Genomic DNA, 72,089 nt, shown 5'->3' on the forward strand with positions numbered 1-72,089 from the left:
GCCATCATTGCCCCTAAATGCTTCTGTTTATAGTGTTCAGATATCATAAGTGTCACATGAGGGATGCTACCCTCAATCTTATGCTCCTGATCTAGATAAGTGTCACTGTTTATCTTCATAGCCACTCCCTGAGGGCCTAGGATTATACAACTTGTACTAAGCTGTACCTGTTTTGGCTGATGCTTCAGCCACTCATCTGGGGTTGCATCTGCAACTTCTCTGAAATACTGGAGTGTACAATGCAATGGATCAGTAGGCCTTCTGGCCTCTGCCATGTGTGCCAGGATATAATTGTCCCACATCCTTGCTGGTTCCATTAGGTCTGGGCTAAGCCCTCCCACCCAATATACCATAGATGCGTTGTTGTCCATCATGACAGACAGCTGTCTGTTCTCTTGTGGCACTGTCACCTGACAGCCGTCAGGTGTGCATTTCACGGTACAATTCAATTGGCATAGTGCATCTCTCCCTAGTAGCCCTATTGGCGTGTGTTCTGATACAAGTATTGACAGATCTGCTCTCTGTCCTTTGTACTCTAAGCTTACAAGCTCAGTGGTAGGGATCAGCTGTTTAATTCCCTCGAATCCGATTGTCTTCACATATTTCCCAGACATAGGAAGGTGCGTGGCGTCTTCAGGCTTCAGACAGGTGTAGGCTGCTCCACTGTCCACCATCAATTCTAATGGACGTTGGTTGACCGACACCCATATTGTAGGTTCATCTTCAGGCCTGTTTGTCACCACCAGCTGGCACCCCCCTCTCGGATCTTCTGGGCACCCCTATAGCCCAGCTGCTGGGCCTCCATAGGGGTTCACCACTCCTGGAGCCGGTGCAGCAGGGGGCCTATATCCTCCTTTTTGTTTCCCCCCTGCGCCCCCCTGGTTCTTCTTAAAGCAGGTACGTTTTAAGTGTCCATACTGGCCGCATAGGAAACATGGTCCTAGCATCTTCCTCCCTGCTGTGGTCCATCCCTCTTGTGGTGGTCCTTGGCCAGGCTGGTTGTATGGCTGGTATGGAACCACTTGCACCCCTGGTGGCCCCTGTGGGTATGGATACCCCCCTTGTGGCCCCTGTGGGTATGACTGGGGAGGGACAATTTGCAGTTGCTGTGGCTGAGATGGGACCTGTAGGGCTATAGTCTGCACTCTCTCTCTGGTTTTCTTGCCTTCAGTCAATTGCACTTGAGTTAGTTTTCTGAGTGAGTCCTCATCTTGTGCCTTCTGTGTCTGAATCTTCTTTCTAAATAATTCTACTTGGTGTGCTATGTTGTCTATATAAACAGCCTTGCTCATGTGTCGTAGCCCCACCACTTCTGCTAACTTGTTCTTAACTGGGGTAGGGAGACCTTGTTGAATCTTTTCCCTGATTATGGCTTTTTCTAACGGGTTATCTTCGGCATCCTTCCCTGTCACACTTCTCCATTGAGAGTGCACACGGGCAACAAACCCCCGGGGATTTTCATCTCCCCCCAGTGGCTTCACAATGACATTGTCTGGGTGAATGTGAGTAGGGTATGTTTCTCTGATTGCCTTCCACAGCTTGCCTCTGTTTGCTGCGAAGAGCTCTGGATCATAAACGGATGTATCGATATATCTATGAAGTCCTGCCTTCATCAATATTTCCTGCATGGTGTCCAATCCTGTAATGGTAGCTAAGAGTCTTTTCAGGTCTCCCATAGCAGCGTGCGTTCCTGTCAATCTCACGTCGACTTGCGTCGTCCAGGGGTGGCCACCATCTTCCAGGACTGGGAGTTTTTCTATCACTTCTGACAGATCTGTATGATTCCAAGGACGATATTCCATCTGGTTACCTCGAATCAGCACTGGGAAGTTCCCCTGAGTTGCCTCTTCTTCCGGTGCCCTCCCCCTGTTCCCCGCAGAGTGCCTTGGGTCATAATCGCTTACTTGTGGCTCCGTTTTTACGTCCCGCCTTGGTGTCGCTCCGGACCTTGGGGAGTTCAACCGGGGTGTATGTGATGATGCCGCTCGAGATTGACGATGCGTTTCTCTCTCTACTTCTAGGTCCTGCAGCTGTTGTCTGTAGTCTTCTTCGTCTCTTAGGATTCTCGCATGGAGTTTTCTTGCCCTCCTTTCTCCCTCCTCTTCCTCCCGCTCTTCCTGCAGCTTCTTCTTCTTTTGCTTTAAGCTCTCTCTTCTCTTCCCTACCTTTAGAGACTTCTGCTCATCTTCAGAACTATTTTCTTCTTTTCCCTTCTTATAGCGTATTTTCCCTCCCTGCTTTTCGGCCCTGGCTAGTAGTTTTCTCATCGGAGCACTGTAGCCTCCTTGTGCATTGCTGTCATCACTGGAATCTTCGCTATCACCTCCACTGCCATCTTCACTGTCATCCGTCTTGTCCCTCCTGTCGTCCCCTTTTCCCCTCGGCTCCTTCTTCTTCTTCTGTTTGGCACCTGACCTGTTCTCTGGTTCGAAGTCCACGGTCACTTTCGCTCTTCCCCTCTCTAGTACATTTTCATCCTCATCTTGGATAGTGAAGGTTCCGCTCGTACTTAGGACAGGGACCTGAGGGTAGATCCGCTGAGAATTGTCCTCCAGTCTCTTGGCATAGGGAGGAGGACTGGAGATTGGAGCTGTGTGTGAGAATGGAATGTTCACTTTCTCTTCCATTGCTTTGGCCAATTCATCTCTTTTTTCTGGATCCATGTGAGCTGTTTTCTCATTCCAAGCTAATGCTACTTTCTGCCCCTCTACCTTAAAGAGGTCTAAGATGTCTAATTCTAACTTGCGTTTCTCTGACCTATTTTTCCCTTTCTGATTTGCCTTGTGTACATTGATAAGTATCTCCAATGTTGCAATTAATTGTAAGTCAAAGGTGCCTTCCTCTGGCCATGGTTGTTCAATGTCTGCCCAACGAATATTCCATTTCGTTGACATTTTGCTAATTTCTTTAACAAGAGGATTCATTTTTTCCACTATAGCCACAGGGGATAAAGTTGCCAATATTCCACTAGCTGTGGTAACTGCCGTTACAATTTTAGTGGATGCGGCTCCCATGTTAAGCTGATTGATTTATACTGCTCAATATGCTGATAATATGCTATAAGGTGTACTTTTCTTACAACCCACCTTCTGTTGCCCTATCTGCTAAACAGATGCTAGTCCAACTTTTAACTGTGTCAACTGTCTACACAGAACACTACAACTTCAGAACAACGGATTGTTTCAGTGGTATTGTGTATTATTGACTTAAATGTAATCTATGTGTGTGTATTTTAATCTAAATGTTTTTTCCCTTATTATGTATGAATGTGTGTCACTTAATTGCTCAATCAATACTAATTATAGTTCAGGTCAACTTAATTATTAAACTACAAAGGCTGTTCAACACAATTATCAAATTACAAAGGCAGGTCACGCTCTAAGTCTTTCTGATCCACAACCCCTTGATTGATCAATCCTCAGATAGAAACTGTTCTGCTATTCTTTAATCAAAAACTGTGAAAAAAGAACTTAACTTGAAATAAAAAGATGTAAAACACGAATATTAATTACAACCTGTAAAGAAATCGACTTGTCATTTGGAAGGAATAAAATGATTAATTATTAATTACAATCTGTAAAGAAATCGACTTGTTATTTGAAAGGAATGCATAATTAATTAGACTTAGTCATTTACACTTCATTGATGTAAACCTGTGAAAGACAACGTTATCCTTAGACTATTATAAACCAATTGATCAAAGTTTTGTGAAAACTGAAAATGAAATGATCTGAATAATTAATTCAATCAATTTGTAATTAATCAAATTAATTGAAGTAACCATCCATTTATTATTGTAAAGGACTATTTCATCGACCTCAGATGGATGCACTGATGGAGGACCAGTGTTCCAAAGTGTCTTATCGTATTCCGTCCACTGGAGGGCAGCAAACAATTAAAAAATGTCTTATCGTGTTTCGTCCACTAGAGGGCAGCAAACAATTAAAAATGTCTTATCGTGTTCTGGCCAGCAGAGGGCAGCACACTGAAAATGTCTTATCGTTTTCTGGCCAGTAGAGGGCGCCGGCAGCCAACAGCAGAATGACTCTATCTTACCTAAACCTCACAATCTATCTTTTACTTTTACAATCTATAAAGGAATGAATGACTAGTTTGAATTATTCATTATATCATCATATACATTGATTTAAAACTTGTGGAATCAATCAATTGTTTTGGGAAACAGAAAATGAATGATCTGAATAATTAATTCAACTGATAAGTAATTAATTAAATTAATGTAATACTGAACAGTCATTCACAACATCAATCTATGCATTAACCTTTTAGATTCTTTCACCAATATTCTGTAAGCAGGCCTATTCGCTTCGCGTGCGCTGTGTGTATGAAATGTGGCTGCGCTGTCCACTCGCGAGTCCCCGTGTAAACTCCTGTTTTCCGAGTAACCGTACCTTTAAACTTGTTTGAAATACCCCGAGATCAATTCACTATATCTCTATCTTTATCAATACTAGTCTATGTGTATGGTTTTATCGTTATCTTTAAGAGATGAGTACTGAAATCTATCAAACTCGCGCGTGTGTATTTGAAAAAATGGAGGTCAAGGGGGGGGAGAAGGCCACCCAACAATCCTTTGTTCTACTTACCGCCTCTGAAGAAAACCGCTGTGGACTTCTCTGATTAATCTTTACAACACAACATTGCTTTTCCACAATAATTATTATTTTCCACGACACAGCAATTTCAAGATTATCTTTCAATGCAGTTAAACGTATTATTTGCCAAGATAATCTTATTCAAATACTCCTAAAATGGCGTATGCTTTCTACTAGAGGCTCTGTGTGTCCACGTGTCTACATGCGTTCACACAAAGGAAAAAATGGCGTCCTTTCAACTAGAGGCCCTGTGTCCACGTGTCTGACATGCGTTCACACAAAGGAAAAAATGGCGTCCTTTCAACTAAAGCCACGTTTTTTCTCCGTGTTCTCAAGTAAATTAACAATGTATATCTTAAAATAGCGCTATTTTCTGCTCACAAACACGGACTATGCTCTTTCAAACTAGGAATTCAGATTCCATACAATCGAATAGAGCTATCTCCTGACAAACACGGACTAAGCTCTTACTTACAAAACACATCAACCAAGAATTCTCATTCCTTTACACTCATCAGACTATTTTCTGATACAAAACACATTTATTAGCCCACTGGGAAAACGTCTTTCCCTCAGCTTTTATGCTAATACCTTGTTCCCAAAACAAGCCTACATGCAGCTCATTCTCTGCTGTACTACAAACACGATATTTTAAAGTATCGTACAATTAAAACGTTTTTACCAATACAGGTTTCACAACCCGGCTCTCTGCCTAACCTCTACCCAATTATATACTTCAAGATTCTTTTAAATATAGCCCATCTGATTTACACAGTCAATTTTGCCAACAAAGGGTTATTCAGCAGAAAACTCACCTTTGTTGAAGAGTTGCAAACCGGCTGGCTATTTTTTGATCTCCTGGCTGGCTCGCCACTTTGTAGTCTATTTTCTCTGTTTGGTGATCAAAAATGAGGGAAAAAGTCCTGACCAAAGTTAAGAATATTTATTCAAAAAAGACAAGATCGGGTCCTCAGATTACACAGGATCAGGTTTACACACAAACAGTCACGACGGGGTCAGAGGAAGACAAGAAGAAGACGGAGCTCTCTTTGTCCCCTGGTTTTATACCGGTCTCTCAGCCAATCACATCACAGTATGTTCTTGGCCAATCGTGATCCTTCCTTCTAGGCCTCTGCCCTCGAACCGATTGGCCTATACCCTTGGGGGTGTGCGTGTGCGTGTGTGTGTCTGCGCATGTGCGACAATCGATTCCCAAATCTCCCCGCGATCATCTGTCCCCAAATGCCCTTGTAGGCCTCAAATATGTGTAATGTAATATGTGTAAAAATATACGTTATATAAGAAGGCTATTAATATGTGTAAAAATATACGACACGTGAAAATGGTAGTGACAGCCCAGCACAGCAAACCATCGATAAGACCTGGTCTGGAACTTTGTCAATGATGTAATTTTATTAAATATGCGGGATAAAGCACTCTATTTGTGGGTAGAATATGCACAAGGTGTCCTGGATGAAGGGAGAAGTGTGTTTCAAAAGAGTACCTGAACATTTCATTACCATCTGGGTGGGCAAATTCTAGATGTGATTTTTTTATTCCTATACATCCCTAGAAAAGTCTGGGGAAATGCCTATTTTAAGTAGATAATGTATAATTTGTATATTTAAACTTAACAATTCTGAAAACAATTACTAAGTAGATAAGTAAGCAATCTAGCTGACTATGACTGGAAACGAAGTACTATCCAGTTAGAATTATAGAAGATCTAGTTGTGTTTTCCTGCTGGTCTCGCTGCCTGGGTTTGAACAGACTTGTGGTGACTAAAAATGGCTTTAAAAAATGCCTTTCCACCAAAGAATATATATATATATGCCATATATATGCGATATATCATACCTCCACTATGATTCATATGCCCTAACCCTTTTTTTTATTTTAAAAACATGCTATGTGGAATGGAGTGTCTGCTCTCGGCTGAGGGCTTCATCACGTCTCGCGCAGTATCAACCAATGAAAATACGCAGGGGCGTGGACAACATGCTGCATACATTACTGATATTGCATACATTACTGATAATGCATACATTACTGATAATGCATACATTACTGATAAAGCGAAAGACAATGTTGTTTTCACCTAGCTATTCACATAGAATAGTTTGTCTTTGTCATTGTCAGATGTGTATGCAAATATAGGGGCGTATCTTAGACGCACTCTACGCATTTTCATTGGTTGATACTGCGCGTGACGTGGTAAAGCACTCAGCCAAGATTACCTGAACATTTCATTACCATCTGGGTCGGCAAATTCTAGATGTGATTTTTTTATTCCTATACATCCCTAGAAAAGTCTGGGAAAATGCCTATTTTAAGTAGATAATGTATAATTTGTATATTTAAACTTAACAATTCTGAAAACAATAAATGTACCCATCCATGGGTTTAGGGTTAGGGTTAGGGTTATACATTATATATAATTTGTATTGTAATCTGTAAAATATACAGACTTTTCCAGAATAGAAATCTAATCAGTAAAAACTAATCTAAAACTAATCTAAGCAAGCTTTTAGAATATGGATAATAACACATACAATACATACACATCTTACTTACTCCTCTTACTGTAGGCTATTGTCTTTATATAATGTGTGCATATAATGCACTTTGAATTGCCCTTGTCGTATGAAATGTGCTATACAAATAAACTTGCCTTGCCTAAACCCTTTTGGAAGGTTTTGTTTATGTCCAGGTTTCACACATCTCTGTAGTTACATGTTCAGTGAGTCTAGTTGCTGGTGACCGCTAGGACCATAGGCAGATGCCTTGTTGGTAAGTAATTTGTTCAAAGCAAAAAAACAAATAAAGTGTGTGTTTACCCCCTCAAATAAATTAACTTAGCCCCAGTCAGATCCATATTTAGAGGTAAGTTACTTCAGGTAACTTTAGCTAGCAAGCTAGTTTAGAGTTAGTGGTAATGTTTATCTAGCTAGTTACTAAGTGTCCTTATTACATTTATTTTGAACTTATATTCTCAATTGACTTTCACATTGATCTAATTACAGTTTTTCCCAATTGCTAATACACAAAAGCCAATTCTCTAAACCAAATGACCAGTTCTCTAAACACATTTAATAAAACTAGCTCCCATTTGCCAAAACCATAAACACATTTCACATGAAGACACAATTCACAAAACACAATCCTCCTTTTCTCATAAGTCTAAACACATTTTGTCTTGCTAAAACACAAGTTGCAAAAAACTCTGCTCAAATTCTCAAATTAAAGCTCATGTGATGCAAAATGCTTGCCACAGTCAGCAAAATGTGAACACAATGAACACACCTGGCTTCATTCATTAAACATAACGACTCAAAATTTAAGACACTTGTTGCAAATGATTGTGGTGTGTGTGTGTGTGTGTGTGTGTGTGTGTGTGTGGTATAGTTCCATAAATACATTTTAAAAACATCACACCCTGAACATTGTTTTCAGTGAGTATCGTTGTGTGTAATGGATCCTCTGTAGTGTTTGCATTGAGTTGTGATACAGTACAGTAGTGTACATGTTACGGTACATGTGGGAATACAGTACATGTGGGAAAACTAGGGTTAGGGTTAGGTGCTAGGGTGCTAGGGTTAAGGTTAGGGTTAGGATTAGGGGTAGGGTTAGGGTTAAGGTTAGGGTTAGACATGCCAGCATGTACCAAGTCACCCTAGCATCTAACCCTAACCCTAGTTTTCCCACATGTACCATATTCCCACATGTACCGTAACATACATACTGTATTTTCTGTAGATTTACATATTGTTCATATGAAACACACACACATCTATGAATGCCCAATACTCTATAGTGATATATTCTGAGAACAGATACTGTAAGGTTTCTAAAAATGTGCTTTGGCAGTTGTGAAAAAAAAGAACATTCTCACACACTGAACATTGTGTTTTCAGTTGTTTTGTTGTAGTCTGTAATGATAGTGTTTACATTTTTGCAGGCTTTGAGCAGCTGTTTTGGTGTGAAAGTTTGAGTTTTGAAGAGAGAAGGTGTGGTTTTGCTTATGTAGCTTTAGAAAAGTGTGTTGTGTTTAGAGTTTTGGGAAAATGGAGGGAAGTTTTGTGAAATGTGTTTTAGCAATTGAGAAAAACTGTATAATCAAAGCTGTAAAGAAAATACAGGTGATGAACAAGAATAGAAATGAAAGAACCAAACTAAGATTGTTTTCGCCAATAGCTATGAAATACATCTCTTAAAAATGTCTGCAAATGCTGAATCACAAAACACGGACGGAATGTACACTGTTTTCACTGTCACTGTCGAAATACAGTATTATGTCTGAAAAATCTCAAATAATTCTGAAATAACACTGGCTACAATTGTATGTGCATGGGTATGCCTGTCTACACAACACATGAAGCACAGAATGTGACAGTGTGTGTACCTCAAATGTACTTTTTGAAGTTGCTGCATACTTTCTGTACAGAGCAAGAACATTAAGAAATGGTCACATATAATGTCTTCCCAGGCAATGCATCTAGTCTATTTCATTTCATTGTATATATTCTGCTAATATTTTCTAGACATGTCAATATGATTACTGCAAATAGTGAAAATACCACTGCTCATCCATTATCAGACTTTGCTGAGGTGCTGGAACTGAAGAGTATCAATAGAGTGCAAAATAACAGTCACTCAAACACTGTGCAAAAAAACAGTTTATTGTGAGCTTTCTGTCATATATGATAGGAATATGATTACTGCAAAAATGCACCAAATCATTTTGTTTTGAACGTGTTCTTCACCGTTTTGAACACAGTATGTTAACAATGACAACATGACAACTTTGTCGCTTTTACCACGTCACGCGCGGTATCAACCAATGAAAATGCGTGGGGCATCAACCAATGAAAATGCGTGGGGCGAGGACAACATGCAAGACACGCCCCTATATTTGCATACATTACTGATAATCGGGGAAAGAATGAAAGCTTGAATGTGGAAAAGAAAGAATGAATGTGGAAAACAATGTGGAAAAGAAAGAATGAATGTGGAAAACAATGTGGAAAAGAAAGAATGAATGTGGAAACCAATGTGGAAAAGAAAGAATGAATGTGGAAAAGAAAGAATACATGTGGAAAAGAATAAATACATATAGAAATGTATTGCGGTATACTGTGTGTATTTGTATGTGTATTTGTTCATACATTCATTTATGTGTCTATATATTTATTGTTAATTTTGTCAGACTTGGTCCTCCATATACGTTAGCCCAATATTGCTAGCTTATAGCAAGGAGTCTGGCTAATTAGATGGTAGACTCACCAGCCAATGAGGGGGCTCTTCACGAGTGCTTCGCCAACCAATCAGGTAGCGGTATTGCTCTACCATCCCCTACCATCCTAGGCCCGACCCGGGCCGATATAATATGTTTTGGGCCGCGGTCTGCTGAAATAAGTTATTTTCAATGAAAATCACCAGAGACAAAATTACAAATAATATATATATATATATATATACACAGTATATATATAAAAAAAAAGATAATACATTCTGAGCGGCCCAGAGTCTCGCGGCCCTCCTGGCATTTGCCAGGCATGCCCGGTGGCCAGTCCGCCACTGCTCACAGGCGGAAACTAAACCCCGAACGACAGTTCCTCATGTGTCTTTTAGGAAATATTAGTTCCCACTTCACACGAGATCGATAGATTAGATAGTTTGACTGTGTGATAGATAGATAATTTCATATTTTGAAAGTGTGATCGATCGATAGATAGTTTGATTGTGTGATAGATAACTTGATATTTTGAAAGTGTGAAAGATAGATCGATAGATCAATAAAGAAAAGAGTGTAAAAAAAAAGTAATTGTCTCAACTTGCATTCCTGTCATCACAGCGGTCTGGCTGGCGTAGTGGTTAAGGCAGCCGACTCGAGTTCCAAAGGTTGTGAGTTCGAGACTTGACTAAGTCATTCTTTTTTTTTTACATTTAACCGAAGATTTCATGCAAAGGTTTCAAACACCATTGTAATCGTGTCAGTTCTTGTAAATTAGCCTGCACCATAATTTTATAGCCTACATACTTTTTTAGATGAGATTTTAGATTAGATTCAGACAACGAAATGCAGTAAAAAGTGCGTCTGAAGAGGGATTCGAACCACCGATATAAAATGACGAATAAATCCTATGGCAGCGGTCGATACCACCAGGCCATTGTGGCGATATGACGTTTTGTAGCCTGCTGCGGATATCACCACAGTAGTAATATTCATTTATTAAAATATGAACATATAACAATAACTGGGGCTAGTATGACCTACGCATTTAATCGGTCAGCAATTTCTTGCCAAACCATTTCCCTCGCCTTGTTAATTGCGGCAGTATTGCACTATTTTACATCTTATTTTTCCGTCTTCATAAAGATCAATAATTCGGGAATGCTGCGCAAATGTAGTACCCCTGCAGAGTGGAGTATCTTCATTTCGACAGATCGACTCTTCTGGGCTCTTTATGTCTGCGTGCACGCGCCCATATCGAAGATTTGTAAGCCTGTCTTCTGTGAACACTCATCACACAAGGCTGATCCTCGTTCGAGGAATCACCTGAGGCTTGAATTCCAATCTCGAGTTGCCTGATCGCCGCATTTATTTATATCGCCGCTATACTGATCCACCTTTAGTGGAATGACCCCCTGGTCCCTGAAGCTCATCTCCTTCCTCATCAATTCTGCATCCAAAACATTTAGAAGTGATATGCCCCATCCAGTAGATGCTTTTAACTGGGTTAGTTTAAACCTGCTATTGACCAAACTAAAGCACAATTCCTTCAAATGTTGTACATTCAATAAGTGGATTGAAATCCCAATAATATTTGAATACTGGCTTGTGTTGTCAGTGTTCTTTTACTTAATCTGTGAAATTAAGACAGTGTGGTAATACTGTTCTCCATAACTTTAATGTAGTGTAGGCCTACTGTAGTTCATGATTGTCCTCATGTATGGCCATACATGACAATATATGAGGTATGATGACTGAGTCCTTCATAATGTATTTTTTTTTCTATAATTGCATGGGATACTAATTGCAAAAATCTGCATATTTTTCAAGAATAAGATAAGCTCTCATAATGTATAATCGAGAGAGAGAATACACCATGTTGGTGGCTTGATGGGAAGCTCAGAACCTCTGAGTTAAAGCTTCGTATTGTGATTCTGATACTCCCCAAGTAGGAAAACTCAGGTATCACCTTTTTACAAGGAGTTTCCAGGATGAAAATGTCTGAGTTTCCTCGATCTAAAATGTCACGAATGCAGCATTACTTCTTGTTCAAGCTGAAAACCCCCATTCATTTTTCCCACCCAGATTTTTTCAAAAACACACACACAGATATTCATATAGATGTATATGTATAAATTCATATGTTACCATTTTCTTGCCAGATTATGTAAAATGTATGTAGCATATGATATAACTATAGTACAATTGATTGTTAATGGTTTACAAAGGATTTATACATAAACATGCAATAATTGATAAACTAGTTATTAATTATTTGCAAACTCTTTATAATGGAAACATTCTATTGGAAAGTGTTACTGAATATGATAGCAGTTGGTGGCAGTGGTAGCAAAGTAAGCAACAATTGTGTGTATCTCCTGTCCACTTATATCACTCAACACAAACTGCTAAATACTTCTGCTTCTGGAATGCAGTACAGTGACATCTAGTGGAGATGCTGACATGATATCAAGGCATTTCTGTAACACGGTGTCCTCGGGAATTTGTTTTGCGTTTCTGTCTCAAAACATTGTGTTGAGTGTTCTGTGTTTCAGCTGATTTTTAATGCAACAAAAATAGGCTTTCAAGGATTTTAACCACAAGAGATCAACATGAAACTACCACTAGTTTCCAGATGCTGTATAACTGTGCACTCAGGGGTGGTGGAACTCTGCCGCTGTAACTCCCAGTGGTTCTACAGCAATGTCACCATCTGCCAAAGCTGTGCCAGGGAGTCATGGCAAGGGGTCAGGCTGAGTCCATTTTTTCCCCCGATGAATATGCCGTAAGGCTCAATGTGTTGTTGACAGAAATAAACAACCTACAGAAATAAACAAACTGACTCATCACACTGACTTTATATTTAGTTGTCATTATACCTGTAGGAACACTATTACTTCAGTTCAGTAACAACTTTGTATTACATTTTGTAGTACTGTAATTTGCTAATTGCATGGTATATGGAATTTAGAGCTTTGTGTTACTACACAAGTGGAAACATTAAAATGACTATGAAATTACAAAGCAATTACTAATGTCCTATGTAACAGCATGTTAACAATGTTGCAATTATAGTAATAATAGCATTCCGATACATATAAAAGGACAACTTAATGTGAAGTGACATAGTCTCAACATATATCCATCTGTAGAAAATCACTATTAATGAGAGTGGGACATTTAAATATATATCAGTTTAACAGAGCTGTTCTGAAAGTGTCTCAGCGGCCTGTTCTGAGAGTGGACTGTTTTTTGCATGTTCTCAAGTTATATCAAAGTGTTGTTTTCTGCCTTTCTGGAGCACATTGTGACTTGTTGTTGAATGCACCTATACTGTAACTCTAAATGACAATCAGAGCAACTTGAATTACGTGTGTGCAGCCTTTTGCTCAAAAGTTATCAACGTTTCATTTTCAGAGTCTTTTTTGACAATCTCTTAAGGAGCTGTTTTCAGTCATTAACAGAGCTGTTCTGAATGTGTCTCAGCGGCCTGTTTTGAGAGTGCACTGCTATATCAAAGTGTTGTTTTCTGCCTTTCTGGAGCACATTTTGACTTGTTGCTGAATGCTCCTATAATGTAACTCTAAATGACAATAAGAGCAACTTGAATTACGTGTGTGCAGCCTTTTGCTCAAAAGTTATCAACGTTTCATTTTCTTTTGACAATCTCTTAACCCTAGCTCCAGTCCTAACCCTAGCTCCAGCCGTAACCCTAGCTCCAGTCCTAACCCTAGCTCCAGACCTAACCCTAGCTCCAGTCCTAACCCTAGCTCCAGTCCTACCCCTAGCTCCAGACCTAACCCTAGCTCCAGTCCTAACCCTAGCTCCAGTCCTAACCCTAGCTCCAGACTTAACCCTAGCTCCAGATCTAACCCTAGCTCCAACCCTAACCAAAGCTCCAGTCCTAACCCTAGCTCCAGACCTAACCCTAGCTCCAGCCCTAACCCTAGCTCCAGCCCTAACCCTAGCTCCAGACCTAACCCTAGCTCTAGCCCTAACCCTAGCTCCAGTCCTAACCCTAGCTCCAGTCCTAACCCTAGCTCCAGACCTAACCCTAGCTCAAGTCCTAACCCTAGCTCCAACCCTAACCAAAGCTCCAGTCCTAACCCTAGCTCCAGTCCTAACCCTAGCTCCAGTCCTAACCCTAGCTCCAGTCCAAACCCTAGCTCCAGACCTAACCCTAGCTCCAGACCTAACCCTAGCTCCAACCCTAACCAAAGCTCCAGTCCTAACCCTAGCTCCAGACCTAACCCTAGCTCCAGTCCTAACCCTAGCTCCAGACCTAACCCTAGCTCAAGTCCTAACCCTAGCTCCAACCCTAACCAAAGCTCCAGTCCTAACCCTAGCTCCAGTCCTAACCCTAGCTCCAGTCCTAACCCTAGCTCCAGTCCAAACCCTAGCTCCAGACCTAAACCTAGCTCCAGACTTAATCCTAGCTCCAGACCTAACCCTAGCTCCAGACTTAATCCTAGCTCCAGACCTAACCCTAGCTCCAGTCCTAACCCTAGCTCCAGACCTAACCCTAGCTCCAGTCCTAACCCTAGCTCCAGACCTAACCCTAGCTCTAGCCCTAACCCTAGCTCCAGTCCTAACCCTAGCTCCAGACCTAAACCTAGCTACAGACTTAACCCTAGCTCCAGCCTTAACCCTAGCTCCAGCCTTAACCCTAGCTCCAGCCCTAACCCTAGCTCCAGTCCTAACCCTAGCTCCAGTCCAAACCCTAGCTCCAGACCTAAACCTAGCTACAGACTTAACCCTAGCTCCAGCCCTAACCCTAGCTCCAGCCCTAACCCTAGCTCCAGTCCTAACCCTAGCTCCAGCCCTAACCCTAGCTCCAGACCTAACCCTAGCTCCAGCCCTAACTCTAGCTCCAGACTTAACCCTAGCTCCAGACCTAACCCTAGCTCCAGCCCTAACCCTAGCTCCAGACTTAACCCTAGCTCCAGACCTAACCCTAGCTCCAGTCCTAACCCTAGCTCCAGCCCTAACCCTAGCTCCAGTCCTAACCCTAGCTCCAGCCCTAACCCTAGCTCCAGACCTAACCCTAGCTCCAGCCCTAACCCTAGCTCCAGTCCTAATCCTAGCTCCAGACCTAACCCTAGCTCCAGTCCTAACCCTAGCTCCAGTCCTAACCCTAGCTCCAGACCTAACCCTAGCTCCAGACCTAACCCTAGCTCCAGACCTAACCCTAGCTCCAGTCCTAACCCAGCTCCAGACCTAACCCTAGCTCCAGACCTAACCCTAGCTCCAGTCCTAACCCTAGCTCCAGACCTAGCCCTAGCTCCAGCCCTAACCCTAGCTCCAGACCTAACCCTAGCTCCAGTCCTAACCCTAGCTCCAGCCCTAACCCTAGCTCCAGACCTAACCCTAGCTCCAGCCTTAACCCTAGCTCCAGTCCTAACCCTAGCTCCAGCCCTAACCCTAGCTCCAGTCCTAACCCTAGCTCCAGACCTAACCCTAGCTGAAGCCTTAACCCTAGCTCCAGACCTAACCCTAGCTCCAGACTTAATCCTAGCTCCAGCCCTAACCCTAGCTCCAGTCCTAACCCTAGCTCCAGACCTAACCCTAGCTCAAGCCTTAACCCTAGCTCCAGTCCTAACCCTAGCTCCAGCCTTAACCCTAGCTCCAGACTTAACCCTAGCTCCAGATCTAACCCTAGCTCCAGACCTAACCCTTGCTCCAGACCTAACCCTAGCTCCAGACCTAACCCTAGCTCCAGCCCTAACCCTAGCTCCAGCCCTAACCCTAGCTCCAGCCCTAACCCTAGCTCCAGACTTAACCCTAGCTCCAGACCTAACCCTAGCTCCAGTCCTAACCCTAGCTCCAGCCCTAACCCTAGCTCCAGCCCTAACCCTAGCTCCAGTCCTAACCCTAGCTCCAGCCCTAACCCTAGCTCCAGACCTAACCCTAGCTCCAGACCTAACCCTAGCTCCAGCCCTAACCCTAGCTCCAGACCTAACCCTAGCTCCAGTCCTAACCCTAGCTCCAGACCTAACCCTAGCTCCAGACCTAACCCTAGCTCCAGACCTAACCCTAGCTCCAGTCCTAACCCTAGCTCCAGTCCTAACCCTAGCTCCAGACCTAACCCTACTTCCAGACCTACCCCTAGCTCCAGACCTAACCCTAGCTCCAGTCCTAACCCTACTTCCAGACCTACCCCTAGCTCCAGACCTAACCCTAGCTCCAGCCCTAACCCTAGCTCCAGCCCTAACCCTAGCTCCAGCCTTAACCCTAGCTCCAGACTTAACCCTAGCTCCAGTCCTAACCCTAGCTCCAGTCCTAACCCTAGCTCCAGACCTAACCCTAGCTCCAGCCCTAACTCTAGCTCCAGACCTAACCCTAGCTCCAGACCTAACCCTAGCTCCAGCCCTAACCCTAGCTCCAGACCTAACCCTAGCTCCAGCCCTAACTCTAGCTCCAGACCTAACCCTAGCTCCAGACCTAACCCTAGCTCCAGTCCTAACCAGGGCTGGACTGGGACAAAAATTAGGCCCTGGCATTTTTGGCCCAGACAGGCCCACCCCAATCGGTCGGACCACACCCACCAGCAGAAAAATACTTGCCTTATATACTCGTCTTATATACTGTGCTGTACAGTCATATGACAAACTGTAGTATTCCCCCAAACCACTACAAAGACGACTACATACAGTAAGCAATGGTACCAGTGCAAGTAGACCAGTGTACTCAGTGATCTGAGAATTTACGAACGCAGCCTTGTTGTTCTAGAATTTTTTTTCCATTATCAACCTATCATTGCGCTTTAGAGTAAAACAAAGCACGCAACTGTCGCGTCTATCTATTCATGGCAACTCTACATTGTGATTTACAAGGGATATTAACTAATATTAAGTAATATTATTACTTGGTTACATTTGGCAATTGATCCGCGGTACACATGCGTGCCGAACCGTGGGGGGCGATCCGTTACACCCCTACACAGCTACCTATATTTTCCTTACCGGGTCAACGGTTACAGGCTGACTCGGCCCGCTTCTTCTGTATCCTCTCTATCCTCTGTATCTGTACCCTGCTCCCGCTCCTCCCTGCTAGCCTCCTCTTCAACCCTAACCCTAACCCTAAACCTCTGTATCTGTACCCTGCTCCCGCTCCTCCCTGCCAGCCTCCTCTTCAACCTGTTGCTGTTGCTGCTGTGGTAAACTTGAGGGTGCAGCAAACATGTCCCTAATGTTTACACATTTGGCAAGATCTGCCTCGAGTTTCTTTTTGTTTTTCTCCCTAAGTTTTTCCCAGCCTCCCTTCCGTTTTAGTGTGCTTTTGCGCTCCATCTCTCTCAGTATCTATCTAGTAACTATCCAGGCTAACTAAATTTATTTTGCCGGCCGGCTCGGCCCAAAACTACCGCGAAACTGAGACGGAGGTCTGGTGCTGCGTGCGTGCGTGACCCCTGACCCCCCCCCCCACTTCTCTCTGTTGATTGGGCCAGCCCAGTGTCTGTATAGAAAATTGTCCAATGGGCCGCTGTCCCTGATTTATGGGCCGTTCAATGGTAGCTTTCGATTTATGGGCCGTTCGATGGTAGCTTTCGGCCGGGCCGGCTGGTAAAAAAAAAAAAAAAAAAAAAAAAAAAACTTTTATTTTTTGACCGGTATGCCAGATGGCCAGTCCAGCCCTGCTCTCAGTTGAATGTTCAAGTCTCTGTGGAGCTTCTCAGTGGTTTCGCTCATCAGCTGGCAGGCGACCTTGTGTTTGGCCCAATGCGTCACCTGGCATACCCTAGAAAAAAACTGAGCAGCTTAAAGACTTAAAATCTCTTCCGGTTGCTATGCACGACAGAACCCTCCTTGACGGCTTCCGGTTTGGCTATGTAGAAGGAAGACGGTTGAAAGAGGAGCTCCCGACAATTCACTTATATTCTAACTTGTACATGTAGCTAATCTCTTACGAAGCACTCCCAAATTGTGGGCATAAAGATATAGTTCAGTTTCAAACAAGAAATGCCGATTTATTGATTGATTGATTGATTGAAAACCTTTATTGTCCCCAGTGGGGAAATTTTGTTGTCAAACAGCTCAGTTAGGGCAGAAAACATTCAATACAGAAAACAGAAAACATTCAATAAAATACATAAAACAGTGCAGGCTCAATAAGTAAAAAGTTCCAAAAGTTCCAGCTCCAGGTCTCCCCCACCCTGCAGGGCCTGGTTGTAGAGTCGGAGTGCAGCTGGAACAAAGGACTGTCCAAATCTTTTTGTACTTTGACGGGGGAGAACAAATCTGTGGCTGAACTTGCTCCTCATCCCCAGCTCGCAGTACATCGGGTGGGAGGGATTGGCCAGCATGGCCGCCAGTTTTTTCCCCATCCTCTGTTCTGCCACCACCTCTAGGCTGTCCAGCCCGGTCCCCACCACAGAGCTGGCCTTCTTCACCAGTTTGTTTAGCTTCGCAGCATCCCTGGCACAGATGTTTCCACCCCAGCAGGCCACGGCGAAGAACAGAACGCTGGCAACCACCGACTGATAAAACATTTGCAGCAGCTTGTTGCAGACACCGAAAGACCTCAGCCTTCTCAGGAAAAACAGTCTGCTCTGCCCTTTCCTGAGAAGAGCCTCGGTGTTGTCAGTCCAGTCCAGTTTGTTGTTAATTTGTACTCCCAGGTACCTGTAGGAGTCCACCCTCTCGACTTCCACCCCCTTGATGGTGATGGGGGCTGGGGTCCTTCTCTTCCTCCTAAAATCCACCACCAACTCCTTTGTTTTGCTGGTGTTAAGCAAAAGGTAGTTGGTGTCGCACCACTGCACAAAGCTCTCCACCAGGGCCCTGTACTCCTCATCCCTGTCGTCTGTGATGTAACCGACGATAGAGGAGTCATCCGAAAACTTCTGCAGGTGGCACTGGTCGGAGCTAAACTGGAAGTCGGAGGTATAGAGGGTGAAGAGAAAGGGTGACAGAGACTCTGTGAAACCATTACAAGACTCTGTCGATTCCCTGCGAACCACTGTTAACTCATTCCAAAGCCGCTTGGTCTCGATGGAAACCATAACAGGTGAAAACTTCGAACGGGTCAATGCCACGGAGAAAACAGTGGAGACACTACAAACAGCCAACACATCCCTTATGGATAAAATTGAAGACCTTGAGAATAGATCTCGCCGGGTTAATCTACGCATTGTTAACATACCTGAGGGCAGCGAACACGGCCAGGACCCGATCCAATTCATATCTGAGATGTTGGTGGAAGTTATGGGAAGGGAAGTATTTGAGAAACCACCGGAGCTGGAGAGGGCGCACCGCTCCCTCCGTCCCAAGCCCAGGGAGGGCGCTCCGCCACGGCCGTTCGTGGTGTGTTTCCTTCGCTATCAGGAGAAGGAACGCGCGCTGCGTTGGGCCAGGCAGCACGAATTGCGCTACCACGACAGAACCATCAGATGTTACCCTGACTTGAGCGCGGCCCTTTCCAAGAAACGAGCAGCATTTAACGACATCAAATCAGCTCTTTATCACAAGAAGATTCAGTTCAGTCTGCTCCACCCGGCCAGACTCCGCGTCACCTTTCAGAACAAAACATTCGAATTCCAGACACCCGAAGAGGCTAAAGAGTTCTATGATCGTCGCATCAACACTGCAACAGCTGGAGAAGACTAGTTTAAAGTTTAATGTCAAGAACTGTTGTTACAAGCTGCTGCTCAACACCAGAGGGCAGCATAGCATACACGGAGGAGTCGAATTACAAACTTTGTACTGACGTTCAGCTGCTCAACACCAGAGGGCAGCATAGCAGACACGGAGGAGTCGAATTGCAGACTTTGTGCTGACGTTCGGCTGCTCAACACCAGAGGGCAGCATAGCAGACACGGAGTAGGCGAGTTGCAGACTGTGTACTGACGTTCAGCTGCTCAACACCAGAGGGCAGCGTAGCAGACACGGAGGAGGCGAACTACAGACTGTGTACTGACGATCAGCTGCTCAACACCAGAGGGCAGCAAAGCACACACGGAGGAGTACGGTGATGTGATTCGATTTGTTTCTTGTTTTATTGCCCACGGTCTTATGTTTACCATAGTTAACAATGCCCTTTGCCAAGTTGGTCATGTTAATAATACAAATATGTTTATGCTTTGTTTAGGTTAAACTGTGTGTTTAATTGCTGTGTATTGTTACACTTCATATAAGTTACTAGCCTACATGTTTCAATTGATATACTTATGTCGGGAACCTCTTAGAAGAGGGAGGTTTTTGTAGGTTTTTGTAGGTAGGATGTCCTACCGGGAGAGGCAAGAGAAGTTTAAGGTCCTGCCAGGGGAGGCTGGTTCATTAGGGGCAATTGTGCAATGCCCCACCAAAGGGAGAAGAGAGAGATTTTTTTTCTATGACTTCTAGACAGTGTTGCTTCTGAATATCATAGTCCAATCAGCTAGTGTTCTGTGGAGTATATCATAGTCCAATCAGCTAGTGTTCTGTGGAGTATGTTCCAATCAGCTTCAAGTCCCGCCCCTTTCAGGGCAACTTTCAGTCTACTCGAAGTTGCACTAGGCTGTTCTCGTAGACTTGCATGTAAAATCTATTTTGGTAACTTCAGGCCATTCGGTCGTTTGTCTATGGGGTTTTGGGACATGCACAAAGAATCGTACGTGCTTACGTCATGTCCGGCGTAGCTTCGTTCACCTACTTCACCATGGCGATGGCGGCTAGTAATGTTCTGAACAACTCGGTCCGTTCAGCCGTCGTAGCAACCAGGAGAAATTAACAGTAAAGGAATTAGGACCACCCAGACCAAATTTAATTATAAAGCAAGTTTATACAAAGGCAGGGAAAATTGGAAAATCGTATAACCGAGGATTTACGAGGGGTTGACATTGATGCAGTCTTCATAAAACATGCCGTCCACAAGCAGCATGCAGGCCATAAGGTAAGATCAAAAAATATAGTTTGTACCTTCTCCGTAATATAGAACTTTGTAATAATCAAATGTATGCATGCTATGATGAATGGGAAAGGCGCCGGTAAAACTAGTAGGCTTATATAACAATGAGTTGAATTAAAATTAGGGCTTGCCCGAGTAATTGGAGTAGGATATTCCACTATTCATTTGGTAGGTTGCTATGCGAAGCTTCTTTTTTGCAACAAAACTTTGCATTTAATGTATTATGTTACATTATATTCATATGTAGTTACTTAATGTAATGTAGTATATTACATGTATCAAACAATACATTTTGTCAGCGAATTACAACTAAGCATTTTTTTAAAATATATGTATTAGGCTAATATATAGAACATGTCTAAAAATGTCTGAGGTTTAATTTGTGAATAGATAGACCTACATATTTATATTCAAGAATAAGCATATCTACCTAAATAGCTCCAAGATATCTAAGTGGTCGGGAGTGACTCATGTGCACAGCCTGTTAAAGCTAAAGTCAACTGTTATACTTAAAACAGATCCCTCTCTCCTGGAGACCTTAAATCATCGTTAGACTACATTTCAGAAATTACTGTAGATACAATTACAACTACAAGACAGCAGATTGTTCAGCTACATTTTCTTATTTGAAATCTTAACACTGTTGGTCTGTCTGCCTTCAGGGACCAAAGCTCATCTCAAGAGCAGCAGCAAGAAGCCACAGGAACCAGAACATCAAGGAGGGTCTTGGGAGAAGAAGAGAAGCAGAGGCTGTCTAAAGAGGTAGGTCCAAGTTTTGAAACACAGTGTTGGAAAATCACCACCAATCAGAGTTACATTCAGGGATGGGATGGTAGCAGTCTTTATTCAGTGTTGTACTTCCAAAGTGCTTATTTCCACATTTTCTTTCACACCCCATACTTTTGACAGATCTGCGACACAATCCTGGCCCACTCCAAAGAAAGGTTTTCTTTCACCAACCACCTTGTGAGTGCCACGCTGCTCCAAGGAGAGATGTTCCAACAGCACTGCCATGCATTCCCTGTTGAGGCTCTGAACACCACTGTCAAGGCATACCCCATGCTGAACCAGGTGAAGCTCAAGACTGAGCTGTCCCTTGTCTATGAGAGTGCTGAGTTTTTGTATTTTGTAGTATGTAAATAGTTTTATCCATCCATTGCACATTATCAGCCCCTGTGCCACTGCCCTTTATCCTGGATTTGCTGCACCTAAAATAAAATATGTGATAACTGAATACCAATGGCTGTGAGAGTCAATTTATTTAAGCCCGCTGATTTAGGTGAATTTACCCTTGAACGTGTCACCTTAACCATCAACGCAACAATTGCCCCCCCTGAGAGATTTGGCAGGAGCCGCCACTGGGTCCTGCAGCTCGTCAGTGTTCAGAAGGCGAGCATAGGAACATGGGTGTTTTTCAGGATGGGAGGGGTGGGGGTGGGAGGGGGGTCATCGGGATTTAGTTCAATGGGTAGGGGGTGCAGGGTCCTATGGGGTTATCATTGGTTAACGTTTATTATTTCTCATAATTTTTTGCACTTTTACCTTCAATGCGGTATACAGCCTATATCCTTCCAAGTCCTGTATACGGTACCAAATATTCTAAATGGCTAATATACCAAATAGCACAGTGACAGATATTGGATCACCAGTGAGCTTTGCTTCCTGGAACGTAAAAGGCCTTAATGGACCAGTTAAAAGAACTAGAATTTTCAACCATCTTAAGCATCATAAAATTGATATAGCTTTTTTGCAAGAAACACACCTGGTAGTCAAGGATCACAATAGACTTAGGAAATCTTGGGTGGGGCAAGTATTCCATTCTAATTTTAGTGCTAAGGCGAGAGGAGTAGCAATCTTAATTAACAAAAAAATACAATTCACTCCAACAGATATAATTTCTGATCCACAAGGTCGATTTATTATGGTTTCTGGCTCCCTCTTTCACACACGAGTTTTGCTTGCGAATGTATATGCTCCAAATTGGGTTGATGAACATTTTATCAAAAGGCTTATTTCGTCCATGCCTAATGTGCAGTCACAAACATTAATCCTGGGAGGTGACTTTAACTGTGCCATCAACCCAAGCTTAGACAGGTCTCACCCTAAATCTAGGTCCCCTTCAAAAATGGTTGCAGCTTTGAACACTTTTATATCCCAGATAGGATGTGTGGACCCCTGGCGATATAGCTTTCCTCAAAGCAAAGAGTTTTCATTCTTCTCTCATGTACACCACACATACTCCAGGATCGATTATTTTTTTTATAGACAAATCACTTCTCCCCTCAATAAGGAAAATTAAATATTCAACCATAGTTGAATCCGATCACTCTCCTGTCTTGATGGATCTCTCCTTCTCTCTTAACCGAAGAGAACGCCCACCATGGAGATTAAATACAGCCTTACTTGCAGACAAATATTTCTGTTTGACAATGTCTGTGACAATTGACAATTTTCTTGAAACAAACAAAAATGATTCAACATCCCCATCTTTATTATGGGAAACACTAAAAGCTGTCATTAGAGGTGAGATCATAGCATACTCGGCCCAGTTAAAGAAGGCAAAACAAAATGAACAGATTAACCTCCTGAACTCCATATCTGAACTGTACAGACAATATTCTATATCCCCTTCACCAGAGATATACAAAGAAAGACTGGGTCTTCAAACACAGTATAATTTGTCTTCTACTGATCAGGCTGAGAGACTATTACTTCGTTCACGAGGTTTAGTATTCGAACATGGAGAAAAGGCAGGACGACTTCTGGCCCATCAACTCAAATGCAGGTCTGCCACTCAATATATATCAGAGATTATAAATACTTCAAACGAACACATAGTTAATCCAACTGCAATTAATGACACTTTCAAAACTTTTTACTCAAAGTTATATACCTCTGAAACACCTTCTGACAGTTCACCTATGCTAAAGTTTTTTGATAAATTAAATATTCCCCAAATGAATCGCTCTCAGAAAGAAATTTCAGATAGACCCGTGGAAATGCAGGAAATAATTGAATCAATTAGGGGAATGCAGAGTGGGAAAGCTCCAGGCCCGGATGGCTATCCAATCGAATTCTACAAAAAATTCACCACTAAATTGGCCCCTTTGCTTCTAGACATGTTTAAGGACTCCATGGACAGAGGAACCTTACCACAAACACTTACAGAGGCATCTATTACACTTCTGCTTAAACCAGGAAAGGTTGCATCTAACTGTGGTTCCTACAGGCCTATCTCACTTTTGAATGTGGATGCCAAGATACTAGCGAAGGCTCTGGCTACCCGATTAGACCCCATCCTACCTGATATAATATCGACAGACCAATCTGGTTTTATCAAAGGCCGCCACTCCTATTCGAATATTCGTCGTCTCTTAGGCGTGATACACTCCCCTGCGTCTGATACTATACCAGAAGTAGTTGTCTCACTGGATGCTGAGAAGGCATTCGACAGGGTCGAGTGGACATATCTGTTTGAAGTTTTACAAAGATTTGGTTTTGGGCCCAAATATATCTCCTGGATTAAGTTGCTTTACTCCTCCCCTAGGGCATCGGTGGTCACAAATGGGACCCGCTCTCAGTACTTTCCTTTGTCAAGGGGAACACGGCAAGGTTGTCCGTTGAGCCCTTTGTTGTTTGTCTTGGCACTTGAACCCCTCTCAATAGCACTCAAATCTGCAGCCTTTATGCATGGGATACAGAGATGGGGCTCGGAACACAAGCTATCTTTATATGCGGATGACCTGTTATTATATATGTCCGACCCTGTGTCATGTATGCCTGACATCACGAAGCTACTCTCCAGTTTTGGCCTCTTCTCTGGATATAAGCTGAACTTCTCTAAAAGCGAATGCTTCCTGTTAAACGCCTTGGCGCTTCAGATCCCCCAGAGCAGCTTGCCCTTTCAAACATCCAAAGTTGGTTTTAAATACTTAGGAGTTAATATTACCCGTGACTTCACAGGCCTCTACAAACATAATTTCGAACCTCTCGTAAACAAACTTAAATCTGACCTTCAGAGATGGGATGCTCTCCACTTGTCCTTGGCAGGCAGAGTAAATTCGGTCAAAATGAATGCCCTACCCAGATTCTTATATTTATTCCAATGTCTACCCGTGTTTCTTCCAAAATCCTTCTTTAATTCTATAGACAGGCTTATATCATCTTTTATTTGGGGTGGTAAATCTCCGAGGGTCCGCAAAGAAATACTTCAAAGGCATAGACAGGTGGGGGGCCTAGCCCTTCCAAACCTTCTTTTCTATTATTGGGCCGCTAACATACAGAAAGTCGTCCACTGGACTCACTCTTCAAATGCGGGCTGGTGCCCGATGGAGGCAAAGTCTTGTTCCTCGTCCTCTCTTCACGCCCTGGTCACATCTAAGATGCCATTATCTCCCTCTAAATACACCAACAGTGCAGTTGTTGTCTATACTCTCCGAATATGGTCCCAGTTTAGAGCACATTTCAAACTTCAAAGCTTTTCAATCCAGAGTCCAATATGTCACAACCACCTCTTTATTCCAGCAAAGCAAGATGTAACTTTTTCTCTTTGGCGACAGGTGGGCCTTGTAAAATTTGGAGACCTATACATAGATGGCATATTTGCAAACTTTCGTGACCTCTCAAATAAATTCCATCTACCTAACTCTCGAACCTCTTTCGCTATTTCCAGATCCGTCATTTCATCCAAAGTCAATGCCCGTCCTTCCCTAACATGCCTCCATTATCTGTACTTGACACAATCCTCGATACTCCCACCAGTCAAAAAGGTCATATATCGAGACTCTACGACATCATAATGTCCCTTAAAGGAGAGTCAATTCATAAGATTAGAACAAGCTGGGAGGAAGAACTTGGTCAACAAATAGCAGATGAAACATGGAACAATGCATTAGACAGAGTGAATAGGAGCACCTCTTGTGCCCGACTTGGACTTATACAATTTAAAGTTCTTCATCGTGTCCATTTCAGTAAACACAGACTATCCAAAATATTCCCTGAGCTTAACGACATTTGTGATCGGTGTCACAATGCCCCAGCAGACCTTACCCATATGTTTTGGACCTGTCCTCAACTGACTGGATATTGGTCAAATTTCTTTAAAATTATGTCAGAGGCACTGGGAATTGATGTACGACCAAATGCCCTGACTGCCATCTTCGGGGTTTCAGAGAGCGACCGACTGACTAACATCCAAAAGAATAGCGTGTTTTTTGCTTCCCTATTGGCTCGGAGGAGAATACTGCTTGATTGGAAATCACCGAAACCGCCCACAGTCTCAGCATGGCTGAGAGACCTAATGCTATATCTTAAATTAGAAAAAATTAAATACACAATTAGAGGTTCCACAAGCAAATTTTATTCTACATGGGGCTCTGTGTTGGCATATTTTGATGGTCTTAAAACTCTCCCTGAAGTTCCAACCTAAGGGATGCAGGCTTCTGACATGACACCTCTCTAGTGTTGGTCCATGTAATGTTGCGATGACCTGTCTTTAGCCGCTTTTCCATATGTCGGCCCGGGTCGGGTCAGGTCGGGTCGGGTCGGGTCAGGTCGGGTCACTTTTGATCTGTTCTGGTTTCCATTATACACAAACCGACCCGGACTAGTAGGAGGAGTAGAGGATAGTAGGCGGAGTTACACGTCACACGCAGCCTGGCAAAAAGCTTCCGGGTGTACACAGCAACAGCAGTGATTTTTTTGGAGAGAAAGAGAAAGAGAGAGAGGAAGCTATGTACACATAATAAAGTCATGTTTTTTGAACCCTTAAAACCACTGCCTTCACTTGTCTGCTTTATGAACTGTAGTATCATCATCGGGAAACAGCGACAAGACGCGAATCTACCGGAATTTGACACAGCCGGTGTTATTCACAGACAAACACGGTGCCGTTTGCGGGTTAATAACTTCGGTTTACCGGGGGTTAGGATAACAATTCAAACGTGTCCGGAAAGAGGAGAAGCCAGGGAATTCAAACGTTTTTGAATGGAGTCGATCCTCCACTCCTATCACCGTGGACACAGCGCGGAGCGAATTCCCTGTTAAAACCGGCATTTGACTCATGAGTGAACGGCGAACTCCCGGTTCATCGAGTTTACGGTTAAAGGCATAACTTCTCGGGGTGTCAGCGCGGTGGTTAAGGGCTCAAAATTACCGTAGACAGATGGTGAAGTTAGCAAAGGAGTATTGTGTTTTTTTACCACCTCCACAGCCGGTGTTATTCACGGACAAACACGGTGCATAATAGCGATTTTTGTGTTGTGCTTGTTGTAAATAAAAGTTATATGATTCATTGAAATGACATTAAACTAAGATAATACGATGGTCAGAATAATTTTCCGAATCTTTATTAATAAGCTATTACAGAAAATGTAGTGACATTTTCCTAGTGAATGTGGTATTTTCAAGATGGCGGTTGTGAAGAAATAATATGGGATGGGACATGGGATGACGATTGTCCATTGACCAATCAACGGTGTGCAGCGTCACACGTCACTGCGTGCGTCCCAGGTCCCAGGTCCCTGCTCGGATGTGGTACCTGGGACCTAGGACTGAAGCGACCCGGACCGACGAATGGAAAAGGGGACCGAAGCGGGATGACCTAGGTCAGCACCAGGTCAGCACCAGGTCTGCAACGTAGTGGAAAAGCACCATATGTCTCTTTAGATCCTATATGTACTGTCTTGGTAGTTACCTGGTTGCAGCTGTGATACAACAACATTATTATTGTCCAATGTGAACTTTTATTTTAATCTATTTTCTTTTTCCTTTTTTAATGTTATTACTATGCCAATGTAACTTTAGGGCCCTGCAGGAAATGTTTGGGGTTGGGTGGGGGGGTGGGCAGAAATGTATAAAAAAATAAAATAAAAATACCCTCCTTGACAACAGGGTAGGAATAAAACCAGAAGCTTTTTTTCCATACAGGGTCGGAAAATACAGTGACATGGTTTGAGGTTTTGGGACCGGTGGTAACAGTGTTCTCTTGACAAACTGTATGCATCAGGGGTGGCTGGTGGAGGTAGAAATCGGAGGACAGACTCGTCGTAATGCATGGAATGGAATAGGGAATGGTATCAAGCATGTATGCTCATTCCATTTCATGCATTTACAATGAGCCCGTCCTCTACCTCCACCAGCCTCTACTACCTCCACCAGCCTCTACTACCTCCACCAGCCTCCACTGTACTGATGATTTGAAGCAGAGATTTCCCCTGTACGGGGCTTTATGACGTGAACAGCCTTCCTACCTGTGGCAGTACCATTCTCCCTGGCAGCGGGAGCATCTCTTCACAGCCTCCTTCCCACAAGCTCCACACCTGGGCTTCTCAGGAAGCAGACTCTCCATCACATCCAGGTTATAGGTCGGGGCCAACTTAGCACAGGGGATTGGAATACAATGATTTACATGACATTTACATGTTTGTATCAAAAGCGACATTTGTCTATGTAAGTGAATCGTCCATCAGTCATCATAAGAAATGGTAATCTATGCCAAAAACCAGGGACCATTGGCAGTTACAATGCTAAAAGAAGGAAGAATGAAATTATTATTTATATTTTTATAGTAGAGACATGGGTTAGTGGAGATGAGGAGGTCTTTTAGGAGGGACAATTAAGATGATAAATTATAAATGTATAATTAATAATACATAATACATTAATTATACACCAGGTTGATCAGAACAGGCATTGTTGAGTGGCAGAGAGGCGTTTGAAGGCATGGTTATTAAAGTAAGAAGTAAAACTGTAGTGTTTGTCCTGTTTACCATACTAATATCACAGTAATATCCCTGGGCAAACACTCAAAATTGCGAAGATTTGTATATCTTGTTACCTTGGCAATAGTGGTCATTTTGAGAACTACATTTCTGACCACAGGGCAGAAACCACCGCAATCTATCACTAAATAAATACGTCCGTACTTCATCGTGCGTGAAGTCTGCGTCACGTCGGGCCTAACGCCGCCCCTCAGCTGTGACTTTATTCACGATAAAGCACAGCCATCTCCTTCCTTATTGTTTCAAGAGAGTATAAACAAAACAGTAACACATTACAGGTATTAAACTACACTCTCGTTCTTGCTTGTGTACTTTGGTCTCTTGCTGTAGTCAGTGCAGCGGTCTGACCAGTTTCTGTATGACCGTACCTGCAGGCTTGCTGTCTCAGGTCACTCTCAGAGGGGTTGAATGTCTCCTTCACCTGGTACTTGGCAATAGCCTTCCACTTCCCAGAATTCTCACCAACAATGTTGTTCCACATCTCTGGAATCTACAAGTAAAGACAACTTCCTTTGAATAATATACAGGGATGTGTGCCACTCGATTGGCCACTGCTAGTGAAAGACTTTCTATTAGTAATTGATTGGCTGTTGTAATTGTCCACCTGAATGACTACAGTCCACACATTTGTGTGTGTGTGTGTGTGTGTGTGTGTGTGTGTGTGTGTATAATCTTCACCTGTTCCAAGATTAGGTCCTTTTTCGGAGGGGCGAGGTCTGCGACGGAGAGGTGACTGAGGAAGCGCTGGAGCTCCACCAGGTTGGGAAGCTGGTCGATCAAAACCTCTGTCAGGAAACCCCATAGCTGCACACGCAAAAAAGAAAGTGTTATATTCTCTGTTTAGATTTCAATACGAGTAAGCATTTTATTATTGGGGTCTGTTTGACGATATAAAAGTAATCACTTGAACAAAGCTTTTAGATGTCATAATGATCTCCTCCTCAGTCGAGTGGTAAGCTATGGCCTTGCTCTTAGTGACGGGGAGGCTGGTGTGTATTACAATGAACCCGTCGACCTCCAGCAGCCTCCCCTGCACAGTCAGGAAGGAGGGAAAATCCTGGAAATAATCCTATGAAGAAACCCCTCAGTGGAAACAGAGCCTGAATTAACCTCATCTGTCCTGTAATCAGCCAAGAGATCAGATAAGACTGTCAGAGGACAATCATCTGGCACTGACCATCTTCCTGAGATACAGCTCTGAAAGCTGAGGGTCAGGGGTCGCTAGGATGTAGCCGTGCATTATTGGAAGTGAAGTGAGGCAGTGTAACGAGGGTGTGTCACACAGTTACACGACTACACACAACTACCACAGTTGAGCTGATAGCAGGGGAGGCTGGTGGAGGTAGAAATGGGAGGACAGGCTCATTGTAATGCAGGGAATGGAACAGGGAATAGTATCAAGCACACATGTTTGCGTTCCATTATAATTAGCCCATCCTCCTGTTTGTATCTCCACCAGTCTCCCCTGGTATATAGCAAACATTAAAAAAAAAATATCTCTTAGTAGTGGGAGATGAAGGTAACTAAGGGTTCTGATAGATAGATAGATAGATAGATAGATAGATCGATCGATCGATACTTTATTGATCCCTGAGAGAAATTCACGAGTTACAGAAGCTCTGACCACAAAAACAACAACAACAAAATAAAGTGACAATTGAATAATAATCCAAATAAAAAATATAAAAATACAAAATAAAGACCAATAGACACGTGGGACCTTATCTACAGTAGAGAACTTGTTTACCTTCATCAGTTGGTTCTTGTTGTAGTTGTGGAAGTCGTACTTCCTCTGGCAGTCTTCCTTCAGCAGCAGGTTGTACAGAGCGATCCACACCTGGCCGTCCAGCTTCGTCATCTTCACACGGTCCTCCGATGGAATCTTCTGCCATTTGCCACCTCGCCTGTAGGGGGAGACAGAGTACGGCTATAATGATATGTAGGGTAAGGGCCATGCAAGCTTAATTCATTGTTTAATGGAAATGAAAACGGCATCAAAGTGTATCAGTTGTTTCTGTAGTGGCTATAAAGATCATGTTTATGTTAACTTCATGTTATCAAACCAAAAATTGTCTTTTGATCTATTTTCCAGATTGATGTTCAGTGACGTGTGTGTGTGTGTGTGTGTGTGTGTGTGTGTGTGTGTGTGTGTGTGTGTGTGTGCGTGTGTCTGAGCGTGTGCATGCACTTAGACTATCCACAGATTTAAGTACGTTAACATGTGACCATGTGCATGCATTTGTGTGTGTGTGACAAACCTGCAGTGTAGCGACTCCAGGGGCAGTTCTCTACTAGCTGCACCAGGACACAGGGCAGGTTATGAGTGCACAGCATCCTACTGATCACACTTATACTGTAAAACAACAAGGGCAACCATTTTCATCAGCAACATTACTATTATCACAAGAATCTATATATCCAGGGCTTAAAGTGGGAAAAAATCCTGTGCCTGAAACTTTTTCTTGGGGAGGGGGGTCACAGTTTGAGATATTGGGAGAGCGGGTACAGAAGACAGCTTCTTGTCTCAATGTTTAAATGCATTAATACTATTTTATAGTCAATACAAGATATATGTCTCAATGTTAAAATGCATTAATACTTTAAATGAATGTGCAACAATACTATGTGCAATATGACAACCCTTGTGTACATAAGGTTCAGATATAGGAAAAGTTAGGATATTTATAGCATAGCATAGAGTACAGCACAGTGTTTTATTGTATAGTATAGTAGTATAGTAGATAGTGTACATAGCCTTTATTTATGTAAACCAGCTCTTTTCCCTTTTTTATTTTACCCTTGGCCCTCGTGTTTTTAGTCTTTTTCCAAGCACCAGGGGAGCCCCCCCTCCTAAATTTCGTTGTATGGTACCTGTACTGTATTACAGTGTTTCTCAATTGCTAAAACACATTTCACAAAACTTTCCTCCATTTTCCCAAAACTCTAAACACAACACACTTTTCTAAAGCTACATAAGCAAAACCACACCTTCTCTCTTCAAAACTCACTCAAACCCTACCCCTAATCCTAACCCTAACCTTACTGTAACCCTAGCACCTAACCCTAACCCTAGTTTTCCCACATGTATGATAGTCATGCATAAAAATAAATCTGCGCTCCCTGTCTAATGTTATATCTAACATTACATATTTTACATTACAGTAAGGCTGATTTTGCACGATAGTCATGCATTTTTAGATATCTATTTCCCCCCTTTAAATGGCATATGATGTCCGAAATTTTACTAAAGTTCAGCCGCGAAGTTGTTGCACTGTTGTCCTATCGAGTTTTACGTAAATAAAGGTTTGAAAAATGTTACCGTATTCCCACATGTACCGTAACATGTACAATACTGTACTGTATCACAACTCAATGCAAACACTACAGAGGATCCATTACACACAACAATACTCACTGAAAACAATGTTCAGGGTGTGATGTTTTTTTATTTATTTATGGAACTATACCACACACACACACACACACACACACACACACACACACACACACACACACACCACAATCATTTGCAACAAGTGTCTTAAATGTTGAGTCGTTATGTTTAATGAATGAAGCCAGGTGTGTTCATTGTGTTAAAATGTTGCTGACTGTGGCAAGCATTTTGCATCACATGAGCTTTAATTTGAGAATTTGACATTTTGAGCAGAGTTTTTTGCAACTTGTGTTTTAGCAAGACAAAATGTGTTTAGATTTATGAGAAAAGGAGGATTGTGTTTTGTGAATTGTGTCTTCATGTGAAATGTGTTTATGGTTTTGGCAAATGGGAGCTAGATTTATTAAATGTGTTTAGAGAACTGGTCATTTGGTTTAGAGAATTGGCTTTTGTGTTTTAGCAATTGGGAAAAACTAATGACAATAAAGACCATTCATTCATAATACTGTTTTATACTTAATAAAAAAATAAATAAAAAATAGATGTCTTTAAAAGGCCAAACTGATTGCATCACTTATTAAGCCACTATCACTATAACAATACAGAATAAAATATATACATGTTTTTAAAAGAACAAACTGATTACTTATTAAGCCACTATCACTTATATTCTCCTTCTTGGCACCACGTCCCATAAGGCTTCCCGTCACTACTCAGGGTTTTTCCTGGCTCAAAATGAGGCGGAGGTGGTACCAGTGGTGTTTGACATCGGGGGGGACCCATGAAGCAGGGTTGTCTGGGGGTCCTTAAACGAGCATCAAACACTTAATTTCTTGCATTCTGGTGAATTGATATGCACCAATTTGTGCCCTTTCGCCATCAATTTATGGTGGAAATGTCATTATATATGTAAAGGAAAAAACAATATTCAGGCACCAGATGGCCATTCAAAATAAAATGTAATATAATGCAATATAAGGCTCTCAGGCATTCTGTACTTTCAAATATGTATTCTCCTTGAGCAGTCAACATCAACTATCAGCTGTTTCGCTAGCAAACACGAAAGCTAAGTTATTTGTGAAACAGCGCCCCCGCCACCACGTCGGCGCAATGCCGCAATTGCAGTTTTTATTTTATTTTGTATTCTCCCGCGCCGGAAATCCGGCACTGTGCCGGAGTACTTTAAGCCCTGTATATCTAAAGATTCGTTTTTTTTTTCAATGTAACCTTTATTTTGGCAGGGAGTCCCACTGAGATCAAGGTCTCTTTTACAAGGGAGCATACATACAATTTAAACAAGAAAAAGGACCACATTGTTCAATGAATGTGCTGTCAAGCTGTGGGTGAAATCTGGTGAGACCATTAAGTCTGTTCACCAGATCAGTATCACCAATCACTTTTGTTTGTTAATATTTGTATTAATACTCCCAAAAAGATAGTTTTGATTAATCTACTGAACATCTACATGAACTACATAGTTGAGTTTTCTACAACAGCATGTTTGGATACTGGATTCTGATTGGCTAGCATAGCAACAGTGGTAAATATCCCAACAACCTTCAGTTCAGACTGCATTTCCAGTATCAATGCGCCTCCCAATCTGATTAAGAACACCTGTGCTGACCTACAATGCAATCGTTGATCTTAGTGCTTCAAGTCCCACGATGTAACACATTATCTAAGTCACATTCTCGAAGTCACATTATCTAAGTCACATTATCTAAGTCCCTAACGGACCCGTCCCAGTGAATCCCATACCTGTCAGTATGGTCTATGATGTAGCGCAGGACAGACAGGGCCTTGAGGGAGATATCAAACTCGTGTGTAGTATTCTGCCACAACTCCTGCATCAGACACACACAGCACAGTAGAGCTCTTACAACCAAAGCACCTCCTCTATCCTGGGTTAAACAACGCTCTACTTGCCTGGAATCCAGACGGCAGATTTGTCAGTGTTGTGTTCATGTTTTTATGTTGTGTTTCCCTCAGATGTTTTCTTAAGCAGGGTACATTTAGATTTGACATTCTTACCATTTAGCAGACGCTTTTATCCAAAGTGACTTATAGTTAGATAGATTACAGGGACAGTCTCCCTGGTGTAACTTAGGGCTAAGTGCCTTACTCAAGGGCACACTAGTGGTGGTGTTCCCAGGTTGGGATTTGAAATCAAGACCTTCTGATTACCAGTCCAACATGGAGGGGGTGGGGTTAGGGTTAATAGTAGGAGAAACGCTGGTGTTGTGTACTATTTACATATTTTCACGTGATTATTGTTATATCTGTATAATAATAATATATGATTATATCACGTGTGATTTGCTCCTCTGGGATGAATACAGTTCTGTTCAACTGAATTGAAGTCAACACTGCTACACTCTTCACCTGTATGGAGGAGAGGTCTGCACTCGGTGTTCCATTAAGTCTGTCCTGCTTGGGGGTGTCGTCCTTGGAGGCTCGGCCAACCAGCAGGGTTAGTTTGCGGTGACAGTAATCAACCAGGTCCAGGACCGAGTCACCAGCTGCCTCGCAGGAATCCTGTAACCACGGCACCACACACAAACTGTATTCAGAGCATCCTATGATACACACGTGTGTTTGATACCATTCCTCATTCCGTCCCATGCATTAGAATGAGCCCATCCTCCAATTTCTACCTCCACCAGCCAACCCTGCACCTCACTGATGGTTCGATTGTAATTTACACAGTTAAAGTACACATATAAAATATACATAGAGCTTCACAATGATCCTGAGATGTTTAAAAAAAAACAGGCAAACTGCAAACATTGCTAGTGTTGTGCTGAGGCGTATGTAAACTACTGCTCACCTTATGATACATAACTGTTTCCAGAAGGTTTATGATTGAAACCTCGTGGCGAATCTGAATGTCAGACAATAGAGCAGAAGAAACAATGGAATGAACTGTCAGTATAACAACGACATCAGCATGTGAATTCACAGAATGTCAGTGGAGGTAGGAGGTGGTGCATTCCTTGCATTACACTGAGCCCCGTCCTCCGATTTCTACCTCCACCAGCCTCCACTGTAATATGATCACAGCAGAGGTCAGACACGGTTTCTCCTCTCACCACCATATACAGAGGAAACGTGCTCTTCGGATCGAAGTCCCGAAGCTGACAAAGAATAGGAAACACTTTTTGTTTCCAAACCTCCACCAGAATCATCTCATGGACCAAGGTGGGGATCTGGGGAAGAGGGAAAAGGAGAATGCATTTTGTCAATGGAACCAGCCAGGGCAATGAGTGGTCTTGTAATCGATCCTTCCTTCCTTTCTAGATTGAATGAAATCACTGATCTGATATGACTCGATGGGTGAAGGCAATGCATGCTGTGCAAAGCGTGTTTAAACCAAACCCAATCCAAGCTAATTGATTATGTTACTTCAAGGGGGAGGAAGGAAGGACGCATCGTTAGAGTATTCGAACGGGCCCCATCATTGGAAGCACACTACTAGTGTTATTATCATCATTATACTTGAATTATTCCAATTGGAACAAGATCGCCTGACTGTCTTAAGACATTGATATTCAGTGTCTTAAGACACCTCAAGATGTTCTGTGTCTTCAAGACACAGAAAATATGGCTCTTATGCTCCATGTCTTAAGTGAGTGCATGAGTGCATGTCTTCAGGTTAGGTCTTAAGACGACTTAAGACAATCTTGACAGACAAAATGTCTTATTTTGGTTAATTAAGCTCACCTTCCCGTGCGACACCAGGAGGTCATTGATGAACTCCTCCTGCGTGGCGGCCTGTGCGGTCACTATCGCTTGCATGTAGAGTTTTTCGATATACTCGTGTTGTCTGAACCACCTGGCGATCAAGAAACACAACGGAATGAGCTACAAACAGAACATCATATCGCTGACAGATTCAAAATGTAAAGTTCAGTTAGACTAGAGGCGAACCAGCCGCTAGCTAGTGTGTGTCCCTGCGATGCTGAGCAGCTTTCCACACCTGGGAGAGCCCATCTCCTTCAGAGAGAACGTTTGCAGACTTCGGACGAATCCTTCTGCCTCTCCAGACGAAGTAACTGACGAAGTAACTGACTCCATATCTCAGACTTGTTAAATAACAAGCGATGTAAAACAACGTGTGACGTTTAGAAATAAAAGGAGCGAGTTACGATAACGGCCGAGGAAGAGGATTCTATGATGGTGAGCAATGACTTCTCCAACAGCATGTTTGGATACTGGATTCTGATTGGCTAGCAACAGTGGTAAATACCCCCAACTCCCTTCAGTTCAGCTCCGACCGCATTTCCAGTATCAATGCGCCTCCCAATCAATCTGATTAAGAACACCTGTGCTGACTCTGACCTGTTCTCTGACCTGACTCTGACCTGTTTAGCCAATATCAGTCTACCAATCTGGAGTGTCATTCCAAGGCACCAATCACGAACAAGTTGGCTCAAAGGCCAGTGAATGTGGCCAAGCCTACAATGCAATCGTTAATGTTGTTTATGGGACTATATTCTGTGGCGGAAGGATATATGTATTCTGAAATGATTAATCGTTTAAAGAAGTTGTGGAACAGCAGTCAGTCTTCGTCAAACGAAGCAGTGAGAAAACTTGCTGGTATAGAGATGGTAAGTAAGCACGCAGATCAGAAAGAGAAGATGGAAGTACATCGGCCACGTGTTGAGGAAAAGCCCGGATGACCATCAGCGCATAGCCCTCAGATGGACCCTGATGGACGAAGAAAAAGGGGAAAGCCCCAAAGAAACCTGGAGGAGAACCGTCAAGAGGCAGCGTGACATGCCGGGTCTGAGATCCTGGGGGGTATTCCATCAACGTCGCTAAAGGAAAATCTAGGCTTATTTTGACAAGTCTCGCGAGATCTATCAAGATATGCCTGGATCTTTTTAAGAGTCTCGCGAGACTTAACGAAATAAGCCTAGATTTTCCTTTAGCGACGTTGATGGAACACCCCCCTGGGAGGCGGCGGCCGCTGTGGCGAGGGACAGAGACCGGTGGCGTAAACTCGCTGGAGGCCCTACTCTTCACACCCGAAGAAAAAGGACCTAAGTCAAGAAATGATTAATGATTGTAAGTAAATGAATTTAATGTTACAACTTACAACTGTGTATTTTTTATAATGTTACATCTGTGTATTTTTTATATTATGTGGTAGCTTTTGTAGAAAAGCAATTAACCATTCGAGGGCAGGGGGTTGTGGAGACATTTACCACTGGTACAGGGTACTCCACAACCCCCTTCCTCTCATGGTAAGTTGCTTACATTTCCACCCCCAGGCTTCACAGCTGCTATGAGGTTCTTGTGCTCAAATGCTGTCTTTGGTTTGTACCAAACAAGTCTTCTGCTACTGTGCATAAATACTTCATCCAAAACACATTGTTCCAGAAGTCATGGTGTTTGAACATGCTTGGACGGCCTGACCTGGCCATGTTGGCAGTTGTTTTAAATGTTCTCCACTTGTAAATTATTTTCAGTACAGTGGAATGGCTGATTTCTAATTGTTTGGAGATCTTTATAAATCCCTTCCCAGACTCATACACATCTACAACCCTCTTTCTGCAGGCCTCAGAGAGCTCGATTTATCTCTCCATGGTGACACCACTCACTTCAACAATCAAGAGCAAACCAAACTAAATGTCTGAGGTTTAAATAAGACAGGCTCCTCCAAAATCCTCTCTAACAATGTTCTAATCATTTACACACAGAGTAGCAATACACAAAGTAGCAATACATGTGGGGGGTGTCTTGTTTTTGCTCACAAGAAAATTGCATTTCCATTAATTCCATTTTACAAATAGATTAAGGCCTCCAAGGTAATGCATGGATGCTGGTTCAGGACCCCAGTGTAGAGGTGTGCGTGTGTGTGCAGGGCTTAAAGTTCTCCGGCACGGTGCCGGATTTCCGGCGCGGGGGAATTTTGAGCAAAAAAACCATGCTATTTGCATCGTTATTTAAAGAGTCATCTTCAGCAAAGAGACAGTTCCGCCTACCAATGGTATCACATTGCTCAAGCCAACCAACTACTTCTAGCCAATCGGAGGCAGAGTAGTGGGGCGGGCCTTAAGAAGTTTGAATGAGTGCAATGTTAGCTTGTAGAGACGTTCGCTTTTAGCAGCCCGCTATCTCGCTAGTAAGAGTCTATTAAAATGGAAGCCAAGTTTCTTAAACATGGCGAAGACACAGCTATACTAGAACGAGGAGTAAGGAATAAATGGCGCTGGGCATGGATAGAGGAGAGTAGGGAGGGGAAGCCTTATGGACGTGGTGCCTCAAACTGAGGGAGCCGGGTGCTTGTTTCTGTACGCCGTGCTCAAAGAAACTCGTCTACGGCAGTATAGTATATACTATAGTATATATATATATATATATATATATACAGTATATATATACATATATATCGTATAGTATAAAGTATAGTAGTGGCAGTGTTTCCTCCAGGAAATTTTACAATGGTGGCGGCCGGGTAGCGTTGACCGCGCGTGCACGCGCATGAAACGCGCACGCGCGCTCAAAACAACGACGTAATTTCAGCCAAAACTCGAGGATGGCCCAAAAAAATAAAATGTTTTCCCGTACTTCTCCCGTGTGTCTCTTATTGTCTGTGTCTGCATGTCTTTCCAGCATGTAATTCCGTTGTCAATAAAAAATTCGTCTCCCCTTCTTTTCATTATCATTATGGAGGCTTTATGGTTGTTGTAACTATTATGGGAAGCGGTTGACACAGTAGCCGCTTTTCGTGTACGCTGCAGTGGATCCCTTCACAACGCAGAAGAAAGAGGAGAGAGAAAACATTGTCAATGTGCAGGGAAGAATCATGTATCAGCAGGGTTCAACAGTAACGCTTGCCTGGGGCAAGTAAAAAAATTCGCCGGGTTTGTTTGCGCGAGCCCGAAGACGCTGCTGGATCCTGGATCTGTTTACCTGTGTGCAGGAAGAAAAACAGACGGAGCAGGCGCCAGACCAGACTAGATGATTGTGGAGTGAAGAGATTATTAAAGCGTACGCGATGCGACGGGTGATCGACAAGCACGTACACTTTCATAATATCTTCACTCCACGATCATCTAGTCTGGTCTGGCGCCTACTCCGTGTTCTTCCTGCACACCGATGCACAGATCCAGGATCCAGCACCGTCGTCGCGCATATTGTAACATTTGAAGTAGTTTGTAGACTACACGCAGCCTAGATGTATTCGACCAATCACAAAACAGTTTTGCAAGCGCGTCGCTTCGCGCTTGTGGGTGTGTCTAGCGCTGTGAAGGTCTGAAAAGCGGCCTAAATTTTTTTTTTTTTTTTTTTTGAGAAATCTGAATGGTGGCGGAGGAAATTCCATCGTGGCGGTCCGCCACGATGAAATGCATGTAGAGGAAACACTGAGTGGGAAGAAGGTTATTGCTCGACATGCCTCAGATCCCGGTCACCAAGCTTCGGTTCGAGCGCTTGCTCATACAACAACCTTGCCGGGAGCGACGGCGACAGGTAGCCTACCACTTCATCTTCAATGACCGACCGTGTTTGCGAGCAAAAGATCCGAGTGTGCGCGTTTATAGCTGAACATGATCTGTCTTTCACAATGGCTCAGCCACTCGTCGATTTGTGCAAGAAGCTATCAGAAGACAGAAATGCACTGACAAAGCTGTCCGTTTCCAATAAGCACGCCAGCTATTTAAACACACATGGCCTTGCCCCGGAATTTAAAAAACGGCTGTGTGAAAAGCTTAAAAAAAGCAACGTTTTCAATGAATATCGACGAAGCTACTAATCTTAACATGGACAAAATCCTCAATGTCCTTGTTTGATTTTTTGATGATGATCTGGCCAAAGTAACAACACAACACCTAGCCAGCAGGAAAGTAAACATCGCCAACTCGTCAGCCCTCGTGCATGACTGGTCACTAGTCATCAGTATTCTACTTGATGGAGATCTATTGATCTATTGTTTTAGTGATAGTGGCTTAACAAGTGATGCAATCAGTTTGGCCTTAAGTGATTTAATCAGTTTGTGACCCCCCTCCCCAAGAAAAAGTTTCAGGCACAGGATTTTTTCCCTCTTTAAGCCCTGCGTGTGTGTGTGTGTGTGTGTGTGTGTGTGTGTGTGTGTGTGTGTGTGTGTGTGTGTTAGGGCTGGGACGTAGTCGACATAATCGACTACGTCAATACGTCGACTTGCGTAATGTGCGTCGGTGCGTCGCAAAGTCGCCAAACAATTCTAACTGCAATTGCGGCACTGCGCCGACGTGGTGGCGGGGGCGCTGTTTCGCAAATAAGTTAGCTTTCGTTTTTGCTAGCGAAATAGCTGATAGTATGTTGACTGCTCAAGGAGAATACATATTTGAAACTACAGAATGCCTGAGAGCCTTATATTGCATTATATTACATTATATTTTGAATGGTCATCTGGTGCCTGAATATTGTGTTTTCCTTTACATAAATAATGACATTTCCACCATAAATTGATGCAGAAAGGGCACAAATTGGTGCATATCAATTCACCAGAATGCAAGAAATTAAGTGTTTGATGTTTAAGGACCCCCAGACAGCCCTGCTTTATGGGTCCCCCCCGATGTCAAACACCACTGGTACCACCTCTGCCTCATTTTGAGCCAGGAAAAACCCTGATGGCCATGTTGGCATTCAAGTTGGCTAAACATAGCAGTGCGTCTGCCCTGTGTCTGGGGCTGTTTGACAGAGGCAGTTACAGTAGTAGTAGTAGTAGCAGGTCGCCGAATTAAAGGTGTCGGTGTTTAATTGCGGGCCCACAGACAGCCCTTGGGACAGCCCTTGTGTGTGTGTGAGTGTGTGTGCGTATGTGTTGGAGGGTCAGCAAAGGCAGAAGACAAATATCAGCTTGTCCCCCCAAAAATCTAAAATGCTCATTCTATTCTATTCTATTCTATTTTCATTGTATTTCATTGCAGAGCTTGAATGGTAAAAGCCTCAGTAAGCCACAGCCTCCTCTCTCCCAGAACCAGCCCCACCCCCTGGGGGGGGAGGAGAGGAGGCGGAGCTGTCCTGTCCTGTGTAGGCGTCACACAGGCGGAGGCGGGGGTCCAGGCCGGGCAGACGTCACCAAGGCTGGAGGCTCCAGCAACTCCCCCAGGGATGCCCAGGGTCTCCTCTCCCTGTCCCCCTCCTTGTGGAAGGCCATGGAGGGGGTGCAGTACATCTCTGACCACTTACTGGGTCGACTTACTGGGATCTCCACACTCCAGAGCTCTCCTCCCATCTTGCAGTTCATCTGCAGCAATCTTGGTGGCCACAGTCATGACGACCCGTTGGCGGGAAAGGGTGCGAGCCAACACACACTGGCTGGGGGTGGGACAGTCCACACACAGGTACTTCTTCACACTGTCATACTTATCCTTCCTGTTGCTGGGGAGGATCACCACCACCTGAGGAGGTAACACACATGCTTTAGTCCTCATTCAACACCTAGAGGTGGTTACCTGGACACAGATTAAGACGATTGCTAGACATGTTATGCTCAGAGACTAACCATCTGGGTGGTCTCTGTAACGTTGTGCTGCAGAGCCCTGAGCAGAGACTCCTGGCGGTCCTCGTACTCCACCCTGTACACAGACCAAAACTGTCAAAGCACTGGGACATCTAACCAATGGGACTTCCACTGATGATACCATGTTCATTTTGAGATAACACCCAAGTATGATTGGCAAAGAATACTAAAGGCTTTGTAAAACACCTGTGGTACAATACTGCAGCTTAAAGTGCTCATTAACTCAAGCTTGGAACCTTAATTCTAGCTGTACCCATTCACAGCTGGACTCACCGTTGTAATTAACTTATGCATCATATGTTGCTCCCTGCCACTAGGTGGTGCTATAGCACTGTGTGTGTGTGTGTGTGTGTGTGTGTGTGTGTGTGCCTCCAACCCAGAGTGAGAACTCACATAACAGGCCTCTGCATGCGGATGCCCATGGGTGGGGACACCTTATTTAAGCCGTCCAGGAGGGCGTGGGCTACGTCAGCGTTGCGGTGGGTAAGGAACATGATCCAGTTGTCCAGTGGCCGGCTGCTGATCAGGGGGATCCCCCTCATTTCTTTGGACCAGTCTGCTGCCCAAGCGTTGTACTCGTACTGGGAGACAAAAGAAAAAGAAAAAAAAAGTTTTTGAGTTTGTTGCAATCACAGATTATGACATATAATTATGCATATACATGCAAATACATGACCAGCAAACATTCTTGTTTGGAGCTAGATCAGTACATGTTGCAGTAAAACAAATGTTTAGCAAGAGCTTCAAACTGCAGGTAACAAGTACTGTAATAAGCCACACTGGGGACATCATTTCTGATGTATTCAATACTTTTCCACCCCCCCCCCCCCTGAATGTTTACATGGTGTGTTCAATAAAAACACATTATCATTGTTTGTGTGGTGTTAGTTTAAGCAGACTGTGTGACCTTAGAATTATAAGGTTCTATCTCCGTTTAGGGCAGTTCAGAGATATTGAGCGTCAAAGTTTTTACATTCCATTATGTTCTGTGAGATGGAACCATTGTATTTGATGAATTCCCCTCTCTCTCCTCTCCAGTGCCGACGGTGACTTCACCGTCACCCACCTGACCAAGGCCCACCTCTTCCACGACGGCTGGATCAAGTGGGTCCCCCCGGCCATCTACAAGTCCTCCTGCAGCATCGACGTCACCTTCTTCCCCTTCGACCAGCAGAACTGCACCATGAAGTTCGGCTCGTGGACCTACGACAGAGCCAAGATCGACCTGGTCAGCATGGCCAGCAATGTGGACCAGGTGAGTGGCCAGCCAATGTGTACCAGGTGAGTGGGCCTGCACTATGGACCAGGTGAGTGGGCCAGCACCATGGACCAGGTGAGTGGCCAGCAACATGGACCAGGTAAGAATTCTGCTCTTTTCCCCTGTCATTACATTCCAGGCTGTGACGTTGAGGACACATCGTCTGTTATGGGTACATATGAACGGAATGCCTTTCTCATTTCTCATCTCTCTCTCTCTCTCTCTCTCTCTCTCTCTCTCTCTCTCTCTCTCTCTCTCTCTCTCTCTCTCTCTCTCTCTCTCTCTCTTGCTTTCTTTCCCTTTTGTTCTCTCTCTCTTTCCCTCCCTCCCTTCCTCTCTCTCCCTCTCTCCCTGCCCCCTTTCTGGACCCGCCAGATGAACTACTGGGAGAGCGGCGAGTGGGTGCTCGTCAGCGCCGTGGCCAACTACAACATCAAGAAGTACGAATGTTGCCACGAGGTCTACTCCGACATCACCTACTCCTTCCTCATCCAGAGGCTCCCTCTCTTCTACACCATCGACCTCATCGTCCCCTGCCTCCTCATCTCCTGCCTGACCGTCCTGGTCTTCTACCTGCCCTCCGACTGCGGGGAGAAGATCACCCTGTGCATCTCCGTCCTCCTCTCCCTGACCGTCTTCCTCCTCCTCATCACCGAGATCATCCCGTCCACCTCGCTGGTCATCCCGCTGATCGGCGAGTACCTCCTCTTCACCATGACCCTCTCCATCATCATCACCATCTTCGTGCTCAACGTGCACCACTGCTCGCCGCGCACGCACACCATGCCGCGCTGGGTGCGCGCCGTCTTCCTGGACGTCGTGCCCGGCGTCCTGTGCATACGGCGTCCTCCTCCGGCCGTGGTCAAAGAGGTCAAAGGCGGGAAGCTCGTAGAGATGACGCAAACCAGGGTCGGCCGCGGCGGCGGTGCGGGGGGGGACGGCGTCTGGGGCGGTGTGTGTTCTGGGCCCGGGGGGGCCGGGGCCGAGGACGAGCCCTACTTCTCCCCCTCCACCTCCTCCTCCGCCACCTCCCCTCAGGGTGCCCCCCAGGACAGCTTGGCCCGTTCGTCCTCTCTCCCTGGGTCGGCGCACGGAGACGGAGGCCCCCCTGGTGGGGCTACCACAGCAGCAGCAGAAGCCTCTGGGTCTGGGCGGGTCACTCTCCTCCAGCCACAGCCAGTACACCATCCTCCTGGAGGAACCCCCACCACCACCCCACTCCTCCTCCTCCTTCTCTTCCACCCGGCCAGGCTGCTCCACACCGCCTCCTCCTCCTCCTCCCCTCCACCCCCACCTCCCCCATCGCTCCAGGGAGAAGCACCCCCACCACCACCACCACCACCACTGCCAGGCCAGGCCGAAGCTCCGTTCCCTCAGTGTGCAGTACGGCCTGGGAGAGAGAGAGAGGGAGAGGCCCCAGAGCTCTGTCCGCGGTCGCTCCCGCAGCATCCAGTACTGCGGCCTGCACGAGGAGGCCTCCAAGGTAACGCATGGATGCTGGTTCAGGACCCCGGTTTAGAGGTGTGCGTGTGTGTGTGTGTGTGTGTGTGTGTATGAGCGTGTGTGCGTATGTGTTGGAGGGTCAGCAAAAGGCAGAAGACAAATATCAGCTTGTCCCCCCCCAAAATCTAAAATGCTCATTCTATTCTATTCAATTCTATTTTCATTGTATTTCATCGCAGAGCTTAACAGCCTCTCTCCCAGAACCAGCCCCACCCCCTGGAGGGGGAGGAGAGGAGGCGGAGCTGTCCTGTCCTGTGTCGGCGTCACACAGGCGGAGGCGGGGGTCCAGGCCGGGCAGACGTCACCAAGGCTGGAGGCTCCAGCAACTCCCCCAGGGATGCCCAGGGTCTCCTCTCCCTGTCCCCCTCCTTGTGGAAGGCCGTGGAGGGGGTGCAGTACATCGCTGACCACCTCCGAGCCGAGGACATGGACTTCTCTGTGGATGGATGAGTGACTGAATAAGAATACAGTATGGTGGATGTGTTACGGTACATGTGGGAAAACTAGGGTTAGGGTTAGGTGCTACGTCGACTTGGTACATGTTGGCATGTCTAACCCTACCCCTAACCCTAACCCTAATCCTAACCCTAACCCTAGTTTTCCCACATGTACCCTATTCCCACATGTACCGTAACATATGTTTTGTGTTGCACGCAGCTACATGCTTTGGAAGAGAAATCAATTTTTTCACAACCTTATGGGTTCTGTGCTGTTCTACGTTAAAAAAAGTTCTAGTGCGAACGTGGGAGCTGGTGTTAGGGGGGGGGCGTGTCTGTAATATTAGTGTTCATTTTAAGGCCAGAATTGTTCAGTGCACCTGACCGCTATTCAGCCCACCTGAGTGCATGCGAGACAGCGCCCCCTAGTCTAGGACTGTGGTAATTTCACCTGTTACTGCCGACACAAACTAAACAGTACACCTGCGCTTGGACCTGCTTCCGTTATATGCCGGCTGAAAATAGAGCCCAATCATTTGTACTGTCTGTATGAAATGTGTATTTAATGATTGACCATCTATGTCACACACACACACACACAAACACACACACACACACACACACACACACACTCACACACATACCATAAATGATGCCAGATGTGAGTTCATGATGTGGCTACCTTTCTCAAGGTCACATGACCACTACACAACAACACACTACAACAGAGTTAAAACCAGTGTTGGGCACGTTACTTTTAAAAAGTAATTAGTTATAGTTACTAGTTACTTATCCCAAAAAGTAACTGAGTTAGTAACTGAATTACTTCATTATCAAAGTAACTAGTTACTAGGGAAAGTAACTATTGCGTTACTTTTTACCACGGTGCAGTGGGCTAGCCGTGGTGTCAGTCAAATCTTGTTTTGATTGCCTGAAATGATACATAATGCAAAGAGCATATTATACTGACTGTCTTACACACACACACACACAAACAAACACACACACACACACACACACACACACACACACACACTAATAGCATTACACATTAACCATATTTAAAAACTTTTCATAATGTATGGATGCATTTAATGTATTTAAAGATAAATACTAGTTCTTACCTTGACAACTGCCTCTGGGAGGTCAACAAGGATTTGCAGGCCACTCTTCAGTTCCAGGGTCTTGAACATCAGTGTCTCGAGCGTGGGTAGGAGTGTGCCATGGAAACAGTGGTCTTCTCCCTGAAGAATGTCTAAGGCCACTGTTAGTGGCTTCATTACACTACAGTACTCCCTGATGAACTGATGCTCTCGTTCAGTGATGGCTTTCAACCCGAACTTGGAGGAGATGGTGTTCAGCTCGACTATAGGGATCTCACAGATTCGAACAAGGGCATCATAGAACGAGTTCCATCTTGTAGTAGTGCAAGGGACTAGCAGCTTCCTTGCGATGACATCATCCACGGTCTCTGCGGCCACCGTTGAACGGCTAGCCTTGTTCCATAAGCCTGTGCATTTTGTCGTAGCACTTCTGTATATTGCTTTTGCTTCTGGTCTTGACAGTAGCCACTTGTCAACATCAGTACATGAAACCAGGTTTAATGTGTGCGATGCACATCTCTGATGTGGCGGCAAAGTAATCACAGCATCATCACCAACACTGTTTTGCAAGACATCATTAATGTTCATAAAAGTCACCTCATCCTCATCCTCCCCAGAGTCATCCTCCTTGGCTGGCTGGTACATTTTGAAGGCCTTGACGAAATTAGAGCCATTATCCGTGACAGTTGATGTTATTTTGTGGGATATGCCATAGGATGAGTGAATGTAGTCAAGTTCAGTTGCAATACTGTCGTGAGTATGACGGCCCTTGAATCGTCTGCATGCCAGGGCTGCTTTCCTTCGTTCCATGCTATGTGGATGAATCCAATGCGCGGTCACGCCAAGATAGCTTTTATTATGTGCAGTCCAAATGTCTGCAGTTGTAGAGACATATTCTAACTCTTCAAATTTATTTTGGAGCTCGGCATTCATTTTGGCGTACTTGGCGTCTATATATTTAGAAAACGTCTTTCTGCATGGCGGACCGGCCCCTCCTCTCGCCGGTATTTTGGCAATTAGGGCTCTGAAGGAGTCAGAATCAACTGTTGATAACGGAAGCATGTTCTCAACAACATACCTGCCTATCATTCCGTTCAGTTCAGTCTGTGTCACAAGTTTTTGTGGAGCTGACGCAGAAAAATCCAGCTTTAGCTGCTTGGACGGCGTGGCTCCGTGTCCTTCTTTGTTAGCGGAGCTCACGTTTGCCACACCTGGCCTGCTATCATCATCAACGGTTTTAGCCACTAGTTTTGTAGAAGCGTGTGCCGTTGAGAGATGCTTCATCAGGTTAGAGTTGCTTACAACGGACGTGGACAAACGTTTAGCTCCGGGACATAAAGTACACATCACATGTACGTTTTTACATTTTACCTCAATGAAGTTGAAATAGTGCCTGTATTTCCACCGTGAAAACGCCACGTTCACCTCAGAACACTCGGGACTCGCCATTGCTCTCTGATAGTTTGAGTGTGTGTGTGGTGCTGTGCGCGCGTGTGGTTTGTGTGTAGAAACATCCGCACAACACTGAACTATGGTTGGCTCTACCATACCCAATCATGATCACTTAAGCGGTTGTCTCGCCCCTCCCCTCCCCAGCAATCAAAAACACCGTTGCAGCTGTGACTGAGGTCGGATGACAATGAGAAGCTTCAGTAAAGTAACTAGTAACGCGCCGCATTGAATTACCGGTAACGGTAACGGCGTTATAGCGATGGAAATAGTAATCATTTAAATTACCCGTTACTGAAAAAAGTAACGTCGTTAGTAACGCCGTTTATTCTAACGCCGTTATTCACATCACTGGTTAAAACCCGGTTCACATAATAGGAAACATTATGATCATAATAACAGAACTAATAATCAACATTGTCTTTGTCTAATTCTCTGACTTGGACTGAGACACGGGTGTATTGTTGTGTCCATTGCCTTCCAGGTCAAGCAGGAGTGGAAGTGTGTCGCCATGGTGATCGACCGCATCTTCCTCTGTGTGTTCATCTTGGTGTGCATCCTGGGGACCGTCGGCCTCTTCCTGCCTCCTTGGCTGGCTGGAATGATCTAGAAACTCCATTCCTTTACTCAGTACTCAAGTTGGAAAAGACAATCAGGGGGGAGGTGGTCTTTTTATTTAAAATAAATAAATGTTATTGTTAATTTGCTCATTGTTTGTTTCTTTGTTGGTCTTGGTATGTTTCATTGTTAATTTTTGTAATATTATATACATTATTTTGTGCAAATTCTGGTTGTGCGCCGACCATCAAGAGTAATTTTTGTTGATGATGAATAGGGGGCAGGTAATTATAAGATTTTTCTTCTTCCTGCTCCTTTTTTGCCCATGGGGAAATTAATTAATTGTATACAAATAAAAATGTATGACATGTATGACAATCTCAAAAAAGCAAAAAGCAAAGCAAAGCAAAAATAAATAAATTAAATTAAATTAAAATGAAATGATTTTATCATATGGGGACAATTTTAGCATCCCCACAGCGTCAGTGACTTCAGCGTCAGTGACTTGGTAAAAATGTCATTGCATGTGTGCGTGCCCCCTCCCTCGCCCACAGTATTTTACTCAATATGCGCAAAACTAAATGTTGAAATAGCAGTAATGCCACGTTCATTGATAAAATGACATAAGGGATAGAAAGGGGGGAGGGCAGTTTTAGAAGGGGGATGATTTTGACTGTTTTTATTTCAGGGGGGCCATGCCACCCCCCTTCATCCCCCCTCAACTTGAGTGCTGCCTTTACGTATCTCTTTGTCTCCTACTGTTCTTCTGCATTATAGACCTGAACAGATGAAACCATCAGCTGAAAGTCGTCCTCCCTCTTGTCTTCTGTCCTGTGTTTCAGATTCAGATTCATTTATTTATTCAAGGGACAGTGCATATTAATAAAACAAAAATAAATTGTAAATACACCAGAGTTAGTTTTCATCCGCAGTCCCTATGCCATGATGTCTTATACGGCTCCCTGGAGGAAAAAAGTACATTTAAAAGATAAAATATAGGTAGACCTAGGCACAAAAAACTAGACAGGACAAGCATTTAGCTTAAGGGCATAACATAGGGGGTTAAAAGAGCAAGCAACATATACGCACGATAAGCAGACTAAAAACAAGCAACACAGACTGTACAGGTAAGACATGTTAGGCGGTACACAGACAGGCGGTACACATGACATACAGGTATAGGACAGGACATTTCAATGTTGACAGATGTGTGTTGATCATCCACTGTTTTAGGTGCTTTCTAAATGATTTAAAGGTGCCTAAATTCTTTCCAGGTCAGTTAGCATAAGGGTCATTTTTTTTATACGGTGCCATTTGGACTTCATAACTTGTGAAAAATAAATGGTTGATTTATCTATATTTTAATGTTCTATTATATAAAGGACATATCTAGCTTGCTGAAAAACATAGTGGTCGAGCTCAGGCACCTACATTTTATTTTATTTAGAATACCCTCTGTAGTTGAATAGGGCGAGTGTCTCCAGAACAGAGTGGACACATAACAGGGTGGACACTAACAGGGTGGACATTTTGAGTTAAAGTTAGCCTTTAGCCTGCCTGTGTTAGCATAATGCCTAGAATGACCATGAATATTTGATGAGGAATCTAATTTGCACTAAATACTTTTTTTGAAATTATTCAATTTGATTGATCTCCTCAATATTTAGGCATAACAGGGTGGACACGTTATGGTCAACCACATTAAACTCACTGGATAAAAACATAAAAATCAGATGGTAAAAGAGGTAGAAAATCACACAGCTTACCACATTTGAAATCCCCTCCTCTGATGTGATGTCACCTCATGAGAGTGATGTGATTGAGAAATATGGTTTTCTTTTAAAAGGGACATTAACACAGCATAACAGGGTGGACAGTGATCGCAGGGACAAGCAATATTGTAAGCAAAACCTTAATTTTTTGTACAAAATAAAAAAAAAGGATAAAAAACTATATTTGATTTCAATAGATATTGATCAGGAAAATGAAATAATAATAACATATTTGGAAATGTATATGTTTTTAATAGTTATTTTTGGGATTGAAGTTGAATGAACAACACTGGGGACATCCCAAATCCCATGCAAAATCAAATTTACATCTTTAACCAAAGCTTTTAAAATGTAGAAAACAACAACTTAGAAGCCCATATCATTGTATTCATAATAAATAACAATTGACTATACATGAAAAACCTAATGGAATTAGTATTTGTCCAAATTTAGACAAAATACAACATGATTTAGTACTGGGGACGGAAAAGGCACCGTATTAAAAAAATGACCCATAAAGGACATGTAGATAGAGAGAGGAGGACGCTGCTGCTTTAGATCATTGGGACACACCTGGACTGGCTGTTGATACACGGGATATATTGAGGTCCATGAGCTATAAATAACAAATAAATGGCCAAAAGGACATTCTGAAAGTAAGTGAAATGTGTTAAAAAAAACAATGAAAACTAACTTGCCTTCCTCATAGCTGGTATTGCACTTTTTGGCTGAAATAACCTCGATTAAATCTCTGACACAGTTGTTCCCATTCCTCCATGCAGAATTATTCCAGATGTGTGGTGTTTGAGGGGTGTCTTGTCTTGCACAGCCCGTTTCAAATCACCCCACAGCATCTCAATAGGATTCAGATCCGGGCTTTCACTTCAGCCGTTCCAGAACTCTCCATTTCTTCCTTTTGAGCCGTTCGTTGGTGGATTTACTGGCATGTTTTGGGTCATTGTCATGTTGCATGGTCCACATCTGCTTTAGCTTGTGATTGGCTGTTTCCTCAGACGGCTGTTTGTGATTGGCTGTTTCCTCAGACGGCTGTTTGTGATTGGCTGTTTCCTCAGACGACTGTTTGTGATTGGCTGTTTCCTCAGACGACTGTTTGTGATTGGCTGTTTCCTCAGACGACTGTTTGTGATTGGCTGTTTCCTCAGACGGCTGTTTGTGATTGGCTGTTTCCTCAGACGGCTGTTTGTGATTGGCTGTTTCCTCAGACGGCTGTTTGTGATTGGCTGTTTCCTCAGACGACTGTTTGTGATTGGCTGTTTGTGATTGGCTGTTTCCTCAGATGACTGTTTGTGATTGGCTGTTTCCTCAGACGACAGTTTGTGATTGGCTGTTTCCTCAGACGACTGTTTGTGATTGGCTGTTTCCTCAGACGACTGTTGTGATTGGCTGTTTCCTCAGACAACTGTTTGTGATTGGCTGTTTCCTCAGACGACTGTTTGTGATTGGCTGTTTCCTCAGACGGCTGTTTGTGATTGGCTGTTTCCTCAGACGGCTGTTTGTGATTGGCTGTTTCCTCAGACGGCTGTTTGTGATTGGCTGTTTGTGATTGGCAACAGCCAATCACAAACTGTCGTCTGAGGAAACAGCCAATCACAAACAGTCGTCTGAGGAAACAGCCAATCACAAACAGTCGTCTGAGGAAACAGCCAATCACAAACAGTCGTCTGAGGAAACAGCCAATCACAAACAGCCGTCTGAGGAAACAGCCAATCACAAATAGTCGTCTGAGGAAACAGCCAATCACAAACTGTCGTCTGAGGAAACAGCCAATCACAAACAGTCGTCTGAGGAAACAGCCAATCACAAACTGTCGTCTGAGGAAACAGCCAATCACAAACAGTCATCTGAGGAAACAGCCCATCACAAACAGCCAATCACAAACAGTCATCTGAGGAAACAGCCAATCACAAACTGTCGTCTGAGGAAACAGCCAATCACAAACAGCCGTCTGAGGAAACAGCCAATCACAAACAGCCGTCTGAGGAAACAGCCAATCACAAACAGCCGTCTGAGGAAACAGCCAATCACAAACTGTCGTCTGAGGAAACAGCCAATCACAAACAGTCGTCTGAGGAAACAGCCAATCACAAACAGCCGTCTGAGGAAACAGCCAATCACAAGCTGTCGTCTGAGGAAACAGCCAATCACAAACAGTCATCTGAGGAAATAGCCAATCACAAACAGCCAATCACAAACAGTCGTCTGAGGAAACAGCCAATCACAAACTGTCGTCTGAGGAAACAGCCAATCACAAACAGCCGTCTGAGGAAACAGCCAATCACAAACAGTCGTCTGAGGAAACAGCCAATCACAAACTGTCGTCTGAGGAAACAGCCAATCACAAACAGTCATCTGAGGAAACAGCCAATCACAAACAGCCAATCACAAACAGTCGTCTGCAGTGATGTGAATAACGGCGTTAGAATAAACGGCGTTACTAACGACGTTACTTTTTTCAGTAACGGGTAATCTAAATGATTACTATTTCCATCGTTATAACGCCGTTACCGTTACCGGTAATTCAATGCGGCGCGTTACTAGTTACTTTACTGAAGCTTCTCATTGTCATCCGACCTCAGTCACAGCTGCAACGGTGTTTTTGATTGCTGGGGAGGGGAGGGGCGAGACAACCGCTTAAGTGATCATGATTGGGTATGGTAGAGCCAACCATAGTTCAGTGTTGTGCGGATGTTTCTACACACAAACCACACGCGCGCACAGCACCACACACACACTCAAACTATCAGAGAGCAATGGCGAGTCCCGAGTGTTCTGAGTTGAACGTGGCGTTTTCACGGTGGAAATACAGGCACTATTTCAACTTCATTGAGGTAAAATGTAAAAACGTACATGTGATGTGTACTTTATGTCCCGGAGCTAAACGTTTGTCCACGTCCGTTGTAAGCAACTCTAACCTGATGAAGCATCTCTCAACGGCACACGCTTCTACAAAACTAGTGGCTAAAACCGTTGATGATGATAGCAGGCCAGGTGTGGCAAACGTGAGCTCCGCTAACAAAGAAGGACACGGAGCCACGCCGTCCAAGCAGCTAAAGCTGGATTTTTCTGCGTCAGCTCCACAAAAACTTGTGACACAGACTGAACTGAACGGAATGATAGGCAGGTATGTTGTTGAGAACATGCTTCCGTTATCAACAGTTGATTCTGACTCCTTCAGAGCCCTAATTGCCAAAATACCGGCGAGAGGAGGGGCCGGTCCGCCATGCAGAAAGACGTTTTCTAAATATATAGACGCCGAGTACGCCAAAATGAATGCCGAGCTCCAAAATAAATTTGAAGAGTTAGAATATGTCTCTACAACTGCAGACATTTGGACTGCACATAATAAAAGCTATCTTGGCGTGACCGCGCATTGGATTCATCCACATAGCATGGAACGAAGGAAAGCAGCCCTGGCATGCAGACGATTCAAGGGCCGTCATACTCACGACAGTATTGCAACTGAACTTGACTACATTCACTCATCCTATGGCATATCCCACAAAATAACATCAACTGTCACGGATAATGGCTCTAATTTCGTCAAGGCCTTCAAAATGTACCAGCCAGCCAAGGAGGATGACTCTGGGGAGGATGAGGATGAGGTGACTTTTATGAACATTAATGATGTCTTGCAAAACAGTGTTGGTGATGATGCTGTGATTACTTTGCCGCCACATCAGAGATGTGCATCGCACACATTAAACCTGGTTTCATGTACTGATGTTGACAAGTGGCTACTGTCAAGACCAGAAGCAAAAGCAATATACAGAAGTGCTACGACAAAATGCACAGGCTTATGGAACAAGGCTAGCCGTTCAACGGTGGCCGCAGAGACCGTGGATGATGTCATCGCAAGGAAGCTGCTAGTCCCTTGCACTACAAGATGGAACTCGTTCTATGATGCCCTTGTTCGAATCTGTGAGATCCCTATAGTCGAGCTGAACACCATCTCCTCCAAGTTCGGGTTGAAAGCCATCACTGAACGAGAGCATCAGTTCATCAGGGAGTACTGTAGTGTAATGAAGCCACTAACAGTGGCCTTAGACATTCTTCAGGGAGAAGACCACTGTTTCCATGGCACACTCCTACCCACGCTCGAGACACTGATGTTCAAGACCCTGGAACTGAAGAGTGGCCTGCAAATCCTTGTTGACCTCCCAGAGGCAGTTGTCAAGGTAAGAACTAGTATTTATCTTTAAATACATTAAATGCATCCATACATTATGAAAAGTTTTGAAATATGGTTAATGTGTAATGCTATTAGTGTGTGTGTGTGTGTGTGTGTGTGTGTGTGTGTGTGTGTGTGTGTGTGTGTGTTTGTTTGTGTGTGTGTGTGTAAGACAGTCAGTATAATATGCTCTTTGCATTATGTATCATTTCAGGCAATCAAAACAAGATTTGCAGAGGTGCTGGAAAGCGACAATGCTGTCTTGGCTGCTGTGACTCTGCCCAGGTTTAAACTACGTTGGCTGCGGACACAGGACAGGAAGGATAAGGCCAAGGCAAGTCTGCTGGCAGAGTGCCGGAAAAGTGTCCAAGACGAAGACCAGCAAACAGGTACTACCAGCACACCAACACTCACTGACTCAGCCATAGAGGAGTTCTTTTCCTTTGAGGATGACCCCTCTGCTACTGCTGAAAGTGAAGTTATGGATTATCTCAAATCAGGAGGACAAGGGATGGACACTCTTAATGGATTTCCACGGATAAAGAACATTTCACTCAAATACAATGCAGCCACTCCATCCAGCGCCCCCGTAGAGAGACTGTTTAGCCTGGGGAAGCTCGTCTTCACTCCAAAGAGGAACAGGCTCTCTGACCAGAAGTTTGAAAAGCTTCTGCTTTTAAGATACAATCACTGGTTTAATGGCTAGGATGGTTAGATGACTGGGTTGGCTGGATGAATGAATGCATGCATGGATGAGTGTTAGGAAGGAGTGTATGGATGGATTTCAGTACTACTTTAAAAGCACTTCATATTGTTTAACTGTTTACTTTTGTTGTGTTGAAAATACTTGAAGTTACAGTCTGTCTACCAGTTGAAGTTGTGTGACAGTTTGATTTATTTAATTTACACAACAAAGATTTAAAAGCACTTCATATTGTTAAATGGTTACTTTTGTAATGAAGAAAATACTTGAAGTACAGTATGTACTGTATACCAGTTGTGGTCTGTTGAAGTGCAATAAATATGAAAAGTTCCCTGCAAATCCAAATTATTTTCTTCCTGATAGGGACACTTTGGTCCCCTAGATGGCACATTTATCTTCTAATCTGGCAGTGGGTAAGCTTTTCCTTGTCACATTTGGCTGACTGACACCACGGCTAGCCCACTGCACCGTGGTAAAAAGTAACGCAATAGTTACTTTCCCTAGTAACTAGTTACTTTTATAATGAAGTAATTCAGTTACTAACTCAGTTACTTTTTGGGATAAGTAACTAGTAACTATAACTAATTACTTTTTTAAAGTAACGTGCCCAACACTGGTCGTCTGAGGAAACAGCCAATCACAAACTGTCGTCTGAGGAAACAGCCAATCACTAACAGCCGTCTGAGGAAACAGCCAATCACAAACAGCCGTCTGAGGAAACAGCCAATCACAAACTGTCATCTGAGGAAACAGCCAATCACAAACAGTCGTCTGAGGAAACAGCCAATCACAAACAGTCGTCTGAGGAAACAGCCCATCACAAACAGCCGTCTGAGGAAACAGCCAATCACAAACAGTCGTCTGAGGAAACAGCCAATCACAAACAGTCGTCTGAGGAAACAGCCAATCACAAACTGTCGTCTGAGGAAACAGCCAATCACAAACAGTCATCTGAGGAAACAGCCAATCACAAACAGCCAATCACAAACAGTCGTCTGAGGAAACAGCCAATCACAAACTGTCGTCTGAGGAAACAGCCAATCACAAACAGCCGTCTGAGGAAACAGCCAATCACAAACAGCCGTCTGAGGAAACAGCCAATCACAAACTGTCATCTGAGGAAACAGCCAATCACAAACAGTCGTCTGAGGAAACAGCCAATCACAAACAGTCGTCTGAGGAAACAGCCCATCACAAACAGCCGTCTGAGGAAACAGCCAATCACAAACAGTCGTCTGAGGAAACAGCCAATCACAAACAGTCGTCTGAGGAAACAGCCAATCACAAACTGTCGTCTGAGGAAACAGCCAATCACAAACAGTCATCTGAGGAAACAGCCAATCACAAACAGTCGTCTGAGGAAACAGCCAATCACAAACAGTCGTCTGAGGAAACAGCCAATCACAAACAGTCGTCTGAGGAAACAGCCAATCACAAACAGCCGTCTGAGGAAACAGCCAATCACAAACAGCCGTCTGAGGAAACAGCCAATCACAAACAGTCGTCTGAGGAAACAGCCAATCACAAACTGTCGTCTGAGGAAACAGCCAATCACAAACAGCCAATCACAAACAGTCGTCTGAGGAAACAGCCAATCACAAACAGTCGTCTGAGGAAACAGCCAATCACAAACAGCCGTCTGAGGAAACAGCCAATCACAAACAGCAGTCTGAGGAAACAGCCAATCACAAACAGCCGTCTGAGGAAACAGCCAATCACAAACAGTCGTCTGAGGAAACAGCCAATCACAAACTGTCGTCTGAGGAAACAGCCAATCACAAACAGTCATCTGAGGAAACAGCCCATCACAAACAACCAATCACAAACAGTCGTCTGAGGAAACAGCCAATCACAAACTGTCGTCTGAGGAAACAGCCAATCACAATCAGCCGTCTGAGGAAACAGCCCATCACAAACAGCCGTCTGAGGAAACAGCCAATCACAAACTGTCGTCTGAGGAAACAGCCAATCACAAACAGCCGTCTGAGGAAACAGCCAATCACAAACTGTCGTCTGAGGAAACAGCCCATCACAAACAGTCGTCTGAGGAAACAGCCAATCACAAACTGTCGTCTGAGGAAACAGCCAATCACAAACAGTCATCTGAGGAAACAGCCCATCACAAACAACCAATCACAAACAGTCGTCTGAGGAAACAGCCAATCACAAACTGTCGTCTGAGGAAACAGCCAATCACAATCAGCCGTCTGAGGAAACAGCCCATCACAAACAGCCGTCAGAGGAAACAGCCAATCACAAACTGTCGTCTGAGGAAACAGCCAATCACAAACAGTCGTCTGAGGAAACAGCCAATCACAAACAGCCGTCTGAGGAAACAGCCAATCACAAATAGTCGTCTGAGGAAACAGCCAATCACAAACAGTCGTCTGAGGAAACAGCCAATCACAAACAGCCGTCTGAGGAAACAGCCAATCACAAACAGCCGTCTGAGGAAACAGCCAATCACAAACTGTCGTCTGAGGAAACAGCCAATCACAAACAGTCGTCTGAGGAAACAGCCAATCACAAACAGTCGTCTGAGGAAACAGCCAATCACAAACAGTCGTCTGAGGAAACAGCCAATCACAAACAGCCGTCTGAGGAAACAGCCAATCACAAATAGTCGTCTGAGGAAACAGCCAATCACAAACAGTCGTCTGAGGAAACAGCCAATCACATACTGTCGTCTGAGGAAACAGCCAATCACAAACAGCCGTCTGAGGAAACAGCCAATCACAAACTGTCATCTGAGGAAACAGCCAATCACAAACAGTCGTCTGAGGAAACAGCCAATCACAAACAGTCGTCTGAGGAAACAGCCCATCACAAACAGCCGTCTGAGGAAACAGCCAATCACAAACAGTCGTCTGAGGAAACAGCCAATCACAAACAGTCGTCTGAGGAAACAGCCAATCACAAACTGTCGTCTGAGGAAACAGCCAATCACAAACAGTCATCTGAGGAAACAGCCAATCACAAACAGCCAATCACAAACAGTCGTCTGAGGAAACAGCCAATCACAAACTGTCGTCTGAGGAAACAGCCAATCACAAACAGCCGTCTGAGGAAACAGCCAATCACAAACAGCCGTCTGAGGAAACAGCCAATCACAAACTGTCATCTGAGGAAACAGCCAATCACAAACAGTCGTCTGAGGAAACAGCCAATCACAAACAGTCGTCTGAGGAAACAGCCCATCACAAACAGCCGTCTGAGGAAACAGCCAATCACAAACAGTCGTCTGAGGAAACAGCCAATCACAAACAGTCGTCTGAGGAAACAGCCAATCACAAACTGTCGTCTGAGGAAACAGCCAATCACAAACAGTCATCTGAGGAAACAGCCAATCACAAACAGTCGTCTGAGGAAACAGCCAATCACAAACAGTCGTCTGAGGAAACAGCCAATCACAAACAGTCGTCTGAGGAAACAGCCAATCACAAACAGCCGTCTGAGGAAACAGCCAATCACAAACAGCCGTCTGAGGAAACAGCCAATCACAAACAGTCGTCTGAGGAAACAGCCAATCACAAACTGTCGTCTGAGGAAACAGCCAATCACAAACAGCCAATCACAAACAGTCGTCTGAGGAAACAGCCAATCACAAACAGTCGTCTGAGGAAACAGCCAATCACAAACAGCCGTCTGAGGAAACAGCCAATCACAAACAGCAGTCTGAGGAAACAGCCAATCACAAACAGCCGTCTGAGGAAACAGCCAATCACAAACAGTCGTCTGAGGAAACAGCCAATCACAAACTGTCGTCTGAGGAAACAGCCAATCACAAACAGTCATCTGAGGAAACAGCCCATCACAAACAACCAATCACAAACAGTCGTCTGAGGAAACAGCCAATCACAAACTGTCGTCTGAGGAAACAGCCAATCACAATCAGCCGTCTGAGGAAACAGCCCATCACAAACAGCCGTCTGAGGAAACAGCCAATCACAAACTGTCGTCTGAGGAAACAGCCAATCACAAACAGCCGTCTGAGGAAACAGCCAATCACAAACTGTCGTCTGAGGAAACAGCCCATCACAAACAGTCGTCTGAGGAAACAGCCAATCACAAACTGTCGTCTGAGGAAACAGCCAATCACAAACAGTCATCTGAGGAAACAGCCCATCACGAACAACCAATCACAAACAGTCGTCTGAGGAAACAGCCAATCACAAACTGTCGTCTGAGGAAACAGCCAATCACAAACAGTCATCTGAGGAAACAGCCCATCACAAACAACCAATCACAAACAGTCGTCTGAGGAAACAGCCAATCACAATCAGCCGTCTGAGGAAACAGCCCATCACAAACAGCCGTCAGAGGAAACAACCAATCACAAACTGTCGTCTGAGGAAACAGCCAATCACAAACAGTCGTCTGAGGAAACAGCCAATCACAAACAGCCGTCTGAGGAAACAGCCAATCACAAATAGTCGTCTGAGGAAACAGCCAATCACAAACAGTCGTCTGAGGAAACAGCCAATCACAAACAGCCGTCTGAGGAAACAGCCAATCACAAACAGCCGTCTGAGGAAACAGCCAATCACAAACTGTCGTCTGAGGAAACAGCCAATCACAAACAGTCGTCTGAGGAAACAGCCAATCACAAACAGTCGTCTGAGGAAACAGCCAATCACAAACAGTCGTCTGAGGAAACAGCCAATCACAAACAGCCGTCTGAGGAAACAGCCAATCACAAATAGTCGTCTGAGGAAACAGCCAATCACAAACAGTCGTCTGAGGAAACAGCCAATCACATACTGTCGTCTGAGGAAACAGCCAATCACAAACAGCCGTCTGAGGAAACAGCCAATCACAAACAGCCGTCTGAGGAAACAGCCAATCACAAACAGCCGTCTTAGGAAACAGCCAATAGCAAACAGTCATCTGAGGAAACAGCCAATCACAAACAGCCAATCACAAACTGTCGTCTGAGGAAACAGCCAATCACAAACAGCCGTCTGAGGAAACAGCCAATCACAAACAGCCGTCTGAGGAAACAGCCAATCACAAACAGTCGTCTGAGGAAACAGCCAATCACAAACAGCCGTCTGAGGAAACAGCCAATCACAAACTGTCATCTGAGGAAACAGCCAATCACAAACAGTCGTCTGAGGAAACAGCCAATCACAAACAGTCGTCTGAGGAAACAGCCCATCACAAACAGCCGTCTGAGGAAACAGCCAATCACAAACAGTCGTCTGAGGAAACAGCCCATCACAAACAGTCGTCTGAGGAAACAGCCAATCACAAACAGTCGTCTGAGGAAACAGCCAATCACAAACTGTCGTCTGAGGAAACAGCCAATCACAAACAGTCATCTGAGGAAACAGCCAATCACAAACAGTCGTCTGAGGAAACAGCCAATCACAAACAGTCGTCTGAGGAAACAGCCAATCACAAACAGTCGTCTGAGGAAACAGCCAATCACAAACAGCCGTCTGAGGAAACAGCCAATCACAAACAGTCGTCTGAGGAAACAGCCAATCACAAACTGTCGTCTGAGGAAACAGCCAATCACAAACAGCCAATCACAAACAGTCGTCTGAGGAAACAGCCAATCACAAACAGTCGTCTGAGGAAACAGCCAATCACAAACAGCCGTCTGAGGAAACAGCCAATCACAAACAGCCGTCTGAGGAAACAGCCAATCACAAACAGCCGTCTGAGGAAACAGCCAATCACAAACAGTCGTCTGAGGAAACAGCCAATCACAAACTGTCGTCTGAGGAAACAGCCAATCACAAACAGTCATCTGAGGAAACAGCCCATCACAAACAACCAATCACAAACAGTCGTCTGAGGAAACAGCCAATCACAAACTGTCGTCTGAGGAAACAGCCAATCACAATCAGCCGTCTGAGGAAACAGCCCATCACAAACAGCCGTCAGAGGAAACAGCCAATCACAAACTGTCGTCTGAGGAAACAGCCAATCACAAACAGCCGTCTGAGGAAACAGCCAATCACAAACTGTCGTCTGAGGAAACAGCCCATCACAAACAGTCGTCTGAGGAAACAGCCAATCACAAACTGTCGTCTGAGGAAACAGCCAATCACAAACAGTCATCTGAGGAAACAGCCCATCACAAACAACCAATCACAAACAGTCGTCTGAGGAAACAGCCAATCACAAACTGTCGTCTGAGGAAACAGCCAATCACAATCAGCCGTCTGAGGAAACAGCCCATCACAAACAGCCGTCTGAGGAAACAGCCAATCACAAACTGTCGTCTGAGGAAACAGCCAATCACAAACAGCCGACTGAGGAAACAGCCAATCACAAACTGTCGTCTGAGGAAACAGCCCATCACAAACAGTCGTCTGAGGAAACAGCCAATCACAAACAGTCATCTGAGGAAACAGCCAATCACAAACAGTCGTCTGAGGAAACAGCCAATCACAAACAGCCGTCTGAGGAAACAGCCAATCACAAATAGTCGTCTGAGGAAACAGCCAATCACAAACAGTCGTCTGAGGAAACAGCCAATCACAAACAGCCGTCTGAGGAAACAGCCAATCACAAACAGCCGTCTGAGGAAACAGCCAATCACAAACTGTCGTCTGAGGAAACAGCCAATCACAAACAGTCGTCTGAGGAAACAGCCAATCACAAACAGTCGTCTGAGGAAACAGCCAATCACAAACAGTCGTCTGAGGAAACAGCCAATCACAAACAGCCGTCTGAGGAAACAGCCAATCACAAATAGTCGTCTGAGGAAACAGCCAATCACAAACAGCCGTCTGAGGAAACAGCCAATCACAAACAGCCGTCTGAGGAAACAGCCAATCACAAACAGCCGTCTTAGGAAACAGCCAATAGCAAACAGTCATCTGAGGAAACAGCCAATCACAAACAGCCAATCACAAACTGTCGTCTGAGGAAACAGCCAATCACAAACAGCCGTCTGAGGAAACAGCCAATCACAAACAGCCGTCTGAGGAAACAGCCAATCACAAACAGCGGTCTGAGGAAACAGCCAATCACAAACTGTCGTCTGAGGAAACAGCCAATCACAAACAGTCGTCTGAGGAAACAGCCAATCACAAACTGTCGTCTGAGGAAACAGCCAATCACAAACAGTCATCTGAGGAAACAGCCCATCACAAACAGCCAATCACAAACAGTCATCTGAGGAAACAGCCAATCACAAACTGTCATACTGGATGCAGAACGATGCAAATACAACACAAAATTTATGGACAGTGTGTACGCCGATAATATGCAAGGAAGTTTTCCTGGATACATGGTGTACAGGTTTTTGCCCTTGCTTGCTTGCTTTGTGCCGGTGGTCCTGGCCTCCCCTGGGGGACCGCTGGGTACTGGTAAGCAAACTGGCTAGTAGTCGCTCTATTGGTAGAGGGCTGCAAGGGAATTTTTTCCTGGCTACATAGTATACAGGTTTTTTACTTTTGCCTGCTCGCGGCTCTGTCAGTATTGATTGATTGATTGACTGATTGACTGAACATTTTCATTGTGTGAAGCGCATTGAGTTGCATCTTGTAAGAAATGCGCTATACAAATAAAATTTGATTTGATTTGAGGAAACAGCTAATCACAAACAGCCGTCTAAGGAAACAGCCAATCACAAACAGCCGTCTGAGGAAACAGCCAATCACAAACAGCCGTCTGAGGAAACAGCCAATCACAAACTGTCGTCTGAGGAAACAGCCAATCACAAACAGTCGTCTGAGGAAACAGCCAATCACAAACAGCCGTCTGAGGAAACAGCCAATCACAAACTGTCGTCTGAGGAAACAGCCAATCACAAACAGTCATCTGAGGAAATAGCCAATCACAAACAGCCAATCACAAACAGTCGTCTGAGGAAACAGCCAATCACAAACTGTCGTCTGAGGAAACAGCCAATCACAAACAGCCGTCTGAGGAAACAGCCAATCACAAACAGCCGTCTGAGGAAACAGCCAATCACAAACAGTCGTCTGAGGAAACAGCCAATCACAAACTGTCGTCTGAGGAAACAGCCAATCACAAACAGTCATCTGAGGAAACAGCCAATCACAAACAGCCAATCACAAACAGTCGTCTGAGGAAACAGCCAATCACAAACTGTCGTCTGAGGAAACAGCCAATCACTAACAGCCGTCTGAGGAAACAGCCAATCACAAACAGCCGTCTGAGGAAACAGCCAATCACAAACTGTCATCTGAGGAAACAGCCAATCACAAACAGTCGTCTGAGGAAACAGCCAATCACAAACAGTCGTCTGAGGAAACAGCCCATCACAAACAGCCGTCTGAGGAAACAGCCAATCACAAACAGTCGTCTGAGGAAACAGCCAATCACAAACAGTCGTCTGAGGAAACAGCCAATCACAAACTGTCGTCTGAGGAAACAGCCAATCACAAACTGTCGTCTGAGGAAACAGCCAATCACAAACAGTCATCTGAGGAAACAGCCAATCACAAACAGCCAATCACAAACAGTCGTCTGAGGAAACAGCCAATCACAAACAGTCGTCTGAGGAAACAGCCAATCACAAACTGTCGTCTGAGGAAACAGCCAATCACAAACAGTCATCTGAGGAAACAGCCCATCACAAACAGCCAATCACAAACAGTCATCTGAGGAAACAGCCAATCACAAACTGTCATACCGGATGCAGAACGATGCAAATACAACACAAAATGTATGGACAGTGTGTACGCCGATAATATGCAAGGAAGTTTTCCTGGATACATGGTGTACAGGTTTTTGCCCTTGCTTGCTTGCTTTGTGCCGGTGGTCCTGGCCTCCCCTGGGGGACCGCTGGGTACTGGTAAGCAAACTGGCTAGTAGTCGCTCTATTGGTAGAGGGCTGCAAGGGAATTTTTTCCTGGCTACATAGTATACAGGTTTTTTACTTTTGCCTGCTCGCGGCTCTGTCAGTATTGATTGATTGATTGACTGATTGACTGAACATTTTCATTGTGTGAAGCGCATTGAGTTGCATCTTGTAAGAAATGCGCTATACAAATAAAATTTGATTTGATTTGAGGAAACAGCCAATCACAAACAGCCGTCTAAGGAAACAGCCAATCACAAACAGCCGTCTGAGGAAACAGCCAATCACAAACAGCCGTCTGAGGAAACAGCCAATCACAAACAGCCGTCTGAGGAAACAGCCAATCACAAACTGTCATCTGAGGAAACAGCCAATCACAAACAGTCGTCTGAGGAAACAGCCAATCACAAACAGTCGTCTGAGGAAACAGCCCATCACAAACAGCCGTCTGAGGAAACAGCCAATCACAAACAGTCGTCTGAGGAAACAGCCCATCACAAACAGTCGTCTGAGGAAACAGCCAATCACAAACAGTCGTCTGAGGAAACAGCCAATCACAAACTGTCGTCTGAGGAAACAGCCAATCACAAACAGTCATCTGAGGAAACAGCCAATCACAAACAGTCGTCTGAGGAAACAGCCAATCACAAACAGTCGTCTGAGGAAACAGCCAATCACAAACAGTCGTCTGAGGAAACAGCCAATCACAAACAGCCGTCTGAGGAAACAGCCAATCACAAACAGTCGTCTGAGGAAACAGCCAATCACAAACTGTCGTCTGAGGAAACAGCCAATCACAAACAGCCAATCACAAACAGTCGTCTGAGGAAACAGCCAATCACAAACAGTCGTCTGAGGAAACAGCCAATCACAAACAGCCGTCTGAGGAAACAGCCAATCACAAACAGCCGTCTGAGGAAACAGCCAATCACAAACAGCCGTCTGAGGAAACAGCCAATCACAAACAGTCGTCTGAGGAAACAGCCAATCACAAACTGTCGTCTGAGGAAACAGCCAATCACAAACAGTCATCTGAGGAAACAGCCCATCACAAACAACCAATCACAAACAGTCGTCTGAGGAAACAGCCAATCACAAACTGTCGTCTGAGGAAACAGCCAATCACAATCAGCCGTCTGAGGAAACAGCCCATCACAAACAGCCGTCAGAGGAAACAGCCAATCACAAACTGTCGTCTGAGGAAACAGCCAATCACAAACAGCCGTCTGAGGAAACAGCCAATCACAAACTGTCGTCTGAGGAAACAGCCCATCACAAACAGTCGTCTGAGGAAACAGCCAATCACAAACTGTCGTCTGAGGAAACAGCCAATCACAAACAGTCATCTGAGGAAACAGCCCATCACAAACAACCAATCACAAACAGTCGTCTGAGGAAACAGCCAATCACAAACTGTCGTCTGAGGAAACAGCCAATCACAATCAGCCGTCTGAGGAAACAGCCCATCACAAACAGCCGTCTGAGGAAACAGCCAATCACAAACTGTCGTCTGAGGAAACAGCCAATCACAAACAGCCGACTGAGGAAACAGCCAATCACAAACTGTCGTCTGAGGAAACAGCCCATCACAAACAGTCGTCTGAGGAAACAGCCAATCACAAACAGTCATCTGAGGAAACAGCCAATCACAAACAGTCGTCTGAGGAAACAGCCAATCACAAACAGCCGTCTGAGGAAACAGCCAATCACAAATAGTCGTCTGAGGAAACAGCCAATCACAAACAGTCGTCTGAGGAAACAGCCAATCACAAACAGCCGTCTGAGGAAACAGCCAATCACAAACAGCCGTCTGAGGAAACAGCCAATCACAAACTGTCGTCTGAGGAAACAGCCAATCACAAACAGTCGTCTGAGGAAACAGCCAATCACAAACAGTCGTCTGAGGAAACAGCCAATCACAAACAGTCGTCTGAGGAAACAGCCAATCACAAACAGCCGTCTGAGGAAACAGCCAATCACAAATAGTCGTCTGAGGAAACAGCCAATCACAAACAGCCGTCTGAGGAAACAGCCAATCACAAACAGCCGTCTGAGGAAACAGCCAATCACAAACAGCCGTCTTAGGAAACAGCCAATAGCAAACAGTCATCTGAGGAAACAGCCAATCACAAACAGCCAATCACAAACTGTCGTCTGAGGAAACAGCCAATCACAAACAGCCGTCTGAGGAAACAGCCAATCACAAACAGCCGTCTGAGGAAACAGCCAATCACAAACAGCGGTCTGAGGAAACAGCCAATCACAAACTGTCGTCTGAGGAAACAGCCAATCACAAACAGTCGTCTGAGGAAACAGCCAATCACAAACTGTCGTCTGAGGAAACAGCCAATCACAAACAGTCATCTGAGGAAACAGCCCATCACAAACAGCCAATCACAAACAGTCATCTGAGGAAACAGCCAATCACAAACTGTCATACTGGATGCAGAACGATGCAAATACAACACAAAATTTATGGACAGTGTGTACGCCGATAATATGCAAGGAAGTTTTCCTGGATACATGGTGTACAGGTTTTTGCCCTTGCTTGCTTGCTTTGTGCCGGTGGTCCTGGCCTCCCCTGGGGGACCGCTGGGTACTGGTAAGCAAACTGGCTAGTAGTCGCTCTATTGGTAGAGGGCTGCAAGGGAATTTTTTCCTGGCTACATAGTATACAGGTTTTTTACTTTTGCCTGCTCGCGGCTCTGTCAGTATTGATTGATTGATTGACTGATTGACTGAACATTTTCATTGTGTGAAGCGCATTGAGTTGCATCTTGTAAGAAATGCGCTATACAAATAAAATTTGATTTGATTTGAGGAAACAGCCAATCACAAACAGCCGTCTAAGGAAACAGCCAATCACAAACAGCCGTCTAAGGAAACAGCCAATCACAAACAGCCGTCTGAGGAAACAGCCAATCACAAACTGTCGTCTGAGGAAACAGCCAATCACAAACAGTCGTCTGAGGAAACAGCCAATCACAAACAGCCGTCTGAGGAAACAGCCAATCACAAACTGTCGTCTGAGGAAACAGCCAATCACAAACAGTCATCTGAGGAAATAGCCAATCACAAACAGCCAATCACAAACAGTCGTCTGAGGAAACAGCCAATCACAAACTGTCGTCTGAGGAAACAGCCAATCACAAACTGTCGTCTGAGGAAACAGCCAATCACAAACTGTCGTCTGAGGAAACAGCCAATCACAAACAGTCATCTGAGGAAACAGCCAATCACAAACAGCCAATCACAAACAGTCGTCTGAGGAAACAGCCAATCACAAACTGTCGTCTGAGGAAACAGCCAATCACTAACAGCCGTCTGAGGAAACAGCCAATCACAAACAGCCGTCTGAGGAAACAGCCAATCACAAACAGTCGTCTGAGGAAACAGCCAATCACAAACAGTCGTCTGAGGAAACAGCCCATCACAAACAGCCGTCTGAGGAAACAGCCAATCACAAACAGTCGTCTGAGGAAACAGCCAATCACAAACAGTCGTCTGAGGAAACAGCCAATCACAAACTGTCGTCTGAGGAAACAGCCAATCACAAACTGTCGTCTGAGGAAACAGCCAATCACAAACAGTCATCTGAGGAAACAGCCAATCACAAACAGCCAATCACAAACAGTCGTCTGAGGAAACAGCCAATCACAAACTGTCGTCTGAGGAAACAGCCAATCACTAACAGCCGTCTGAGGAAACAGCCAATCACAAACAGCCGTCTGAGGAAACAGCCAATCACAAACTGTCATCTGAGGAAACAGCCAATCACAAACAGTCGTCTGAGGAAACAGCCAATCACAAACAGTCGTCTGAGGAAACAGCCCATCACAAACAGCCGTCTGAGGAAACAGGCAATCACAAACAGTCGTCTGAGGAAACAGCCAATCACAAACAGTCGTCTGAGGAAACAGCCAATCACAAACTGTCGTCTGAGGAAACAGCCAATCACAAACAGTCATCTGAGGAAACAGCCAATCACAAACAGCCAATCACAAACAGTCGTCTGAGGAAACAGCCAATCACAAACTGTCGTCTGAGGAAACAGCCAATCACAAACAGCCGTCTGAGGAAACAGCCAATCACAAACAGCCGTCTGAGGAAACAGCCAATCACAAACTGTCATCTGAGGAAACAGCCAATCACAAACAGTCGTCTGAGGAAACAGCCAATCACAAACAGTCGTCTGAGGAAACAGCCCATCACAAACAGCCGTCTGAGGAAACAGCCAATCACAAACAGTCGTCTGAGGAAACAGCCAATCACAAACAGTCGTCTGAGGAAACAGCCAATCACAAACTGTCGTCTGAGGAAACAGCCAATCACAAACAGTCATCTGAGGAAACAGCCAATCACAAACAGTCGTCTGAGGAAACAGCCAATCACAAACTGTCGTCTGAGGAAACAGCCAATCACAAACAGTCGTCTGAGGAAACAGCCAATCACAAACAGCCGTCTGAGGAAACAGCCAATCACAAACAGCCGTCTGAGGAAACAGCCAATCACAAACTGTCGTCTGAGGAAACAGCCAATCACAAACAGCCAATCACAAACAGTCGTCTGAGGAAACAGCCAATCACAAACAGTCGTCTGAGGAAACAGCCAATCACAAACTGTCGTCTGAGGAAACAGCCAATCACAAACAGTCATCTGAGGAAACAGCCAATCACAAACAGCCAATCACAAACAGTCGTCTGAGGAAACAGCCAATCACAAACTGTCGTCTGAGGAAACAGCCAATCACAAACAGCCGTCTGAGGAAACAGCCAATCACAAACAGCCGTCTGAGGAAACAGCCAATCACAAACTGTCATCTGAGGAAACAGCCAATCACAAACAGTCGTCTGAGGAAACAGCCAATCACAAACAGTCGTCTGAGGAAACAGCCCATCACAAACAGCCGTCTGAGGAAACAGCCAATCACAAACAGTCGTCTGAGGAAACAGCCAATCACAAACAGTCGTCTGAGGAAACAGCCAATCACAAACTGTCGTCTGAGGAAACAGCCAATCACAAACAGTCATCTGAGGAAACAGCCAATCACAAACAGTCGTCTGAGGAAACAGCCAATCACAAACTGTCGTCTGAGGAAACAGCCAATCACAAACAGTCGTCTGAGGAAACAGCCAATCACAAACAGCCGTCTGAGGAAACAGCCAATCACAAACAGCCGTCTGAGGAAACAGCCAATCACAAACAGTCGTCTGAGTAAACAGCCCATCACAAACAACCAATCACAAACTGTCGTCTGAGGAAACAGCCAATCACAAACAGCCAATCACAAACAGTCGTCTGAGGAAACAGCCAATCACAAACAGTCGTCTGAGGAAACAGCCAATCACAAACAGCCGTCTGAGGAAACAGCCAATCACAAACAGCCGTCTGAGGAAACAGCCAATCACAAACAGCCGTCTGAGGAAACAGCCAATCACAAACAGTCGTCTGAGGAAACAGCCAATCACAAACTGTCGTCTGAGGAAACAGCCAATCACAAACAGTCATCTGAGGAAACAGCCCATCACAAACAACCAATCACAAACAGTCGTCTGAGGAAACAGCCAATCACAAACTGTCGTCTGAGGAAACAGCCAATCACAATCAGCCGTCTGAGGAAACAGCCCATCACAAACAGCCATCTGAGGAAACAGCCAATCACAAACTGTCGTCTGAGGAAACAGCCAATCACAAACAGCCGTCTGAGGAAACAGCCAATCACAAACTGTCGTCTGAGGAAACAGCCCATCACAAACAGTCGTCTGAGGAAACAGCCAATCACAAACAGTCGTCTGAGGAAACAGCCAATCACAAACAGTCGTCTGAGTAAACAGCCAATCACAAACTGTCGTCTGAGGAAACAGCCAATCACAAACAGCCAATCACAAACAGTCGTCTGAGGAAACAGCCAATCACAAACAGTCGTCTGAGGAAACAGCCAATCACAAACTGTCGTCTGAGGAAACAGCCAATCACAAACAGTCATCTGAGGAAACAGCCAATCACAAACAGCCAATCACAAACAGTCGTCTGAGGAAACAGCCAATCACAAACTGTCGTCTGAGGAAACAGCCAATCACAAACAGCCGTCTGAGGAAACAGCCAATCACAAACAGCCGTCTGAGGAAACAGCCAATCACAAACTGTCATCTGAGGAAACAGCCAATCACAAACAGTCGTCTGAGGAAACAGCCAATCACAAACAGTCGTCTGAGGAAACAGCCCATCACAAACAGCCGTCTGAGGAAACAGCCAATCACAAACAGTCGTCTGAGGAAACAGCCAATCACAAACAGTCGTCTGAGGAAACAGCCAATCACAAACTGTCGTCTGAGGAAACAGCCAATCACAAACAGTCATCTGAGGAAACAGCCAATCACAAACAGTCGTCTGAGGAAACAGCCAATCACAAACTGTCGTCTGAGGAAACAGCCAATCACAAACAGTCGTCTGAGGAAACAGCCAATCACAAACAGCCGTCTGAGGAAACAGCCAATCACAAACAGCCGTCTGAGGAAACAGCCAATCACAAACAGTCGTCTGAGTAAACAGCCCATCACAAACAACCAATCACAAACTGTCGTCTGAGGAAACAGCCAATCACAAACAGCCAATCACAAACAGTCGTCTGAGGAAACAGCCAATCACAAACAGTCGTCTGAGGAAACAGCCAATCACAAACAGCCGTCTGAGGAAACAGCCAATCACAAACAGCCGTCTGAGGAAACAGCCAATCACAAACAGCCGTCTGAGGAAACAGCCAATCACAAACAGTCGTCTGAGGAAACAGCCAATCACAAACTGTCGTCTGAGGAAACAGCCAATCACAAACAGTCATCTGAGGAAACAGCCCATCACAAACAACCAATCACAAACAGTCGTCTGAGGAAACAGCCAATCACAAACTGTCGTCTGAGGAAACAGCCAATCACAATCAGCCGTCTGAGGAAACAGCCCATCACAAACAGCCATCTGAGGAAACAGCCAATCACAAACTGTCGTCTGAGGAAACAGCCAATCACAAACAGCCGTCTGAGGAAACAGCCAATCACAAACTGTCGTCTGAGGAAACAGCCCATCACAAACAGTCGTCTGAGGAAACAGCTAATCACAAACAGTCGTCTGAGGAAACAGCCAATCACAAACAGTCGTCTGAGGAAACAGCCAATCACAAACAGCCGTCTGAGGAAACAGCCAATCACAAATAGTCGTCTGAGGAAACAGCCAATCACAAACAGTCGTCTGAGGAAACAGCCAATCACAAACAGCCGTCTGAGGAAACAGCCAATCACAAACAGCCGTCTGAGGAAACAGCCAATCACAAACAGTCGTCTGAGGAAACAGCCAATCACAAACAGCCGTCTGAGGAAACAGCCAATCACAAACAGTCGTCTGAGGAAACAGCCAATCACAAACAGTCGTCTGAGGAAACAGCCAATCACAAACAGCCGTCTGAGGAAACAGCCAATCACAAATAGTCATCTGAGGAAACAGCCAATCACAAACAGCCGTCTGAGGAAACAGCCAATCACAAACAGCCGTCTGAGGAAACAGCCAATCACAAACAGCCGTCTTAGGAAACAGCCAATCACAAACAGTCATCTGAGGAAACAGCCAATCACAAACAGCCAATCACAAACTGTCGTCTGAGGAAACAGCTAATCACAAACAGCCGTCTGAGGAAACAGCCAATCACAAACAGCCGTCTGAGGAAACAGCCAATCACAAACAGCCGTCTGAGGAAACAGCCAATCACAAACTGTCGTCTGAGGAAACAGCCAATCACAAACAGTCGTCTGAGGAAACAGCCAATCACAAACTGTCGTCTGAGGAAACAGCCAATCACAAACAGTCATCTGAGGAAACAGCCCATCACAAACAGCCAATCACAAACAGTCGTCTGAGGAAACAGCCAATCACAAACTGTCGTCTGAGGAAACAGCCAATCACAAACAGCCGTCTGAGGAAACAGCCAATCACAAACAGCCGTCTGAGGAAACAGCCAATCACAAACAGCCGTCTGAGGAAACAGCCAATCACAAACTGTCGTCTGAGGAAACAGCCAATCACAAACAGTTGTCTGAGGAAACAGCCAATCACAAACAGCCGTCTGAGGAAACAGCCAATCACAAACTGTCGTCTGAGGAAACAGCCAATCACAAACAGTCATCTGAGGAAACAGCCAATCACAAACAGCCAATCACAAACAGTCGTCTGAGGAAACAGCCAATCACAAACTGTCGTCTGAGGAAACAGCCAATCACAAACAGGCGTCTGAGGAAACAGCCAATCACAAACAGCCGTCTGAGGAAACAGCCAATCACAAACAGTCGTCTGAGGAAACAGCCAATCACAAACAGCCAATCACAAACAGTCGTCTGAGGAAACAGCCAATCACAAACTGTCGTCTGAGGAAACAGCCAATCACAAACAGCCGTCTGAGGAAACAGCCAATCACAAACAGCCGTCTGAGGAAACAGCCAATCACAAACTGTCATCTGAGGAAACAGCCAATCACAAACAGTCGTCTGAGGAAACAGCCAATCACAAACAGTCGTCTGAGGAAACAGCCCATCACAAACAGCCGTCTGAGGAAACAGCCAATCACAAACAGTCGTCTGAGGAAACAGCCAATCACAAACAGTCGTCTGAGGAAACAGCCAATCACAAACTGTCGTCTGAGGAAACAGCCAATCACAAACAGTCATCTGAGGAAACAGCCAATCACAAACAGTCGTCTGAGGAAACAGCCAATCACAAACTGTCGTCTGAGGAAACAGCCAATCACAAACAGTCGTCTGAGGAAACAGCCAATCACAAACAGCCGTCTGAGGAAACAGCCAATCACAAACAGCCGTCTGAGGAAACAGCCAATCACAAACAGTCGTCTGAGTAAACAGCCCATCACAAACA

The 72,089-nt window shown here is 44.6% G+C and overlaps 1 protein-coding gene and 1 pseudogene across 2 annotated transcripts; one reads left to right on the plus strand and one right to left on the minus strand.

Annotated features, from left to right (window-relative positions):
- Nucleotides 1-17,444: 17,444 nt before the first annotated feature.
- LOC308171279 (zinc finger MYND domain-containing protein 10-like) lies at nucleotides 17,445-35,982 on the minus strand (annotated as a pseudogene). The gene is made up of 12 exons: nucleotides 35,885-35,982; nucleotides 35,629-35,740; nucleotides 34,998-35,114; nucleotides 34,736-34,789; nucleotides 34,291-34,443; nucleotides 33,667-33,752; nucleotides 30,769-30,867; nucleotides 30,262-30,418; nucleotides 29,193-29,318; nucleotides 28,883-29,004; nucleotides 27,984-28,108; nucleotides 17,445-17,586 (listed from the first exon to the last, which is right to left on the minus strand). The product of its transcript is annotated as a zinc finger MYND domain-containing protein 10-like (transcript).
- A 5,929-nt stretch (nucleotides 35,983-41,911) lies between these two features.
- On the plus strand, nucleotides 41,912-47,779 carry LOC308171280 (neuronal acetylcholine receptor subunit alpha-4-like; the record flags this gene model as incomplete). Its single annotated transcript, XM_080546114.1, has 6 exons — nucleotides 41,912-41,997; nucleotides 42,458-42,674; nucleotides 43,053-43,669; nucleotides 43,989-44,160; nucleotides 44,382-44,618; nucleotides 47,654-47,779. 6 exons carry the CDS (start codon nucleotides 41,912-41,914, stop codon nucleotides 47,777-47,779), a joined length of 1,455 nt encoding a protein of 484 aa, XP_080402240.1.
- Nucleotides 47,780-72,089: the final 24,310 nt, after the last annotated feature.

This window comes from Nansenia antarctica (assembly GCF_963989245.1).
Source record: "Nansenia antarctica genome assembly, chromosome: 15".
Taxonomy (NCBI): domain Eukaryota; kingdom Metazoa; phylum Chordata; class Actinopteri; order Argentiniformes; family Microstomatidae; genus Nansenia; species Nansenia antarctica.